The 72,089-nt window shown below is 41.2% G+C and overlaps 2 protein-coding genes across 2 annotated transcripts; both read left to right on the forward strand.

Moving 5' to 3' along the window:
• Positions 1-8,458: 8,458 nt before the first annotated feature.
• Positions 8,459-15,384, forward strand: LOC130473631 (zinc finger protein 160-like). The gene is made up of 3 exons (XM_056845197.1): positions 8,459-8,493; positions 13,242-14,074; positions 14,249-15,384. The coding sequence occupies exons 1-3, from the start codon at positions 8,459-8,461 to the stop codon at positions 15,382-15,384; spliced, it is 2,004 nt and encodes a 667-aa protein (XP_056701175.1).
• Positions 15,385-18,158: 2,774 nt separating this feature from the next.
• Positions 18,159-45,066, forward strand: LOC130473640 (zinc finger protein 271-like). Its single transcript, XM_056845209.1, has 6 exons — positions 18,159-18,310; positions 39,370-41,560; positions 41,880-42,144; positions 42,228-42,415; positions 44,078-44,135; positions 44,882-45,066. Exons 1-6 carry the CDS (start codon positions 18,159-18,161, stop codon positions 45,064-45,066), a joined length of 3,039 nt encoding a protein of 1,012 aa, XP_056701187.1.
• Positions 45,067-72,089: the final 27,023 nt, after the last annotated feature.

Genomic DNA, 72,089 nt, shown 5'->3' on the forward strand with positions numbered 1-72,089 from the left:
AATTTACAATTCATTGCTTTTGTGCTGTTTTTTGGTTTGCTGAACTTTTTAAACAGCACTGAGCCCTATTTTCTTTTGGTTCATCCTTGAAAGTCCAGCATGACCCTGCCACAGCATAAGAACATAGATCTTGGAGCAGCTGAAAATGAATAGTAGTTTCCAGACCAGAAGCAGCCTATAAAGGAGCCCTTTAAAATTCTTGTTTTTATTTGGCGTGCAGTGCTCTTCAGATTTCTTAGCATATTTAGATTTCTTATCTGCACAACTAGTCAAAAGGTAGAAAACCTCTCGGGGTTGGGGCTTTTCAAAGTTGAAGATAACGTCTTCCTTTCTCTTCTCCGGATCCCCCACAGATCCGCTGGTTTCCATGATCTTTCCATGATGTTTGGATTGGGGCCATCCAACGCCTCTGGGACTCTTAAGCGGCTCCACCCTGCTTCTTATTCCCTGTTTCCAACCACTCTGTAAATTGGCATCGTGCTCCCATGCAGGGTTCTCTGGTTGGAGACTGCTGCAGGTATCTTTCCTTTTGAGCCGGACGCTAATCTGGTGAACCAGATTTGTTTCCCCACTCCTACACACGAAGCCAGCTGGGTGACCTTGGGCAAGTTACAGCTTGGTTGTGAGAGTGGAAGAGACCCCGGGGATGTGGGGGGAGGCATTTGGGGTGCTGCAAAGACTCCTGCAAAATCCCGCCACCCATCCAACGACTCCATAGTGAAGCAATAATCTCTCCTTGCCACGATGAATCAGCGGGCTCCATTTTCCCCAAAGGGTTTCCCCTCTTGCTCTCTGGGAGCTCCTCTTCCCCCCTTGGAGGCAGAGCCCAGCTCCTCCTCAATACTCTGCATATGCGCCATTGTGCTGTTGGTTTCTGCGCATTCGGCTGCTGCCTGCAAACTAGCAAAACGGCTGCTCTTTTGTCTTTTTGTTCCAATCCTTCCCATCAGCCTGGCCTTGTTGTGGGGCAGGGGTGGTCCCCAAAAGGGCCTGCAGGTTTTCCTCTTGCTTTTCTGGCAGAGCAAACGTGGTTTTTTTTTTTTAGGGTTCCCCTTTCCATTCTCCTATGGCTTTTTCCTCCTGCCAGCAAATCTTCTTTTCTGGGTCCCTTCTGTGGGTGGGCTCACTTCAGCGGCCTTGGGCGATTGATCGTGTGTTTCCAGCAATCTGGCTCTCCTCTTGCAGTCTGGGGCACCTGGGAGAATCTGTTGTGGGGAGGGAAAGGGAAGGTGAGTGTAAGCTAGTTTGACTCTGCCTTAAGTGGTAGAAAAAGCTGGCAAATAAAACCAACTCTTCTTTATACTTTACCAACACCTGTATTAAGCAGCGGATGACCTTTTCAGAAGGCCTTTCTGTTTGATGTCTGGAAGGTGGAAGGTCAGAAGAAATGGGAACCTGAGGAGTCATTATTAAATCAGGCTCTGTGGACTGCTGCTCTCTTGAGCTTCCTCTTCATTTAATATTTTAATATAACTTATGCCCCACTTTTCTCCCCAGTGGGGACCCACAGTGGCCTGCCACATTGTACCCTTTTCCACTTTCTCCTCACAAGAAACCCTGTAAGGTATGTCAGCCTGTGAGTGTGTGACTGGCTCAAGGACACCCAGGTAGCTTTTGTGGCAGAGTGGGGATTCGAACCTGTGACTTCCAGACCTAATCTGGCATTCTAACCACTGCACTACTTGCTCCCTTCTGCTAATTTTGCACTCATTTCAGTGTTTGTCTATCGTAGCAAAATTAAACAAGAGTTCAGAAGACTAACACCCTTGATTCTAGTATGAGCTTTCGTGAATCCGAGCTCACTTCTTCAGATGCAGATGTCACGTGTGTGTGTGTGTGTCAAGCTGCCTTACACTGAATCAGACCCTTGTTCCATCAAAGTCAGTACTGTCTACTCTGACTTGCAGTGGCTTTCCAGGACCTCAGGCAGGGGTCTTTCACATCACCTACCAGCCTCGTCCCTTTAACTGGAGATGCAGAGGATTGAACCTGAGACCTTCTGCATGCCAAGCAGATGCTCTACCACTGAGCCACAGCTCACACTGAGCTCAACACAAAAATAAGTCTTGGCTTCTCAGGAGGTCACAGATCCGACTCTTGTCTTTACAGAAGAATCTGTCAGTGGAGGAAGGTGACGTGCTAGTCCAGGTGGAGGCTCATTGGAACGGGAGGGAGGATGAGGAGAGAACCAGACTCAGCTTTTCCTGAATCAAGAAAAGGGCCTGATGCCACCGAGGCTGGGAGAAGAAGGAAACAGTGCAAAGGAACCATGCAGAAGAGCCTAGGAGACAACGACGTCCTCCCTCCAGATGTGCAGTGTCAGCAGTTCAGGCAGTTTCAATATCAGGAGGCCGAGGGGCCCCGAGAGGTCTGCAGCCGACTCCACCGTCTGTGCAGTCAGTGGCTGGAGCCGGAAAGGCACAGCAAGAAGGAGATGCTGGACCTGGTGATCCTGGAGCAGTTCCTGGCCGTCCTGCCCCCAGAGATGGAGAGATGGGTCAGGGAATGTGGGCCAGAGACCAGTTCTCAGGCAATGGCCCTGGCAGAAGGCTTCCTCCTGAGCCAGGCAGAGGACAAGAATAAGGACCAGCAGGTGAGAAGTTATCCTCTCTGTCAGGGGTGTTGAACGCATTGGTTAGGTGTGCCGGATATAACATCGATGTCACTTGGTTGGGCCGGGCCATGTGCGCATAAATAAATTAATACCATATGTAATACCAGATACTGGAGATACAAACTTTACAAAAGACACAGGCAAAGTCAATTAATGGTATTGTTTTTTACTTAAAACACAAACAGGTTTATAACAATAACATTCTTACAGTATTTTATTTTATTTAACAGTCTTATTGTTATTTTTTAAAGTATGTTTGTATTTTAAGTAAAAAATTAAGTAAAAACAATATAATTAATTGACTTTGAAAGTGTCTTCTATGAATTGGTTCTTGTAGGTTATCCGGGCTGTGTAACCGTGGTCTTGGTATTTTCTTTCCTGACGTTTCGCCAGCAGCTGTGGCAGGCATCTTCAGAGGAGTAACAGAGGAGTGTTACTCCTCTGAAGATGCCTGCCACAGCTGCTGGCGAAACGTCAGGAAAGAAAATACCAAGACCACGGTTACACAGCCCGGATAACCTACAAGAACCAATGAACTCTGACTGTGAAAGCCTTCGACAATATGTCTTCTATGAAGTTTGTATCTCTAGTCCCTGCCATTAATTCTGTTAAAAATTTTAAACCAAGGGGCTGGTGAACCTGCAGTGGGCTCAGCAGCCCACATCTGCACTAGGGGAAGGACTGGCTGTCTTGTCTGGGGAGCCTGCAGCTCTCTCCCAGTCCAGAAAGACAGGGAGAAAGAGAGAGTGAAGAGAAATAAAGAGGGAGAAAGAGTGAAACAGAAAGAGTGAAACAGATAGAGGCGAGGGAGGGAGGGAGGAAGAGGGGGAGAGGGAGGGAGAGGAATAAAGAAAGGCAGAGAGAGAGAAAGAAGGGAGGGAGAGAAAGAAGCAAGGGGGAGGGAAGGAAGGAAGGAAGAAAGGAAAGGGAGGGAGGAAATGAGAGGGAGAGAGAAAAGGGAGGGAGAGAGGAGAGAAAAAAGGAAGGGGGAGCGAGGGAGGGAAAGATGGCTGGAAAGAAGGAAAGGGAGGGAAGGAAAGGGAGGGACGGTGGGAGAGAGAGAGACAGAAAAAGTAAGAAAGAGGGAGAGAAAGAAAGGGAGAGAAAAAGAAGAGAGAGACAGAAAAGGAGGGAGAAATAAAAGAGTGATAAAGAGACAGAAATAGGGAGAGAGAGAGAAAGAAAAAAGAATGAAAGAAGGATAGAAAGACAAAGAGGGAGGGGGAAGGATCTTGGCTGTGCTTGAGGGGGGAGGCTTCCGGCTGGACACTCAGGGCCATATCCAGCATGTGCGTGCCAGGAAGGGAGGAAAGGGGCTTCAGGCTGGCACATGGGGCCGGATTCAGCCCCCCTGCATGGCAGGGAAGGGAGGAGGGAGGCTTCCGGCTGTTGCGCGGGGCCGGATTTGGCCACAGGAAGCCCAGAAAAAGTCGGGATTGGGGGGAAAGGGGGACTTGCTGCCTTGGCTCCGCAGGCCAGAGAAAAGCCCTCCAGGGGCTCGATCCGGCCCCAGGGCCGCATGTTTGATGCCCCTGATCTAGGTAGTGTGGGAGAGCATATTGTAATATCCAAGATCCCCTCGAAATCGACACAGGTTGCCCCAACTTTTTGGAAGCCCTTCCCCTTTTTTTGTTTTCCTCTTCCTTTTCTCGCCAGCCTCGCCTTTCATGGATCCCCACTTGTGTTTCAGGTGCAGGAGAGCATGGCGCAGGAGCGTTACCACGGAGCAATCTTTCCAGGTATGATCAAAAGGGATTCATGCCCAATGGATGGCCTCCTTGGGAGTAGGGGGGCTTCTCTGATGCCCCCTGCTCTTGCGCAGGAAAGATACTCCACTCCATCCTTTCAGTTTAGAAATTTTGCTTGAGGAAGGAGTAACCTAGAATCGATTTAAAATCACCGCAGGATAATTGGACAACTACAGTAAGGGATTTGAGGACAAAGATGCCTCCAAACTCAAATGATGGATGGTTAATGTCAAAAATTGGGGAAATGGTTCATTGGGCCAATAGAAAGAGATAGAAACTCAAAGGTTTTCACGAGTTCTTATCCCTTAGTAAATCCCAATACGTTTAAGTGAAGGGCTTTTTGCTACGCTGTTATCAACAGGGCGAGGTGCATCTAGAGTTGATAAACCAGAGAAGGATGGTGGTGGAAGGTGGCAGTCAGTGATTTTAAAGCTATGTTTAAAAAAAAACAAAAAACAATTTTTATTATTTTTCTATGACAGATAAACATATACATTTCTACATTTACTAATATTCTTACAAAAAAATAGTGTTATTGAAATATATCTAATATAAATTTAAAAAATAAAAATGAAAAAAGAGACTTCCCCTACATCTTCCTCCCTCCATTGATAAACCTGTGTACTCTTTAGTATTAACAATTCCAAGCCTAATATTTTTAATTTTATTCACTAAACTAAATCACATACAATTTTTTTAAAAAAGCATTGAATATATTCATTAAAGTAATTGGTACTAACAAAAAAGAATTAATAAATCATAATAATAAATGGATTAGAATAATAGGTAACATTAATCACCTCCTTAAAAAAAACATTTCTCTGTAAATCCTCCATGTCTCCCAAACACCTATTGTAAGTTATCTTTCTAACATATTAGCGTAATAAGTTGTACCATTTTCACCAAAACCAAGCCTTTTAACCAGTTCCTTTATTCTTCCAGAAGATCTAAACTCTTTTAACCAGTCCCTTTGTCCGGAATTTCCAGCATCTTCCGCTTTTCCTCCTTGACACTAATCGCCGAAGAGCAACCTTGGAGATTGTTGGTAAAATTCCCTCTTCAGACATAGGGTTCTCGTGGTCAATTTGCATTGTGGTTTCTTCCATCCCCAAGTCATAAAGAGAGATGCCAGTGACTTCAGCCTTTTCATCCTTCAAGTCCTCCAAGCAAGTGTTAAAGAGTTCTCCAGGCAGATTGTAAAGGCAAAAATCAAAGTCTCTCATATTGAGATCCATTGTAGCCAGATGATCTGTTACAATTTCTTCTTGAAGGTATAGAACCTCTGGTTGCTTATCTTGGCTCTCCACTTCCTTTATAGGATTTTTCTGTTCTTCAGCCGTCTTCTCAGTTAGAAAATCCACTGTTTCCACATCTGGCTTCATTGTAGTAGCTTGGTTTTTTATATCTTTAATTTCGTCTAATATGATGTCCAATTTTTGGTTGATAGATTGATATTGAGTGTTTATCATAGCAAGTAGTTGATCCATCTGTTTGATCGCACGTTCCATGGTTGCTGCTTTCAAAAATTCTATTAAAACTTAGTTGGTTGAGTCCAGACAAATATACAAAAAAAAGAAGTTTGTAAATGGTTTGGTAGGATTCTTGTAATGTGGGTAGTCCTTTAGTATTAGAATACCACCGACTTAAGGACACTGTAGCACGGAAACTGCAGGAAACAGGATATACACAAAAGGTTACAGGGTCGTGGACCTTCCATTACCTCTTCTTATCCAGGAACTTGGGAAATATTTTCCAGTTACACAAGGGAGCCACACTTCCGGTCTCACGACCCAACAGAACTCTCGCGATGGTGTTAAACACTCAGGTCGGAAAGACATCACCGCTGAGATGGGGGAGGGGATATCTCTTCCTCCCTCCCCTTTCTGCGTCAGAGTATCTGATTGGTAGTTGTAGCGTCTTTCAAAAAATCGTGTTTGTTATGTCTACCCACTGATCAGATTGATAGGGTTCCGGACGATTTATCTGATATTTTCTTGTTTTCAAAGAGTCAATTACACATCAGGTGGGGAGGCGCGGATTTAATAGATGTATTTAACGATCCTTCAAAACTTCCAAATCCAGGTAAAACGAAAGAGTTCTTGTAACTTACTCAGATTTTAGAAGAGTAGGTATACTTGCTTCAGTATAATTGCTTAGATGGTAGTAGATAGAGGAGATCTGAGCCTGATGCCAAGGAAACGTTTTCCGCGTTGTATTTCCCCTTGGTGCCGGCTGGACCACACCCAATATTCCCGAGAGTCTTCCGAAGTTACTCTCAGAAAAAATGGGGGTCAAACCGCTCTTGAAGGCTGCAGGGGTATTCCTCCTCCCAGTCCACTGCTTAGGATCCGGGTAGGGGGTGCAGGATTGCCCCCCAGATTTGAACAATTTTTGGGTACCTCAGGAGATCCCAAGAAACGTGGCTTAGATCAGCGTCTCTACCGGAACTCTGTGGTTTTAAAGCTATGTTGTATTGAACTGGGTATAATGATCTTGGATCATTCTGTAAATACCCATGTTTGGCAGTATGACATCCCTGGTCTCCTCATTCTTAGTGAATATGATATTCTGTTATTATTCTCAATAACAGTAAAATGCAGCTCAATGGGTCCTTACAGGGACCCCGTGGAAAGCACACATACGAGTGGTGTTCCATCCGCTGCATTGGTTCCAGATTGTATACCGGATCAAATTCAAGGTGCTGGTGCTTACCTTTAAAGCCCTAACCAGCCTGAAACCCCCCCCCCCATATTTGAGGAACCACCTCTCACGATACACCCTTTAGAGGGTGTTATGCTTGTCGGGAGATAATCTCCTAGTGGACCCTGGCCCAAAGAACTTTTGATTGTCCTAAGCCAGGGCCTTTTTGGCGGCTGCCTGTACCTGGTGGGACTCTCTTTCTAGGGAGATCCAAACCCTGAGAGACGTGGCTCAGTTTCACGGGGCTTGCAGGACAGAGATGTTCCGCCAGGCTTATGGTTGAGGACGCCGACTGTTCTATACCAGGGCGGGCCATTAGTTGGGACCGCTTCCTGAACGCACCCTGACTTTATTTCGCTGGCCTCCACATCACTCACCCTATCACATCATTCTTATCCAGGCTTTATTGTCCATTTTGTATGGTTTATTTCGACCCCCGATTTGTTGTAAAAAAAACGGTAGTTTAAAAAATTTTTACAGGGTGGAATATGATATAAGGGGCCACCATCAGCCAGGTCTGTTATTGTATTGTGTTTTTATTCATATTATTTAATTCTATATTGCAATTAGTGCATACGTTTATATACGGATGTTTTTATTTACATGTAAGCCACCGTGAGCCTTGTTTTGGTGGGGAAAGAGCGGGATAAAAATCTAATAGTAAACAGTAATAAATGAATTGTTAATAATACTAACACTATTTTCTTTTCTGCTCTGACTTTCTAACTGGGACTCAAGGCAGAATATACGTATGATAAAAAGAAACACAATCAGTAAGGAGTGGATTACAAGATAGGATAACAGTATTAGATTGGATAAGAATCTTTGAATTGAACAGCATAGATTCCTCGTGAGGCTAAATAAAGCATTTAGGCTAGGATTGTAGACTGGGGATGAAACGTCAAAGAAGGCATGCAGATAGAATAAAGAAAGCGCACCGGTGGTACGTGCCGCCGTGTCGTCTCAGTATCGTCAAGTGGCTAATGGCTGGTCCTTCACCAAAGGTGAAGTGCCTTTTCCCGTATGAGCTAATAGTCTTGCCACACGCAAGGAGATTCTGGGATTTGGTAGCTGCTTTTCTGTCCTTCTTTACCACTTCCTGTTTCTTGTGTTGCAGAGTTCTTCATTCTAAATTCTGTGAATTCTGACCCATCAGGCAAACAGACAGTAGTATATGATAGCAGGACGAAGACAAGGTCTGGCAAAAGGTTGGAGACAAAAAGGGTGTGCGAAATGATTATGCAGGGACAGTTGTGATCACGAGCCAAGAGAGTAGGAGAATTGAGTTCCCCCGCCAAGAAAGTATAACACAAAGTACTTGGAAAGTATAGAACGCCTGCTGTTGACCTTCTTATCTTTCCAGGTGATGCCATCAAACCTATGATGGAGAATCATGATGGAGGAAAAGCGGCTTCTGTGCAGCCAGATCGGGTAAGTGTGGAACTGTGGATCGGGCCCTTGGGTGTCTCCCCGCACCCTCCCTAGGCTAGGGAGAATCTCCCTCTTTCTCTTTCCCTCGGCTGCTATCTGTGCTGCTCACTGAATAGAAAATGAAAACGTCTGATGAAAGTTTGAACCCTGAAATCAAACATCTAAATATTGTCCTTTTGGAATGACCCTATGAAGGGGAAGAGCTGTTAGATTATCTGTGAAGGCAAAGGAGTTTCTTCTTTCTCTTTTCAGGGTCTGGTGACCTTTCAGGAGGTATCCGTTGATTTCTCTGAGGAGGAGTGGGGCCTGCTGGATCCAGACCAAAGAAGGCTTCACAAGGAAGTCATGGCGGAGAATTATCAGAATGTGGCCTCCCTGGGTAAGGCACTCATTTCCCTTGATTGATACATGCTGAAAGCAGAAACCATTCCTTCTAAGAAGGACCTCAGCTCTGACCTGAATGGCCCAGGCTAGCCCTGAAGTAGGTCAGTGACTTTCAATGATTATGTTCTTAGAATTGACCCCTTTCTTAGAAGTGGTATGTTACCTTATTCAGATAATCACCTAATAAGCAGGACACAACTTAAATGACTTATAGAAGTAAGCCCATTTATTGTATAACTTCAATATAATATGTGTATACACATGTATTGTATTCTTAAAAGTATACAAGAATACAAGCAAGTTCTATACACTAGTCTTTTTTATATAATTTTTTATTACATCTTTAAACAAAAAGAAAAAAACAATACAAATAACAACAAATACAAAAGAAAAAAGTATAACAACATAGAGAACTACATAATAAGAATGATATATCTATTAAAAGATTAAAAAAAGAGAGATACAAAATACAATCATTACATTCTTATTACAATCATCTTACCCATTTTGTTCCCACCTCCCTCCACCAATGTACCCTTAATCCCTCCCACCACTGAGTTGAACTTCCGGAGAAGTGTCTAAACATTGTCGAGGCTTTCACGGTCAGAGTTCCTTGGTTCTTGTAGGTTATCCGGGCTGTGTGACCGTGGTCTTGTATTTTCTTTCCTGATGTTTCGCCAGCAGCTGTGGCAGGCATCTTCAGAGGAGTAACACTGAAGGACAGTGTCTCTCAGTGTCAAGTGTGTAGGAAGAGTAATATATATTCAGAAAGGGGTTGGGTTTGAGCAGAATCATTGTCCTGCAAAAAGTATCAAAGGTAATGTGCTAGTCATTGTTGATTCCTTGGAACACTGACCATGTATTTCATTTTACGAACTTCAGTCTTTTCTTAATGTCATGTGTCATATCTTTCATGACATTCTTCAGAATCTGTGGCTTGTATAAAGCAATAGTTTTCATACTTGCTTTTATGACCATTTTATATTTGAACTGTCTTCCATCCTTCCATTCTTCATATGTTTTTCATACATTGTAAATCAGTTGGTACTTGTTCCATATTGATCTGCTTTATTGGAAAGAATTCTAGGAAGATTTATAATTTCTCACCCAATTGTATCTTAAGCTGACTCTGTCCTAGACACCAATTTTTAAACTAATTGAAGATAAAAGTGAGGTTCATATTGTAATGCATACTAATTACCCAGCATATCACTTAGAAACAACAGATAGGAGTTCAATCTTATACATTTCGTCTCTGCTTTTTTCGTTCCACCTTCCCACAACTTTGGGGGTGATAAACACCCTAGTATTAAGATCATTGCTCCAGGCATCTATTTGCATTTGACCTGCAATTTTACAAACAGAAGGAATCCTGTAGACAAATATTTCAAAATAGCAAATGAGATTCAGAAACAGTGAGTACTCAACGTCTCTGTCAACCTTCTGAGGCTCTGGGGATTATACCAAATAAGTTAATATACATTATTTCATTACTGTAGTCATATCTTATACTCTCATAAGAATAGGATACCTTTACTCCAGATATATTGAAACGGGAATAGAAACCTTGTCAGTATTTAACACACACATTTCAGTACAGGTTACACATAGTACATTCATAGAGCTGCTTGCTTGATTGCTCAGCCAAAGTATTGGCTGTTTCTTTTAGGTTACCCTGTTAATAACCTTTATTTCCCTTGTAAATACATAAGGAAGACATCCATTGGTTCATGTACTTCAGTACATATGTCCTGGCTCATTTGTACATTGTACAATGGCAAAGTATCATGCAATCTTAACTTTTTACCTTTAAACCTTTACAATATGAAGTTAGTTGGCCTTTTACCCCCAACTAAGATAAATACATATATCCATATTATTTGCATGTTCATAGAGCCATAAACCACCTGTGCTGTGCCTAAGGTACCTTGCAAGGATTAAATTCCAATGGTTTTTATGAATATTCAGAAAACTCAGGATCTCAGGATTCGCACTCACGTCTGAATACGCCCTGTCCTGCCGCGGTCGCCAACTGAAGCGGGTCGTGGTGTTCAAATGATAGGCTCTTAGAATGTTTCACTTACTGAGAAGTGAAGGTATCTTATTCAGCCAATCATTGAATATAGAAAGAGATTTGCTAGAGGTCCCCCTAGTCCAGCGTCTTGTTTCACACGGAGGTCAACTAGAGTCCCTGGAAGTCTCACAAAAAGAGGAGCAGCTCCAAAGCATCCCTCTTCAGAGAGCGACTGCCTCTAAACATGGAGGTTCCACTGGGCTACTGAAGCGGGTCGTGCTGTTCAAATGATAGGCTCTTAGAATGTTTCACTTACTGAGAAGTGAAGGTATCTTATTCAGCCAATCATTGAGTAAGCAGGACGCAACAACGTTACCTACTTTTAAAAAGCAAGTCTTTTTATTTAATAGTTCCAGTAAAAATATGAAAAGAATATTTGAATAAAAATATTATTTATTTCACATATAATATATGTAAATAATTACAGAAATAAAAACTATAATGGTTAGTTCAACAGGAACAAATATATCTTAAGAATCAATAGCAATATAATCAATCTTTATGATTCTATATGAGAGTTTCTCAAGTATATATTTCATTCTGGAAATAATACAGTTTACAGAAATCTTATAAAATAATGATTAGTGCATTGAATATGTATTCTAGTACTTAACCTAGTTATGTCATTGTAGAGTTTCTGTAAGGATCTATAAGTTCATTTAGAATAGTTAGATTTCCTTCAGGTATTCTCTAAGCATCATTCTGTTATTTCAATGCTTTTAGTAGGAATAGAAGAGATCTCTCTGGTTTCACAGTTTCATGTTAGAGCTGATTCTGTAGCTCTCTCAGCAGTCTATTTGTGACTGAAGTTTATGAAACCACAAAGTCTTTACATGTTTAAGATCTATGGGTCTGAAGATGAGCTTCAGAATAGAAAAGACTATATGTAAGCCATGCTCTAAGCATGCATTTGATATAAGCATTTTGTATAGCTATTCTAATGGTTTAACCATACTATGATTAATCAGTATTTGAAGCTATGTGTAGCTTTAACATTATGTGTAGAGTGTTAACTCCATTCTACAGTCTCTCTGACTGCAGAGTATATTCAGTGCTCTCACCTTGTGTAGAGAAACCCCTGAAATATGCTCTGGTAATAGGCTTCTTAGAGAAGCTGCATTTACATCTTGTCTATCAGAACTAGGAAGTCTGTATATATGACAGATCTTATGAGAAGACATAAGTCTTGTTAGAACAAATATGTCACCATATTCAAATATGGCAAGGTCCATTCTCTTATGATCCTTAGAACACAAGAGCCTCCATCACAGGATGGAGCATTATACAGACAAATCTCCCAGACAATCAGTCTTCAGAGAGACAGATTGTGTGGCATAATATTTCTCTGTGAGAATTCTCCAGAATCAAAAGACAAGAATAAATGTGTCCTGATCCACGCAAGGATCAGTTTCCCTAATCCACGCAAGAATTAGGCTGCCAAGGATTTTACATCTCTTGGTCAATGGAGGAAGTCCATAGGTTAGCATGTTCAGACCATCAGGATCTTCTCTTAGTCTCACGCCCGAGACATATGTAGGGAGTGAGGTCAGACAGCGTCCAGCCGTCTTCCTTCAACCCCCTGCCTTTCTAGTTTTATATCTTGGCGGATATTTTGGAGGGTTTAACAGCCAAGCAACATTCAGTTGCTCTCTGCCAACTCTCTAACCCGAAGTCCGAGAGAGAGCTCTATTTATACCTTTCAGTGTCCTAGGATGGATGGGTGCTAATCCAGTCAACCATAGGATTTACAAGCAGTGTTTAAGCTTGCCTGTTTCCAATTAGCGGAAAATAGTTAGTCAAACCTGTGTAAAATAGTCAGTCAGGCTCATACATCAATTAGCAAGCTAATATTCAGCTGAGACAGCAGTTTACCTAATTACAACATCAAGACTCTAAGTAGCTTAGTAAGTTTTGTTGACCTTGAACTAATTCTGTCACACTCATACCAGTTTATTCCATGGTATGACTATAACAGTAGAATCAGGCTTGCCTTTAAAGAGTTACTTCCATCTGGCTTGAGCTTATTCAATTCCAGTTTATGAAGTAATTACATCTTCTCAATACATTTAATCCTTATAAAACCTAATGGGGACATGCTTTCCTAACATAATCCAGGTTATATGGTCTCAGCCCACGACACTACCTTGTGTCTGCTGGAACTGCCCTTCAAGGAAGCATCAACAGCTGATTCATACAGGGCAGGATTTGACTTTCCTTTAAGTGATCCCAGTTCTGTCGTTATGGAGAGCAGTTAATGGCCTTCTTTACTTGATTCCGCTTTTGCTTGAAGGTCTTACCAGGCGTTTCTCTTTATTGCAGCGGCTGATGTTCCCCCGAAAAAGCCCAAGGGTGAACCACAACACGTCCTATTTGCTGAAAAGCAGCAGAAAAGAAACGCTGGAACAAAACGGAAGAGGGGGAAGGAATGCGCTGCTTCTCTGGGTGCTGAATCCCAGGTGTTTAATCCACAGTGGAGAATCCACACAGGGAAGAAGCCAGATAAGTGCTTGCAGGGTGGAAGCAGCTTTGTTTGGAAGAGAGACCTCCCTGGCCACCAGCGTATCCACACTGGGGAGAAACCTTATAAATGCTTGCAGTGTGGAAAGGGCTTTGCTTCGAGTTCAAAACTTACTGTCCATCAGCGTATCCACACTGGGGAGAAACCTTATAAATGCTTGCAGTGTGGAAAGAGCTTTTCTCAACGTTCAAACCTTACTATCCATCAGCGTATCCACACTGGGGAGAAACCTTATAAATGCTTGCAGTGTGGAAAGAGTTTTGCTTATAATTCCATATTAATAATCCATCAGCGTATCCACTCTGGGGAAAAACCTTATAAATGCTTGGAGTGTGGAAAGGCCTTTGCCTCGAATTCAGAGCTTATTGTCCATCAGCGTGTCCACACTGGGGAGAAACCTTATAAATGCTTGCAGTGTGGCAAGAGCTTTGGTCGCAGTTCACAGCTTACTATCCATCAGCGTATCCACACTGGGGAGGAACCTTATAAATGCTTGCATTGTGGAAAGAGCTTTGCTCAGAGTTCATGTCTTACTATCCATCAGCGTATCCACACTGGGGAGAAACCTTATAAATGCTTGCAGTGTGGAAAGGACTTTGCTCAGAGTTCTGATCTTATTGTCCATCAGCGTTTCCACACTGGGGAAAAACCTTATAAATGCTTGCAGTGTGGAAAGGGCTTTGCTTCGAGTTCAAGACTTGTTGTCCATCAACGTATCCACACTGGGGAGAAACCTTATAAATGCTTGCAGTGTGGAAAGGGCTTTGCTTCGAGTTCAGGTCTTTTTGTCCATCAACGTTTCCACACTGGGGAGAAACCTTATAAATGCTTGCAGTGTGGAAAGGGCTTTGCTCAAAGTTCTGATCTTATTGTCCATCAGCGTATCCACTCTGGGGAGAAACCTTATAAATGCTTGCAGTGTGGAAAGGGCTTTGCTTCAAGTTCGAAACTTGCTATCCATCAACGTTTCCACACTGGGGAAAAACCTTATAAATGCTTGGAGTGTGGAAAGGCCTTTGCCTCGAATTCAGAGCTTATTGTCCATCAGCGTGTCCACACTGGGGAGAAACCTTATAAATGCTTGCAGTGTGGCAAGAGCTTTGGTCGCAGTTCACAGCTTACTATCCATCAGCGTATCCACACTGGGGAGGAACCTTATAAATGCTTGCATTGTGGAAAGAGCTTTGCTCAGAGTTCATGTCTTACTATCCATCAGCGTATCCACACTGGGGAGAAACCTTATAAATGCTTGCAGTGTGGAAAGGGCTTTGCTTCAAGTTCAAGTCTTATTGTCCATCAACGTATCCACACTGGGGAGAAACCTTATAAATGCTTGCAGTGTGCAAAGGGCTTTGCTTCGAGTTCAAGTCTTATTGTCCATCAACGTATCCACACTGGGGAGAAACCTTATAAATGCTTGCAGTGTGCAAAGGGCTTTGCTTCGAGTTCACACCTTACTCTCCATCAGCGTATCCATACTGGGGAGAAACCTTATAAATGCTTGCAGTGCGGAAAGGGCTTTGCTTCGAGTTCACACCTTACTTTCCATCAGAATATCCACTCTGGGGAGAAACCTTATAAATGTTTGCAGTGTGGAAAGGGCTTTGCTTCGAATTCAAATCTTATTGTCCATCAGCGTATCCATACTGGGGAGAAACCTTATAAATGCTTGCAGTGTGGAAAGGGCTTTGCTTCGAGTTCGGACCTTACTGTCCATCACCGTATACACACTGGGAAGAAACCTTATAAAGGCTTGCAGTGTGGAAAGGGCTTTGCTTCGAGTTCAAACCTTACTGTCCATCAGCTTATCCACGCTGGGGAGAAACCTTATAAATGCTTGCAGTATGGAAAGAGCTTTGCTTTGAGTTCAAACCTTACTGTCCATCAGCGTATCCACACTGGGGAGAAACTTTAAAATTATTGCAGTGTGGATATTGATTTTCTTCGAGTTCACAACTTACTGTCCATCACCGTATCCACACAGGAGAAACTTTATAAATTCTTGCAGGGTGGAAGCAGCTTTGTTTGGAAGAGAGACCTCCCTGGCCACCAGTGTATCCACAGTGGGGAGAAACTTTATAAATTCTTGCAGGGTGGAAGCAGCTTTGTTTGGAAGAGAGACCTCCCTGGCCACCAGCGTATCCACAGTGGGGAGAAACCTTATAAATGCTTGCAGTGTGGAAAGGGCTTTGCTTCGAGTTCAGACCTTACTGTCCATCACCGTATCCACACTGGGGAGAAAACTTAGAAATGCTTGCAGTGTGGAAAGAGCTTTGCTCGGCGTTCAAACCTTAATATCCATCAACGTATCCACACAGGGGAGAAACCTTATAAATGCTTGCAGTGTGGAAAGAACTTTGCTCAAAATTCACAGCTCACATTCCACCAGGTTATCCACACTGGGGAGAAACCTTATAAATGCTTGCAGTGTGGAAAGAGTTTTGCTTATAATTCCATATTTATAATCCATCAGCGTATCCACTCTGGGGAGAAACCCTATAAATGCTTGCAGTGTGGAAAGAGCTTTGCTCAAATTTCTTATCTTCCTGTCCATCAGCGTATCCACACTGGGGAGAAACCTTATAAATGCTTGCAGTGTGGAAAGGGCAGTGCAAGTATCGCGCCCCGGACTGAAGCGGCCTGGGGGCCTGGAATTGGCCCCTCCCCGGACATCTTAACCCGGCTCCCTTTGGTGAAGAACTCTCCTCGGAAGAAGAGGAGGAAGGAGTGGCAGAGCAGGGTGATGCACCGGTGGAAGTCTTACAGGTGCGACCGGACCATAGATCTGAACCAGCAAAGATGACAGATGCAGAAGAAGGTGGTACATATTGGGAAGGAGCAGAGGAACAGAGAATGTTATCACCTCCAGACCCGCCCACCCCAGTTAGCCGTCGAAGATCAAAGGTTCGGCTCAGCTTGCAGGAGTGGCGTCGCAGCGTGAGATTGCAGGCAATTGCTTGCAGGAGTCAACACCAGCGAGTGATGCAGAACAGCTGGCCCGGGAAGGGAGTGAGGAGGGACAGCCATAAATCTTAGGCTGGCCAGTCAGTCAGTGTGGGAACAACTTTGCTAATTACTGCAAGCTCTGCTGCTCGTGCTGAGATCTCTGCGCTCAGTATTATCTCGCTTAGGGGCCAGCTACCAGCTCCTGCCCTTCTGGTATCCCTGCAGAACCTGGGAGGACTGAGCCTAGACCTTTATGCAAAGGAGCTTGTTCTGGTGAGTAGACCTGTTCCTTGTTTAGAGTGCTGCCTTGGTTACACACTCAGTCCACCCGCACTACCGGGAAGAGTAAACCACGACAGGCTCTGCTCCCCCCAGTACTCTCCATTGCTGGGAGTGGAGTCAGAGGCCAAGCACCTCTGCCTGGTCCCTGCCTGTACGCAACAAAAACTTGGCTTTTTGCCAAGCTGTGGCGCACTTGGAATTCTACTCTGCCAAGATAACTGTGAAAGGCATTTGTGCAGACTTGAAGGCGTTTGAGTTGGCAGTGGAACTCTGAATGAAAAAGAAAAACTCTGGCAGTGTCTCTCTAGGATTGATTTGTGCTGTTACTGAAAGTTCCAGTGGTGAAAGATTTTTTTGAACTGATGTTTTAAATAAAACAAAATCTCACCCCCCCTTTCATTTTTTGGATTACAAGTGCAACTTCTTCAAGCCATTTTGATGGGAGAGAAGGAAGAAAAGACTAAAAAAGACACAGAAAAGCATCCTAAAGTACTTATCAAAGAGCCTAAACAGCTTCAAACTCAGCTAACTATACAGTCAAGAAGAAGAGCTTCTGTCACCAGTCCAGCTGTCTCACCAGCCACTTCACCAACAACAGGGTCAACCTTGGCTGCAAAGATGACTAAAAGACCTGAAGCTACCTTGAACTCTTTACAAGAACTTTTAACCAAAACACTTCAGGAAGTGACATTAGTTAAGAAAGAGGTGACAGAAGTTAAACAAGAAGTGGCAGAAATAAAACATGAGATGGTATCAGTTAAACAAGATATGGACTCTGTCAAACAAGGACTCAATCAGAATACTGCTGCCATTTCTGCTCTGCAAGACTCTATTTCATCTCTGACAGTAAAGCAGGACAAGTTGGATGCAAAAGTTCAAAAACAATCTAAGGATAATAAAGAAACCAGGAAAAGGGTTGATGTTCTGGAACTGTCGATGGAAGCAAGCCAAGAAAGAGAGGAAAGGCGCGACCACCATACAGCAATGTTAGAATTAAAGATAAAGGAAAGTTGGATTCGTATACGGGTCTCAAGGAACGGCTGGAGGGCTCAGATTTGAAGGAATACCTGAAAACACTGTTGGCTGACTTTCTCCGGGAAGAGGAAACGATTGTGGAAGGAATGATTGTAACAGCTTACAGAGTTAACTCTGCTTACGGAACCAAAAATAAAGTTCCAAGGGATTGTTTGGTTCAGCTTTTTTCTAGAACTCATCGGGACCTGATTTTGAATAAACATTACAATAATCCTTTGACAATAGAAGGTACTCCGGTGAGACTTATGAAAGAGATCGCAGGAAGATTATTGAGGAAAAGAAAAGATTTTGCAGAGTTTGTGACAAGGCTGAGATACAACGGAATACAACACAGATGGGAATACCCTCAAGGAGTATCCTTTATCTTTAAAGCCAAAAGGTTCAAGATCACAGACATTGTCAAAGCTGAACAGTTTTTGAGAAGATATGAAGGAGATCTTCGTAAACCACCACATCAACCTTCCAAAGAACTGGTTGAAAAAGATCTTACTGAAGAAGAAAAGGCAGAAGAAGCAACAGGAGGAACAAAATCATCATCGGATGAAGAAGTTGGCTGAACTACACAGAAGGGAAAAGAAGTGGGATGGGGTGTGTGAGAGAAATAAGTTGATTTTTGGGAGAAAAATAAAATCAATTAACATGGGCTTTTATTAAATTTTAATATGCTACAAATTTTGTCATGGAATGTTAATGGTTTGAATTCTCCAAATAAGAGGAAGAAAATATTTCATAATTTACAAAAATCCAAAGCTAATATTTTCTGTTTACAGGAGACGCATATGATAACAAAGGAGGTTATAAGGTTGGAGCAAATTAAATTGGGTAAACTGTTTACATCTTGTAATGAAAAGGAAAAAACCAATGGAATAGTTATGTATATCCCTTCAATATTCGAACTCAAGATTTTATATAAAGACCTTGAAGGGAGGATTCTGATGGTAGAAATTTTGAATGTTTTTCAAAAAATAATATTGGTTGGTATCTATGCACCTAATAATAATCAGAAATTGTTTTATACTAATTTAGCATCGATGCTAGCTGAATATGCTAATGAAAAAATGATCTGGATGGGGGACTTTAATGGTGTAATGGACCCAAGATTGGATAGGTCAGCAAAGAAGAAAATGGGTAATTGTGAAGGTAAATTACCTGGTACTTTCAATCATATAACAGATCAATGGGAAATGTTTGATTTATGGAGATTGGTAAACAGTAATAAAAAGGATATACTTTTTATTCATCGAGACACTGTTCTCATTCAAGAATAGATATGTTTTGGTTGTCCAAAGATATTATAGGTTTGTCGGATGGTCTTGAAGTTTTACCCAAGGTGTTATCGGATCATAATGCATTGTTGCTTAAGATTAATTCAGGGAATAAGAGAAACAAACCTTGGTTTATTAATGATCTGTTAAAAAATAAAAAGATTGTAGATAAACTAGAAATAGAGATAGAAAATTATTTTTGGGAAAATGTTGATAAGGGGACTTCTGATGAGATTGTTTGGGATGCAGGGGTAATAAGGGGTTTACTAATACAACAAAATTCGAGGTGGTATAGAGAGAGAAAACGGAAAAACATGAAGATATTGGAGGAAATTAAACAGGGAGAGATACATTTAAGAAGTGAACAAAGTAAACCACTTAAACAAGAACAGATGGATAAAATAAAAAATTTACAATATCAATATGAACTTCTAATATCCTCAGAAATAGAAAAAAGAATTATGTATAATAGGCAAAAAAAAATTGAACATGCAGATAAACCAGGTAAATTGTTAGCCTGGCAGCTCAAACATAAAGAGAAGAAATTACCCATATTAAAAATAAAGAGGGATGGCAAAGTTACACCAGATAAACAAAAAATTACAGAAACCTTTATTGACTACTATTCAAATCTTTATAGACAAGGAGCGGTCTCTGAGAAAGAAATAGAGGTATATTTAAACCAATTTGAATGGGAAGGAATCTTACAAGAACATAAAGATTTATTAGATGCTAATATAACCATGGAAGAATTAAATGTAGCAATAGGTAAAAGTAAATTAAATAAGTCACCAGGCGAAGATGGATTTACAGCATTTTATTATAAAGTTTATAGAACAACTCTCGCCACATTTATTAAAAGTAATGAATAGTTGCTTGCAGAACGGATCTATTCCAAACACCTGGAAAAAAAGCAAATATAGTCCTAATTCCTAAACTAAATTCTGATTTATTGGAAGCTAAAAATTATAGACCAATATCATTATTGAATAATGACTATAAACTTTTTGTAGCAATTTTAGCAAATAGATTGAAGATTGTATTAAATAAGATTATACATGAAGACCAAGCAGGATTCCTTCCAGGAAGACGGATTAGCCAGAATATTAGAGTAGTGTTAGATCTTTTAGAATATGCTGAATTCAATATAACACCTTTCGCAATGATATTTTTGGATGCAGAGAAAGCGTTTGATAAAGTAAATTGGAAATTTATGAGAAAAATATTGGAATATATGGATTTTGGGGGAAAATTTCAATTGGCTATCGGAAGTATTTACACTTATCAAACTGCAAGGTTGCTTATTAATGGGGATTGAATGTCGCAATTTGAAATCCAAAAGGGAACTAGGCAAGGTTGTCCTCTTTCACCTTTATTGTTTAGAAATATTATTGAATGGAAAGAGGGGAAATGGGGTTTAAAAAGTAGGGAAGAATTAGATATAAAGGATTGGTTTGTGTATTATAGGTTAAGAGATATATTTAATAAAGATAATCAGCTTGGATTTAATAAAAATAAATCTGAGTTAGAGAACATTTTAATTAAAGGAAATAAAGGATTGATAGGTAGAATGTATAAATTATTAATTGGAACCAATTTAGAACAAGAAAGAATTAAACCAATTATGATCAAATGGATGAAGGAGTTAGGATTTAATATTGATTTGGATATATGGGAAAATTTATGGAAGAGAGAATTTAAATTTACAATTTGCAATGAAATTAGAGAAAACCTATATAAAATGTTTTATAGATGGCATATAACCCCAATTATTATATCTCACATGAATAGAGGAGATAAGGGAATTTGTTGGAAATGTGGAAAGGATAGAGGAACATATATGCATGTACGGTGGTCATGTAAAAAAAATTAAAAATTTTGGGGAAAAATATTGATGGAAACAAATAATTTGATTAACGGTAGAGTAAAAAGGAAACCAGCATTTTGTTTACTGGGAATTCCACCAGAAAATATGAGTGGCCAGGACAGGATTATTTGCCAATATAGTTTTGCTGCTGCAAGAACTGTGATAGCTAAAGTATGGAAACAAGTGAATAAACCTTCAATTATAGACTGGAGAGAGAAATTCTGGATGTATATGAGGATGGCCAAATTAACGGAATTCCTACATGGAAAGGACATGGAAGAATAAAAAAAAAACATGGTCTAAGGCCGTCTCATGTTGGGATAATTTGGCAAAAATGGACTATATTAATTAATGAGTTATACAAAACAGTATTTTAACCATTTTATATTATGGTGTTATATAAAGTGTTTAGACACTTCTTAGGAAGTCGGGTGAAGGGTCACTTTTTAGGTGGTTGGAGGGGAAAGGGTACCTTTTTTCAATTTGATAAAATAGTAATCATTAATTAAAATATATGCATACCCTTTTGTACTTTTTTGGATTTTTGTTTTAAAATTTTTCTTTTATTATGGTTTCTATTTCATTTTTATTGTATTTGTTTGTTTTCTATGTTTTGTTACAAAAATTTAATAAAAACTTAGAAAAAAAGAAAAGAAAGAGCTTTGCTTCGAGTTCAGAGCTTATTGTCCATCAGCGTATCCATACTGGGGAGAAACCTTATAAATGCCTGGAGTGTGGAAAGTTTGCTCAGAGTTCAGATCTTAACGTCCATCACGTTTCACATTGGGAAGAAACCTTATAAATGCTTGCAGTGTGGAAAGAGCTTTGCTAAGCATTCAAAACTTACTATCCATCAGTGTATTGACTCTGGAGAGAAACCTTATAAATGCTTGCAGTGTGGAAAGGGCTTTGCTTCAAGTTCAAACCTTACTATCCATCAGCGTATCCACTCTGGGGAGAAAGCTTAGAAATGCTTGCAGTGTGGAAAGGGCTTTGCTTCAAGTTCAAACCTTACTGTCTATCACCGTATTCACACTGGGCAGAAACCTTAGAAATGCTTGCAGTGTGGAAAGAGCTTTGCTCAGCGTTCAGTACTTACTATCCATCAGGGTATCCTCACTGGGGAGAAACCTTAGAAATGCTTGCAGTGTGGAAAGAGATTTGCTTCAAGTTCAAACCTTACTGTCTATCACCGTATTCACACTGGGCAGAAACCTTAGAAATGCTTGCAGTGTGGAAAGAGCTTTGCTCAGCGTTCAGTACTTACTATCCATCAGGGTATCCACACTGGGAAGAAACCTTATAAAAGCTTGCAGTGTGGAAAGAGCTTTGCTTTGAATTCAGAGCTTACAATTCATCAGCATATCCACTCTGGGGAGAAACCTTATAAATTCTTGTAGTGTGGAAAGAGCTTTGCTTTGCTAAGCGTTCAAAATTTACTATCCATCAGCTTATCCACACTGGGGAGAAACCATATAAATGCTTGCAGTGTGGAAAGAGCTTTGCTCAGCGTTCAAAACTTACTATCCATCAGCGTATCCACTCTGGAGAGAAACCTTATAAATGCTTGCAGTGTGGAAAGGGCTTTGCTTATAATTCCATACTTACAATCCATCAGCGTATCCACTCTGGGATCCACTTATAAATGCTTGCAGTGTGGAAAGAGCTTTGCTCAAAGTTCATATCTTCCTGTCCATCAACGTATCCACACTGGGAAAAGCTTATAAACGCTTGCAGTGTGGAAAGGGCTGTGCTTCAAATTCAGAGCTTATTGTCCATCAACGTATCCACACTGGGGAGAAACCTTATAAATGCTTACAGTGTGGAAAGGTCTTTGCTTCGAGTTCAACTCTCACTGTCCATCAGCGTATCCACATTGGGGAGAAACATTATAAATGCTTGCAGTGTTTAAAGGGCTTTGCTTCGAATTCAGAGCTTACTATTCATCACCGTGTCCACACTGGGGAGAAACCTTATAAATGCTTGCAGTGTGGAAAGGGCTTTGCTTCGAGTTCAGAACTTATTGTCCATCAACCTATCCACATTGGGGAGAAACCTTATAAATGCTTGCAGTATGGAAAGGGCTTTGCTTCGAGATCAAGTCTTACTGTCCATCAACCTATCCACACTGGGGAGAAACCTTATGAATGCTTGCAATCTGGAAAGGGTTTTGCTTTGAGGTCAGACCTTACTATCCATCAGCGTATCCACACTGGGGAGAAAGCTTAGAAATGCTTGCAGTGTGGAAAGGGCTTTGCTTCGAGTTCAAACCTTACTGTCCATCACCGTATTCACACTGGGCAGAAACCTTAGAAATGCTTGCAGTGTGGAAAGAGCTTTGCTCAGTGTTCAGTACTTACTATCCATCAGGGTATCCACACTGGGGAGAAACCTTAGAAATGCTTGCAGTGTGGAAAGAGATATGCTTCAAGTTCAAACCTTACTGTCTATCACCGTATTCACACTGGGCAGAAACCTTAGAAATGCTTGCAGTGTGGAAAGAGCTTTGTTCAGCGTTCAGTACTTACTATCCATCAGGGTATCTACACTGGGAAGAAACCTTATAAATGCTTGCAGTGTGGAAAGAGCTTTGCTTTGAATTCAGAGCTTACAATTCATCAGCATATCCACTCTGGGGAGAAACCTTATAAATGCTTGTAGTGTGGAAAGAGCTTTGCTAAGCGTTCAAAATTTACTATCCATCAGCTTATCCACACTGGGGAGAAACCATATAAATGCTTGCAGTGTGGAAAGAGCTTTGCTCAGCGTTCAAAACTTACTATCCATCAGCGTATCCACTCTGGAGAGAAACCTTATAAATGCTTGCAGTGTGGAAAGGGCTTTGCTTATAATTCCATACTTACAATCCATCAGCGTATCCACTCTGGGATCCACTTATAAATGCTTGCAGTGTGGAAAGAGCTTTGCTCAAAGTTCATATCTTCCTGTCCATCAACGTATCCACACTGGGGGGAAAGCTTATAAACGCTTGCAGTGTGGAAAGGGCTGTGCTTTAAGTTCAGAGCTTATTGTCCATCAACGTATCCACACTGGGGAGAAACCTTATAAATGCTTACAGTGTGGAAAGGGCTTTGCTTCGAATTCAGAGCTTACTATTCATCACCGTGTCCACACTGGGGAGAAACCTTATAAATGCTTGCAGTGTGGAAAGGGCTTTGCTTCGAGTTCAGAGCTTATTGTCCATCAACCTATCCACATTGGGGAGAAACCTTATAAATGCTTGCAGTATGGAAAGGGCTTTGCTTCGAGATCAAGTCTTACTGTCCATCAACCTATCCACACTGGGGAGAAACCTTATGAAAGCTTGCAATCTGGAAAGGGTTTTGCTTTGAGGTCAGACCTTACTGTCCATCAGCGTATCCACACTGGGGAGAAACCTTATAAATGCTTGCAGTGTGGAAAGGGCTTTGCTTCGAGTTCAAACCTTACTGTCCATCACCGTATTCACACTGGGCAGAAACCTTAGAAATGCTTGCAGTGTGGAAAGAGCATTGCTGAGCGTTCAAAACCTACTGTCCATCAGCGTATCCACACTGGGCAGAAACTTTATACATGCTTGCAGTGTGGAAAGAGCATTGCTGAGCATTCAAAACTTACTGTCCATCAGCGTATCCACACTGGGGAGAAACCTTATAAATGCTTGCAGTGTGGAAAGAGCTTTGCTCAGAGTTCAAAACTTACTATCCCTCAGCTTATGCACACTGGGGAGAAACCTTATCAATGCTTGCAGTGTGGAAAGAGCTTTGCTCAGCATTCAGTACTTACTATCCATCAGGGTATCCACACTGGGAAGAAACCTTATAAATGCTTGCAGTGTGGAAAGTGCTTTGCTTAGAGTTCATATCTTACTGTCCATCACCATATCCACTCTGGGGAGAAACCTTATATATGCTTGCAGTGTGGAAAGAGCTTTGCTCAGCGTTCAAAACTTACTATCCATCAGCTTATCTACACTGGGGAGAAACCATATAAATGCTTGCAGTGTGGAAAAAGCTTTGCTCAGCGTTCAGTACTTACTATCCATCGGGGTATCTTTGCTAAGCGTTCAAAACTTACTATCCATCAGCGTTTCTGCACTGGGGAGAAACCTTATAAATGCTTGCAGTGTGGAAAGTGCTTTGCTTAGAGTTCATATCTTACTGTCCATCACCATATCCACTCTGGGGAGAAACCTTATATATGCTTGCAGTGTGGAAAGAGCTTTGCTCAGCGTTCAAAACTTACTATCCATCAGCTTATGCACACTGGGGAGAAACCTTATACATGCTTGCAGTGTGGAAAGAGCTTTGCTCAGCGTTCAGTACTTACTATCCATCGGGGTATCTTTGCTAAGCGTTCAAAACTTACTATCCATCAGCGTTTCCGCACTGGGGAGAAACCTTATAAATGCTTTCAGTGTGGAAAGTGCTTTGCTTAGAAATGCTTTGCTCAGCGTTCAGTACTTACTATCCATCAGGGTATCCACACTGGGGAGAAACCGTAGAAATGCTTGCTGTGTGGTAAGAGCTTTGCTGAGCGTTCAAACCTTACTATCCATCAGCGTATCCACATTGGGGAGAAACTTTATAAATGCTTGCAGTATGGAAAGGGCTTTGCTTCGAGATCAAGTCTTACTGTCCATCAACCTATCCACACTGGGGAGAAACCTTATGAATGCTTGCAATCTGGAAAGGGTTTTGCTTTGAGGTCAGACCTTACTGTCCATCAGCGTATTCACACTGGGCAGAAACCTTAGAAATGCTTGCAGTGTGGAAAGAGCATTGCTGAGCGTTCAAAACCTACTGTCCATCAGCGTATCCACACTGGGCAGAAACTTTATACATGCTTGCAGTGTGGAAAGAGCATTGCTGAGCATTCAAAACTTACTGTCCATCACCGTATCCACACTGGGGAGAAACCTTATAAATGCTTGCAGTGTGGAAAGAGCTTTGCTCAGAGTTCACACCATACTGGCCATCAACTAATACACACTTGAGAAACTATATGATCTCCTGGATTGTGGAAAAAACCTTTTTTGGATTCACAGTCTGATTGTTCCTGAATGAATCCACAACAGAGGACGAGCCACATCATCGCTTGGAATGTAGAAGGAACCATATGAACTACAGGGAACCAAATGAATGCTGCCAGTTTTGCAAGATCTTCAGCCTCCAGCCTTGACCAGGGGTGCGTCTTTGCCTTGTTGGACAACGGGATGGGAACATTATAGATTCTCCCGCCTCCCTTCATTAAAAAAAATCAGAAAAATTGCTTTTTTGCTCAACACAGCACTAATTTAATTGTATATGACAACGTAGCTAAAATATCTGCTTCAAGTTACTGAAATCCATATAGAAATGGTTAAACAGTTCTTTTTGGTGAGAATAAGCATGTGAAATATTGTTGCGCTCTTTGGGGCCTCACTGCTCAATACAGTGTTTCAGTGTCCTAACAAATAGACATGCATTGAGGATTCACAGGGGCCTGGGAGCTGATTCAGAGCATGTGGGGAGAAGGGGTGAAGGAAGTGTAAAATCTCAATTTGTTTGGCTTACACTGTGTATCACAACAGTTAAGCACATAAGCTAAAATAGCTTATAGGGAAGGAATGTTGTTCAGATTTTATAGGCACGCATATTGTTAAACATATCACCGTATAATAGTACCATTTCACTGAAGTATGTTAAAAATGTATGAAAAACACTTCACTGAAGCACTTAAAGGGATGTATGTATAAGCTTTAAATGTCTAGGCCAGGAGGGATCTGACTCTCCTCAAAGTAGAAGAACTCAGCAAGAGTGCACAAGTTCATTAGGTAAGACAGAAGTTTAAAAACCATTCCAAAGATTAGATCAGACCTCTTCAGCAGGACGAAAACATGCCAAGAGGACAGTTAATTGGAAAGGGCATGCCAAAATGGAATTAGAAGGTATAAGGTAGATCTCTCTCAGGTGTGTTATCTCTAGCAGGGTGAGCGAAACTGGGAATCTGGCCAGTTATAGAGGTTGGCATAAAAATAAAGATAGTTGCACCAATTAAGTTAATTGGTAAGGTGACGTCATTAAGCCCGTGTGAGCTCGTGGGGCATGCACAAAGAGCAGACAGGTAGACAAAGAACTCAAAAATGTATAAATACTCTAATGTGTTGCATGACGTCTTTGAAGAGTTGTATTTGACTTTCATAAGTAAGACTCTTCCTGCTAGCATAATAAAACCTCTTGCTTCTAAAGAAATAACCTGAGTGGTCCCTGTTCTTGGTGGGTCTGTGCCATTGAACGGGGTCTGGCTTTTGCATCCAACAGGGGTTTAAGCCCCCCAATCAAATATGGCCACGCTTTGAATAATACAGGGCCGACCAGGTTCCTCCAGGAAGTGCACAACACAAGACCATTGCAGCAGCACCATCCTGCCTGTGTTTCACCGCACCTAATATATTCGGCATGCTCCTCTGATCCTGGAGAGAATACGTATGCATCATGACTTAGGCATTTTTACTAGTAGCCATGAATACCCCTCTTCTCCATGAACATGTCCACTCCCCTCTTAAATCCTTCTAAGTTGGCAGCCATCACCACATCCTGGGGTAGGGAGTTCCACATTTTAACTATGTGTTGTGAAGAAATACTTTCTTTTATCAGTTTTGAATCTCTCACCCCAAGTTCTAGTACTATGACAGAGGGACAAAAGTTTTTCCGTGTCTACTCTCTCCAAACCATGCATAATTTTATAGACCTCTATCATGTCTCCCCTTAGCCACCTTCTTTCCAAGCTAAACAACCCTGTTTTGAAACAATTGTGATGTATTGTTTTAAAACAATACATCACAATAATAAATTATCATTAAAACTCTCCTAAAACCCCAGTTTATGCATTCCAATGTCTAAGGCGCCAATCAGCTCATTAATAAATTCTTCAACCAGGAGAAGTCGTGTGGGCAAGATGGAACAAGAGTGCAACACATGAGGAACAGGAGCCAGTTTTGATGGAAACCGTTGATGTCCTCAGCAACAGGCCTGGCGGAACATCTTCGTCTTGCAGGCCCTGCAGAAATGAAGAAGAGTTGGATTTTATACCCCGATTTTCTTTGCCTTTGAGGCAATTCAAACTGGCTTGCAGTTTCCTTCCCTTCCTCTCCCCACAACAGATACCTTGTGAGGTAGGTGGGGCTGAGAGAGTTCGGAGAGAACTGTTGACTGCTAGCCCAAAGTCACCCAGCACGCTTCATGTGGAGGTGTGGCGAAACAAACCCGGTTCACCAGATTAGAGTCCACCGCTCTTAACCTCTACACCACGCCGAGCTAAGCTCTACAGGGCCCAGGTCTCATTTGACAGAGATCTATCAGGCCAGAGCTGATAAAGCTCTGGCCCTGGTCGAGGACAGCCGGACACTTCTTGGGCCGGGGACCACCAACAAGTTGTTATTGGATGAGGATAATGCTCTCTGAGGGGTGTATCTGGAGATGTGGTCCCTCAGGTACGATCATCCCAGACCATTTAGGGCCTTAAAGGTCAATACCAGAACCTTGAACCTAATCCTGTAGTGCAGCTGGCAGAGCATTGTTTGGATATGTGCTCTCCAAGGGGTCCCCACTGCGTTCAGGAGCAGTTGAAGTTTCCAGAGCAGGGCCAAGGGCAGCTCTGCAGAGAGCAAGTTGCAGTAGTCTAGCCTAGAGGTGACCATGGCATGGATCACTGTGGCTAGGTCCTGGTGGGACAGATAGGGTACCAGCTGCTTTAGCCTGGCACAGAGGGAAGAACGCCACCTTGGCTACGGGTGTGACCTGTGCCTCCATCCAGTATCGCACCTAGACTCTGGTGATATTTGCACCAAGTCTCACCAAGTGAGACAGGTGATATTTGCACCAAGTCAAGAGTCGATAGCAGGTGTTCATTTGCTGATAGAAAGACTCGGGGAACTGGAGGGAGGGACCTGCTGTTGCTGGGGACAGGGGAAGGGAAAATGGCTGCTTTGTGGGCTGGGCTGGCAAAATCCATACTTTCCTACTCAGATGACAGCCATGCTGGGTTTGCCGAGGTCTTTCCCACAACTTTGCAGCAAAGCAGTGCTGTAGGTTTCGATATATTAGTTTTAGATATTGACGCATTAAGGATATTAATTCATTTTTCTCAGTTCTCATCTGTTTAGGCTATGTAACTATGTAACTGGGAAAGAAAAGCAGCTGTTTAACCACAAAAAGACCACGGTTACACAGCCCGGATAACCTACAAGAACCAATGAACTCTGACCGTGAAAGCCTTCGACAATATGTCTTCTATGAAGTTTGTATCTTTAGTCCCTGCCATTAATTCTGTTAAAAATTTTAAACCAAGGGGCTGGTGAACCTGCAGTGGGCTCAGCAGCCCACATCTGCAATAGGGGAAGGACTGGCTGTCTTGTCTGGGGAGCCTGCAGCTCTCTCCCAGTCCAGAAAGACAGGGAGAAAGAGAGAGTGAAGAGAAATAAAGAGGGAGAAAGAGAGACACAGAAAGAGTGAAACAGATAGAGGCGAGGGAGGGAGGGAGGAAGAGGGGGAGAGGGAGGAAGAGGGGGAGAGGGAGGGAGAGGAATAAAGAAAGGCAGAGAGAGAGAAAGAAGGGAGGGAGAGAAAGAAGCAAGGGGGAGGGAGGGAAAGAAAGGGAGGGAAGGAAAGAAAGAAGGAAGAAAGGAAAGGGAGGGAGGAAATGAGAAAGAGAGAGAAAAGGGAGGGAGAGAAAAAAGGAAGGGGAGCGAGGGAGGGAAAGATGGCTGGAAAGAAGGGGAGGGAGGGAAGGAAAGGGAGGGACGGTGGGAGAGAGACAGAAAAAGTAAGAAAGGGAGAGAAAGAAAGGGAGAGGAAAAAAAGAGAGAGAGATTAGCACATTATCTTGATACTTACAGGACAATGATTAGCACATTACCTTTGATACTTTTTGCAGGACAATAATTCACCTCAAACCCAACCCCTTTCTGACTATATATTACTCTTCCTACACACTTGGCACTGAGAGACACTGTCCTTCAGTGTTACTCCTCTGAAGATGCCTGCCACAGTTGCTGGCGAAACGTCAGGAAAGAAAATACCAAGACCACGGTCACACAGCCCGGATAACCTACAAGAACCAGTGTCTAAACAGTTTATTAATAGATTATTTTAACAATAATTTATATTACCAAATTGTATCTACAACTTGTTCACTATATCAATAAAATTCATTTTTGCCATCTTATCCCAATATGCGAAAGCTTTTAACCACATAATTTTAAATTCTTCCACATCCTTCCCATGCAGGGAATCTGTTAATTTAGCCATCCGCATATATAACCATAGTTTTTCCCTCCAGTCCTTAATTTGAGATCTATTTACTGACTTCCGGGATTTAGCAATAATTATCCTAGCTGCAGCGAAACTATATTGACATATGACTCTATCATTCTTATTCATATTATCTCTAGGAATTCCTAATAAACAAAAAGCTGGGTCCATATTTACTTTGGTGTTAATCAAATTGTTTGTCTCCCTTACTACTTTTCTCCAAAAAAGTTTTTTTACAAACCCACCAGGCATGCATAAAAGTTCCTTTTTCCAATCCACATTTCCAACATAAATCAGAATTTCCCGTTTTAAATTTACTTATCATCACTGGTGTAATATACCACCTATAGAACATCTTATACAAATTCTCTTATTTCATTAGTAATTGTAAATTTAAATTATATTTTCCATAATCTTTCCCAAACCTCAAGATTAATATTATATCCCAAATCTCTCATCCATTTTATCAAAACTGGTTTGATCTTCTCTTGCTCTAAATGTGTTTCAATTATAAATATATACATCCTTGTTATTTGATCTTTGTTTCCCATGTTTAATAATACTTCCAATTTGGATTTGTTTCTATTAAACCCTAATAATTTGTCTTTATTAAATATATCCTTTAATTTATAGTACATAAACCAATCTCCAATCGTGAGTTCTTCTCTTGTTTTAAGAATCCAAGTCTCTTCATGATTCTCAATAATATCCCTATAGTTACCTATATCCAAATTAAGCTGCATTCCTCTTTTCATATATGTTTCTATAGGATTAATCCATCCTGGTGTTTTAACTTCCCAACATCTTTTATATCTTTTCCAAATTTGTAGCAAAGTATTCCTAATAATATGAGAATTGAAATCTCTACTTATTTTATCTTTATCATACCACAAATATGCATGCCAACCAAATCTTATATTAAAACCTTCCAATTCTAGTAATCTAGGATTCTCTAATAATATCCAGTTTCTTATCCAACCAAAGCAAGCCGCTTCATAATACATTCTTAAATCTGGCAGACCCAGAACTCCGGTTTCTTTTAATTCAATTAAATTATTATAAGCTATCCTATGCCTATATTTTCCCCATAAAAAAATTCAAAATTTCCTTCTTCCAGACTTTAAAAATCTTTACTCCTTTTATAATAGGCAAATTCTGAAATAAAAAAAGCATCTTCCTTAATAACATCATTTTAATTACTGAGATCCGTCCCCATAATGATAACGGAAGCTTCTCCCAATGCTTAAAATCCTTAACAATTTGTTGCCAAATTTTTACATAATTATTCTGAAATAAATTAAGACTGTTTGAAGTTAACCATATTCCTAAATACCTAACTTTAGAGTCAATAGTGAACCCTGTTTTACTAATTAAATCTGCTTGTTGTGATAGTCATATTCTTTACAAAATCTTCTTTTTACTCCTATTTATTTTAAATCCTGCAAGCTTTCCATAGACCTCCACGATATTATTCCATCTTTCCATTTGACAATTAGGGTTAGTCAGAACACACACTAAGTCATCTGCATATGCTTTTACCTTATAATGATTTCTCCCAATTTTTATACCTACAATATTATCATCTAGTCTAAACTTAATCAATAATACTTCTAAAACTAAAATAAACAGTAAAGGTGAAAGAGGGCACCCTTGTCTGGTGCCCTTTTGGATTTGTAATTGTGGTGATAATAATCCGTTAATCATAAGTCTAGCTGTTTGCTGAGTATATATACTCTCAATTGCTGTATTAAAACCAGTACCCAACCCCATATATTCCAATATTGTTTTCATAAATTTCCAGTTTACGTTATCAAAAGCTTTCTCTGCAAAGATCATAGCCATTGGGGTTGGAGTGTACTCTGAATATTCTAATAAATCTATCACCGTTCTAACATTTTGGCTAATCATTCTACCAGGTAGAAAACCTGTTTGATCTTCATGTATATAATCATTTAATACCTTTTTGAGCCTTGTGGCTAAGATATCAACAAATAGTTTATAATCATTGTTTAATAACGAGATAGGCCTATAGTTCTTAACTTCCAATAAATCTGTATCCACTTTTGGTATTAGTGCTATATTTGCTTGTTTCCAGGTTTGTGGGATAGAACCTTTTTGTATACATAAATTCATGACTTTCAATAAATGTGGAGATAGCTGTTCCTTAAAATCCAAAACTTAAAATATAATAGTTAAAGAAGTCTGATTTAGTTAAAAGAATCTGGTTCACAATATCTAGAAGAGCATTAAAGTGAGTAGATAGACATACGAAACCAGGTCTCTTCTGAGAACCTCTTGGTCTACACAAAGACTTGGAGAGTTCGGACTTTCCTACCTTTCTGCACTCATATTTACATGTCTCCAATATTAATTTAATAATAGGAGAGCAGAAAATCTTGCTATATTTCAACCTCTGAAGCAGTCAAGATTAAGCAACCAAAGTAGCTTCGGTGTCACTGCTGTTCCTTGCTACAATATTCTTACTATAGCATTGTTGACCTGGCAACATACTAAATAGGCCTATGCATGGCTCACAGAGTCAGTCAAGTGAGGTGGTGGAGCCCTGAGGTAACAAATTAAAGAAAACCCGGATTTCAGCAGGTGAAGTTTGGCTCTGTGTCACTTGCTGAATTCCTGCTTCTGAGGCTTCTCTGGAATTTGGTTGGGCAGCTGCGGTTTTCCTGTTCTAAGTTGGAGGGAAAGGGGGGCTCTGTCTACGCTCGAGTCTGGTTTAAAGATCTGAATCTTTCCTAGAGTTGGAATGTCGGGAAATCACTGGTCTCTTTCTTTCCCCCAAAGAAGGACTTCTGCTTCTCCAACCTGATTCCATATCCCCAGTGGAAGAAGCAGGAGATCCACTTGTCTTAAGACGCAAAAGAACCCGAGGGATCAGCAGGTATCTGCTGACTTGTGTGGTGGAAGTGGATAAACTTCTCTTGGGCTTAATTTCACCAGCTGGAGAAAGGAGGGATTCCTCGTGAGACGACAGCCTGAGCATTGCCAGGAAAGCTTTCTCAAGTGTGAAAGAGAAGTTAAAACAGGAACAAAATGCTGGCTGGTTTGTACCTAAGATTGGTGGGAAATGTTTACTGAGTGCTCAGCTTTAATGCACATTAATTTATTTATATGCTGCCTCTTCACAGAGCTGCTGAAGTTAGCTCAAAACAAGAGCATAAAATCTGAATACTGCCTAAATGATCAGTTTAAAAATCCAGGGACAAAAAAATAGTGCAAAAAAGCCACAAAGTTGCCTCAGAAACCTCCTGAGAAACACTCCTCAAGTTGAAAGAAGACCCTGAAACAGCTAAAAAGATAAACCCCCAAGTTAACGCTTAGTTGGAAAGACATGTTTTCCCCTCTGTAGGTCAGCTCCAGGCAAGTTTCAAGGGTGGGGGGACATTCCCCAGACGAGGGGCACCACTGGAAATACAAACCCAACCCCTTTCTGACTATATATTACTCTTCCTACACACTTGACACTGAGAGACACTGTCCTTCAGTGTAACTCTTCTGAAGATGCCTGCCACAGCTGCTGGCGAAACGTCAGGAAAGAAAATTCCAAGACCACGGTTACACAGCCCGGATAACCTACAAGAACCAATGGACTCTGACCGTGAAAGCCTTCGACAATATATAGCTATGCTGTTGGTACGAACTCATGCATTTTAACATAGCATATACAGCTATTATAATACATCTATTTAAAACAAATACAGTAAATAATATAAATTAAAATCTAAAACCTTGTCTTGAAGATTCCCAATGAGGACATTTCAGGTTGAGAAGGGGAAATACATCCTGGGTCTGTAACAGCAGGCAATTCATCCAGATCTTGTTAAGTAAGCCCAGAGCTAGAGAAAGAGGACCGAGGCATGTGTGCGATGGCATGTGTATCTAACAGATCTATAGTTTGCTGCACGGCTGTATCTACAGCATTTTTCATAGTAAGATCAAGTGGCAAAGATCAATCTTGGCATGGCTAGTAGAAGGAACTGAAGTTGTTGACTCTTCTTCATTTCTCCTCACTGAGTGGAGAGTTGTCCCAATAATTCTTCTTGAAGGTGCATAGTAATCATAATCATGCGCCCTAATATGGTCCACTAGCATATGAATAGTATCTAGAGGACATGACTCAAGTAGGTTAGACGGTGTAACCCCATTGATTCATACACATCTGGGGTTGTTTCCTGTACCAGGACCAAATCAGGAAAGGATTCATCACAATATCTACAGAAGTATGTCATATCCCATACCCTGAGAACAGGCTGTAAAGCTTGACACCTATAATGATAATAGATTGCCTGTCTATGGCGTCTCCCATAAAGAGATACCACAATATTTGAACATTGTGTTTCATTTACATGAGGATCATTGTTAATCCATATGGGAAGAGTACAGTACCCATACCAATGTACCACTAATTGGGGGAAATTTCCAGCATGTTATTAGAACATCCAACAGATTAGTTACCAACCTAACTGATTAGGAACCAACCTAGCAACTTTCCTTGCAGTTGTTTTTCCATATGAATGAATGTTTTCAATCATAGTCTCACCAACTCATACACGTATACATTATTACTCATATTCATAATTATTTCAATTTTACCTTCATTTTCTTTTGGTGTCATAAATATATTCTAGGAATTTTTTCTCCCTTTGGAGGCGTTCAGCTTAAAACACAATCTGTGCCAGATTGTGCTGGTCCCTCTGTAGGCTTGATAGCCACAACTTCATACAGATACCGTGAGTGGTTATAACAAAACATCGTTGTTGTTCTGCAGCTCCACCGAAAATATCCTCAGTGGACTTTTCTCGTCTCCAGTTCTAAAACATCATCTTCCGTAAACATCAACATGCTTCGGTCTAACATCACATGGTTCAACATTGTCAATACTTAGCTGTCATCATTTGTACAGCATAAGCTGTTGTGGCATGGTGTAAATGTCTTTTGCCACATTGCTAATATGGAGAAAAGGTTGTTCAGCTTGTAGCATCCGATGTAGAAATATTCTGGATCTTACCAGGCCATCAATGTCCATCAAGCTATTTCTCCTTATTTTGTACTTGCTTCTGTTGCATAGAATTGGAAATCATCTGTTTCCAGTGCATAGGAATTTCCAACCAAGTACCAAAAACATCATAATGGTCAGAGATACTTTCTCAAGCTCTCTGCTTTATTACATTTCTCTTTCTCTTGCCAATTTCTGCACAGGGCACTTCCATAGTCACGTATGCATCCATAGTTTCTTATAGTTCATAGTGTAATGGGTATATCACAACTCACATCAATGATGTCATGTTCACAGTTCCATAGTCAATGATAGGATAGGCATATCTTTCTTGTTTCATCTCATAGCTGTGGAATAAAACTAAAATATTAAGGCTGTATAGTACAATAATATTTTTGTACTTACTTCTTTTGTTGCTGATATCTTCAACATAGTCCAACATTGTTGATTCCTTGGAACACTGACCATGTATTTCATTTTATGAACTTCAGTCTTTTCTTAATGTCATGTGTCATATCTTTCATGACATTCTTCAGAATCTGTGGCTTGTATAAAGCAATAGTTTTCATACTTGCTGTTATGAACATTTTATATTTGAACTGTCTTCCATCCTTTCATTCTTCATATGTTTTTCATACATTGTAAATCAGTTGGTACTTGTTCCATATTGATCTGCTTTATTGGAAAGAATTCTAGGAAGATTTATAATTTCCTACCCAGTTGTATCTTAAGCTGACTCTGTCCTAGACACCAATTTTTAAACTAACTGAAGATAAAAGTGAGGTTCATATTGTAATGCATACTAATTACCCAGCATATCACTTAGAAACAACAGATAGGAATTCAATCTTATACATTTCGTCTTCTTTTTTCGTTCCACCTTCCCACAACTTTGGGGGTGATAAACGCCCTAGTATTAAGATCATTGCTCCAGGCATCTATTTGCATTTGACCTGCAATTTTACAAACAGAAGGAATCCTGTAGACAAATATTTCAAAATAGCAAATGAGATTCAGAAACAGTGAGTACTCAACGTCTCTGTCAACCATCTGAGGCTCTGGAGATTATACCAAATAAGTTAATATACATTATTTCATTACTGTAGTCATATCTTATACTCTCATAAGAATAGGATACCTTTACTCCAGATATATTGAAACTGGAATAGAAACCTTGTCAGTATTTAACACACACATTTCAGTACAGGTTACACATAGTACATTCATAGAGTTGCTTGCTTGCTTGCTCAGCCAAAGTTTTGGCTGTTTCTTTTAGGTTACCCTGTTGTGTGTGTAAAGTGCCGTCAAGTCGCAGCCGATTTATAGCGACCACTTTTGGGGTTTTCATGGCAAGAGACTAACAGAGGTGGTTTGCCAGTGCCTTCCTCTGCACAGCAACCCTGGACTTCCTTGGTGGTCTCCCATCCAAATACTAACCAGGGCTGACCCTGCTTAGCTTCTGAGATCTGACGAGATCAGGCTAGCCTGGGCCATCCAGGTCAGGGCGGTTACCCTGTTAATAACCTTTATTTCCCTTGTAAATACATAAGGAAGACATCCATTGGTTCATGTATTTCAGTACATATGCCCTGGCTCATTTGTACATTGTACAAGGGCAAAGTATCATGCAATCTTAACTTCTTACCTTTAAACCTTCACAATATGAAGTTAGTTGGCCTTTTACCCCCAACTAAGATAAATACATATATCCATATTATTTGCATGTTCATAGAGCCATAAACCACCTGTGCTGTGCCTAAGGTACCTTGCAAGGATTAAATCCCAATGGTTTTTATGAATATTCAGAAAACACAGGCTCTCAGGATTCGCACTCACGTCTGAATACGCCCTGAGTCCTGCCGCAGTCGCCAACTGAAGCGGGTCGTGCTGTTCAAATGATAGGCTCTTAGAATGTTTCACTTACTGAGAAGTGAAGGTATCTTATTCAGCCAATCATTGAATATAGAAAGAGATTTGCTAGAGGTCCCCCTAGTCCAGCGTCTTGTTTCACACGGAGGTCAACTAGAGTCCCTGGAAGTCTCACAAATAGAGGAGCAGCTCCAAAGCATCCCTCTTCAGAGAGCGACTGCCTCTAAACATGGAGGTTCCACTGGGCTACTGAAGCGGGTCGTGCTGTTCAAATGATAGGCTCTTAGAACATTTTACTTACTGAGAAGTAAAGGTATCTTATTCAGCCAATCATTGAGTAAGCAGGACTGAGCAACTTTACCTACTTTTAAAAAGCAAGTCTTTTTATTGAATAGTTCCAGTAAAAATATGAAAAGAATACTTGAATAAAAATATTATTTATTTCACATAAAATATATGTAAATAATTACAGAAATAAAAACTATAATGGTTAGTTCAACAGGAACAAATATATATGCAAGCATCAATAGCAATATCATCAATCTTTATGATTCTATATGAGAGTTTCTCAAGTATATATTTCATTCTGGTAATAATACAGTTTACAGAAATCTTATAAAATAATGATTAGTGCATTGAATAAGTATTCTAGTACTTAACCTAGTTATGTCATTGTAGAGTTTCTGTAAGGATCTACAAGTTCATTTAGAATAGTTAGATTTCCTTCAGGTATTCTCTAAGCATCATTCTGTTATTTCAATGCTTTTAGTAGGAATAGAAGAAATCTCTCTGGTTTCACAGTTTCATGTTAGAGCTGATTCTGTAGCTCTCTCAGCAGTCTATTTGTGACTGAAGTTTATGAAACCACAAAGTCTTTACATGTTTAAGATCTATGGGTCTGAAGATGAGCTTCAGAATAGAAAAGACTATATGTAAGCCATGCTCTAAGCATGCATTTGATATAAGCATTGTTGTAGAGCTAAGAGCCATTCTAATGGTTTAACCATACTATGATTAATCAGTATTTGAAGCTATGTGTAGCTTTAACATTATGTGTAGAGTGTTAACTCCATTCTACAGTCTCTGACTGTAGAGTATATTCAGTGCTCTCACCTTGTGTAGAGAAACCCCTGAAATATGCTCTGGTAATAGGCTTCTTAGAGAAGCTGCATTTACATCTTGTCTATCAGAACTAGGAAGTATATATGACAGATCTTATGAGAAGACATAAGTCTTGTTAGAACAAATATGTCACCATATTCAAATATGGCAAGGTCCATTCTCTTATGATCCTTAGAACACAAGAGCCTCCATCACAGGATGGAGCATTATACAGACAAATCTCCCAGACAATCAGTCTTCAGAGAGACAGATTGTGTGGCATAATTTTTCTCTGTGAGAATTCTCCAGAATCAAAAGACAAGAATAAATGTTCCTGATCCACGCAAGGATCAGTTTCCCTAATCCACGCAAGAATTAGGCTGCCAAGGGTTTTACATCTCTTTGTCGATGGAGGAAGTCCATAGGTCAGCATGTTCAGACCATCAGGATCTTCTCTTAGTCTCACGCCCGAGACATATGTAGGGAGTGAGGTCAGACAGCGTCCAGCCATCTTCCTTCAACCCCCTGCCTTTCTAGTTTTACATCTTGGCGGATGTTTTGGAGGGTTTAATAGCCAAGCAACATTCAGTTGCTCTCTGCCAACTCTCTAACCCGAAGTCCGAGAGAGAGCTCTATTTATACCTTTCAGGGCCTAGGATGGATGGGTGCTAATCCAGTCAACCATAGGACTTACAAGCAGTGTTTAAGCTTGCCTGTTTCCAATTAGCAGAAAATAGTCAAACCTGTGTAAAATAGTCAGTCAGGCTCATACATCAATTAGCAAGCTAATATTCAGCTGAGACAGCAGTTTATTTAATTACAACATCAAGACTCTAAGTAGCATAGTAAGTTTTGTTGACCTTGAACTAGTTCTGTCACAGGCATACCAGTTTATTCCATGGTATGACTATAACAGTAGAATCAGGCTTGCCTTTAAAGAGTTACTTCCATCTGGCTTGAGCTTATTCAATTCCAGTTTATGAAGTAATTACATCTTCTCAATACATTTAATCGTTATAAAACCTAATGGGGACATGCTTTCCTAACATAATCCAGGTTATATGGTCTCAGCCCATGACACTACCTTGTGTCTGCTGGAACTGTCCTTCAAGGAAGCATCAACAGCTGATTCATACAGGGCAGGATTTGACTTTCCTTTAAGTGATCCTGGTTCTGTCGTTATGGAGAGCAGTTAATGGCCTTCTTTACTTGATTCCGCTTTTGCTTGAAGGTCTTACCAGTCGTTTCTCTTTATTGCAGCGGCTGATGCTCCCCCGAAAAAGCCCAAGGGTGAACCACAACACGTCCTATTTGCTGAAAAGCAGCAGAAAAGAAACGCTGGAACAAAACGGAAGAGGGGGAAGGAATGCGCTGCTTCTCAGGCTGCTGAATCCCAGGTGTTTAATCCACAGTGGAGAATCCACACAGGGAAGAAGCCTGATAAGTGCTTGCAGGGTGGAAGCAGCTTTGTTTGGAAGAGAGACCTCCCTGGCCACCAGCGTATCCACACTGGGGAGAAACCTTATAAATGCTTGCAGTGTGGAAAGGGCTTTGCTTCGAGTTCAGACCTTACTGTCCATCAGCGTATCCACACTGGGGAGAAACCTTATAAATGCTTGCAGTGTGGAAAGAGCTTTACTCAACGTTCAAACCTTACTATCCATCAGCGTATCCACACTGGGGAGAAACCTTATAAATGCTTGCAGTGTGGAATGAGTTTTGCTTATAATTCCATATTTATAATCCATCAGCGTATCCACTCTGGGGAGAAACCTTATAAATGCTTGGAGTGTGGAAAGGCCTTTGCCTCGAATTCAGAGCTTATTGTCCATCAGCGAATCCACACTGGGGAGAAACCTTATAAATGCTTGCATTGTGGCAAGAGCTTTGGTCGCAGTTCACAGCTTACTATCCATCAGCGTATCCACACTGGGGAGGAACCTTATAAATGCTTGCATTGTGGAAAGAGCTTTGCTCAGAATTCATATCTTACTGTCCATCTGCGTATCCACACTGGGGAGAAACCTTATAAATGCTTGCAGTGTGGAAAGGACTTTGCTCAGAGTTCTGAACTTATTGTCCATCAGCGTTTCCACACTGGGGAAAAACCTTATAAATGCTTGCAGTGTGGAAAGGGCTTTGCTTGGAGTTCAGGACTTATTGTCCATCAACGTATCCACACTGGGGAGAAACCTTATAAATGCTTGCAGTGTGGAAAGGGCTTTGCTTCAAGTTCAGGTCTTATTGTCCATCAACGTTTCCACACTGGGGAGAAACCTTATAAATGCTTGCAGTGTGGAAAGGGCTTTGCTCAGAGTTGTGATCTTATTGTCCATCAGCGTATCCACTCTGGGGAGAAACCTTATAAATTCTTGCAGTGTGAAAAGGACTTTGCTTCAAGTTCAAAACTTGCTAACCATCAACGTTTCCACACTGGGGAAAAACCTTATAAATGCTTGCAGTGTGGAAAGAGTTTTACTCAGCGTTCAACTCTTACTGTCCATCACTGTATCCACACCGGGGAGAAACCTTATAAATGCTTGCAGTGTGGAAAGGGCTTTGCTTGGAGTTCAAGTCTTACTGTCCATCAACGTTTCCACACTGGGGAGCAACCTTATAAATGTTTGCAGTGTGCAAAGAGTTTTGCTCAGCGTTCAACTCTTACTGTCCATCACTGTATCCACACTGGGGAGCAACCTTATAAATGCTTGCAGTGTGGAAAGGGCTTTACTCGGAGTTCACACCTTACTCTCCATCAGCGTATCCACACTGGGGAGAAACCTTATAAATGCTTGCAGTGTGCAAAGGGCTTTGCTTCGAGTTCAAGTCTTATTGTCCATCAACGTATCCACACTGGGGAGAAACCTTATAAATGCTTGCAGTGTGGAAAGGGCTTTGCTTCGAGTTCAAAACTTACTCTCCATAAGCGTATCCACACTGGGGAGAAACCTTATAAATGCTTTCAGTGCGGAAAGGGCTTTGCTTCGAGTTCACACCTTACTCTCCATCAGCGTATCCACTCTGGGGAGAAACCTTATAAATGTTTGCAGTGTGGAAAGGGCTTTGCTTCGAATTCAAATCTTACTGTCCATCAGCGTATCCACACTGGGGAGAAACCTTATAAATGTTTGCAGTGTGGAAAGGGCTTTGCTTCGAGTTCAGACCTTACTGTCCATCACCGTATCCACACTGGGGAGGAACCTTATAAATGCTTGCAGTGTGGAAAGGGCTTTGCTTTGAGTTCAGACCTTACTGTCCATCACCGTATCCACACTGGGAAGAAACCTTATAAATACTTGCAGTGTGGAAAGGGCTTTGCTTCGAGTTCAAGTCTTACTGTCCATCAACACTTCCACACTGGGGAAAAACCTTATAAATGCTTGCAGTGTGGAAATTGCTTTGCTTCGAGTTCACAACTTACTGTCCATCACCGTATCCACACGGGAGAAACCTTTTAAATGCTTGCAGTGTGGAAAGGGCTTTGCTTCGAGTTCAGACCTTACTGTCCATCACTGTATCCACACTGGGGAGAAACTTTAAAATTCTTGCAGTGTGGAAAGGGCTTTGCTTAGCGTTCAAAACTTACTGTCCATCACCGTATCCACACTGTGGAGAAACTTTATAAATGCTTGCAGTGTGGATATTGCTTTGCTTCGAGTTCACAACTTACTGTACATCACCGTATCCACACGGGAGACACTTTATAAATGCTTGCAGTGTGGAAGCAGCTTTGTTTGGAAGAGAGACCTCCCTGGCCACCAGCAAATCCACACTGGGGAGAAACCTTATAAATGCTTGCAGTGTGGAAAGGACTTTGCTTCAAGTTCAAATCTTACTGTCCATCAGCGTATCCACACTGGGGAGAAACCTTATAAATGCTTGCAGTGTGGAAAGAGCTTTGCTCAATGTTCAAACCTTACTAACCATCAGCGTATCCACATTGGGGAGAAACCTTATAAATGCTTGCAGTGTGGAAAGAACTTTGCTCAAAATTCAGAGCTCACATTCCACCAGATTATCCACACTGGGAGAAACCTTATAAATGCTTGCAGTGTGGAAAGAGTTTTGCTTATAATTCCATATTTATAATCCATCAGCGTATCCACTCTGGGGAGAAACCTTATAAATGCTTGCAGTGCGGAAAGAGCTTTGCTCAAAGTTCTTATCTTCCTGTCCATCAGCGTATCCACACTGGGGAGAAACCACATAAATGCTTGGAGTGTGGAAAGGCCTTTGCCTCGAATTCAGAGCTCATTGTCCATCAGCGTATCCACACTGTGGAGGAACCTTATAAATGCTTGCATTGTGGAAAGAGCTTTGCTCAGAGTTCATATCTTACTATCCATCAGCGTATCCTCACCGGGGAGAAACCTTATAAATGCTTGCAGTGTGGAAAGGGCTTTGCTCAGTGTTCTGAACTTATTGTCCATCAGCATTTACGCACTGGGGAAAAACCTTATAAATGTTTGCAGTGTGGAAAGGGCTTTGCTTCGAGTTCAAAACTTACTATCCATCAGCGTTTCCACACTGGGGAAAAACCTTATAAATGCTTGCAGTGAGGAGTTTTGCTCAGCCTTCAACTCTTACTGTCCATCACTGTATCCACACTGGGGAGAAACCTTATAAATGCTTGCAGTGTGGAAAGAGCTTTGCTCAGACTTCATGTCTTATTGCCCATCACCGTATCCACACTGGGGAGAAACCTTAAAAATGCTTGCAGTGTGTAACGGGCTTTGCTTCGAGTTCAAGTCTTATTGTCCATCAGCGTATCCACACTGGGGAGAAACCTTATAAATGCTTTCAGTGTGGAAAGGGCTTTGCTTCGAGTTCACACCTTACTCTACATCAGCGTATCCACCCTGGGCAGAAACCTTATAAATGTTTGCAGTGTGGAAAGGGCTATGCTTCGAGTTCAAACCTTACTGTCCATCACCGTATCCACACTGGGGAGACATCTTATAAATGCTTGCAGTGTGGAAAGGGCTTTGCTTCGAGTTCAGACCTTTCTGCCCATAACCGTATCAACAGTGGGGAGAAACCTTATAAATGCTTGCAGTGTGGAAAGGGCTTTGCTTCGAGTTCACACCTTACTGTCCATCACCGTATCTACACTGGGGAGAAACCTTCTAAATGCTTGCAGTATGGAAAGGGGTTTGCTTGGAGTTCAACTCTTACTGTCCATCAACATTTCCACACTGGGGAAAAACCTTATAAATGCTTGCAGTGTGGATAGGGCTTTGCTTCGAGTTCAGACCTTACTGTCTATCAGCGTATCCACACTGGGGAGAAACCTTATAAATGCTTGCAATGTTAAAAAGGGCTTTGCTTCGAGTTCAGACCTTACTGTCCATCACCGTATCAACACTGGGGAGAATCTTTAGAAATGCTTGCAGTGTGGAAAGAGCTTTGCTTAGCGTTCAAAACTTACTGTCCGTCAACGTATCCACACTGTAGAGAAACTTTATAAATGCTTGCAGTGTGGAAAGAGCTTTGCTCAGTGTACAAACCTTACTATCCACCAGGGTATCCACACTGGGGAGAAACCTTATAAATGCTTGCAGTGTGGAAAGAGTTTTGCTTATAATTCCATACTTACAATCCATCAGCGTACCCACTCTGGGGAGAAACCTTATAAATGCTTGCAGTGTGGAAAGGGTTTTGCTTCGAGTTCAAGTCTTACTGTTCATCAGCGTATCCACATTGGGGAGAAACCTTATAAATATTTCCAGTGTGGAAAGGGCTTTGCTTCAAATTCAGAGCTTACTGTCCATTGTGGAAAGGGATTTGCTTCGAGTTCAGAACTTATTGTCCATCAAGCTATCCACACTGGGGAGAAACCTTATAAATACCTGCAGTGTGGAAAGGGCTTTGCTTCGAGTTCAAGTCTTACTGTCCATCAACGTATCCACACTCGGGAGAAACCTTATAAATGCTTGCAGTGTGGAAAGGGCTTTGCTTCGTTTTCAGAGGTTATTGTCCATCAACCTATCCACACTGGTGAGAAACCTTATAAATATTTGCAGTGTGGAAAGGGCTTTTCTTCGAGTTCAAGTCTTACTGTCCATCAACGTTTCCACACTGGGGAAAAACCTTATAAATGCTTGCAGTGTGGAAATTGCGATGTTAGAATTAAAGATAAAGGAAAGTTGGATTCGTATACAGCAGTGGTTCCCAACCTTTTTTTGTCCAGGGACCACTAGGACTTTTTTGTTCGGTGCAGGGACCCCAAGGTTCAAAATAAAAATTCCGAGAATTTGAAAATAAACTTTAATCATAACTGTTAAACATTAAACTTAGAATAATATTTGAATATATTTTTATAATAGAGAACTTTTAATTGAAAATATTAATTTATTATGGGTTTATAACTTTGTTTCGCGGACCTTAATTTAGTTCTCGCGGACCCCTGGGGTTCCATGGACCCCCGGTTGGGAACCAGTGGAAACGATTGTGGAAGGAATGATTGTAACAGCTTACAGAGTTAACTCTGCTTACGGAACCAAAAATAAAGTTCCAAGGGATTGTTTGGTTCAGCTTTTTTCTAGAACTCATCGGGACCTGATTTTGAATAAACATTACAATAATCCTTTGACAATAGAAGGTACTCCGGTGAGACTTATGAAAGAGATCCCAGGAAGATTATTGAGGAAAAGAAAAGATTTTGCAGAGTTTGTGACAAGGCTGAGATACAACCGAATACAACACAGATGGGAATACCCTCAAGGTATCCTTTATCTTTAAAGCCAAAAGGTTCAAGATCACAGACATTGTCAAAGCTGAACAGTTTTTGAGAAGATACGGAGATCTTCGTAAACCACCACATCAACCTTCCAAAGAACTGGTTGAAAAAGATCTTACTGAAGAAGAAAAGGCAGAAGAAGCAACTGGAGGAACAAAATCATCATCAGATGAAGAAGAAGTTGGCTGAACTACACCGAAGGGAAAAGAAGTGGGACGGGGTGTGTGGGAGAAATAAGTTAATTTTTGGGAGAAAAATAAAATCAGTTAACATGGGCTTTTATTAAATTTTAATATGCTACAAATTTTGTCATGGAATGTTAATGGTTTGAATTCTCCAAATAAGAGGAGGAAAATATTTCATCATTTACAAAAATCCAAAGCTAATATTTTCTGTTTACAGGAGACACATATGATAACAAAGGAGGTTATAAGGTTGGAGCAAATTAAATTGGGTAAACTGTTTACATCTTGTAATGAAAAGAAAAAAACCAATGGAATAGCTATGTATATCCCTTCAATATTCGAACCCAAGATTTTATATAAAGACCTTGAAGGGAGGATTCTGATGGTAGAAATTTTGAATGTTTTTCAAAAAATAATATTGGTTGGTATCTATGCACCTAATACTAATCAGAAATTGTTTTATACTAATTTAGCATCGATACTAGCTGAATATGCTAATGAAAAAATGATATGGATGGGGGACTTTAATGGTGTAATGGACCCAAGATTGGATAGGTCAGCAACGAAGAAAATAGGTAATTGTGAAGGTAAATTACCTGGTACTTTCAATCATATAACAGATCAATGGGAAATGTTTGATTTATGGAGATTGGTAAACAGTAATAAAAAAGGATATACTTTTTACTCATCGAGACACTGTTCTCATTCAAGAATAGATATGTTTTGGTTGTCCAAAGATGATATAGGTTTGTCGGATGGTCTTGAAGTTTTACCCAAGGTATTATCGGATCATAATGCATTGTTGCTTAAGATTAATTCGGGGAATAAGAAACAAACCTTGGTTTATTAATGATTATCTGTTAAAAAATAAAAAGATTGTAGATAAACTAGAAATAGAGATAGAAAATTATTTTCGAGAAAATGTTGGTAAGGGGACTTCTGATGAGATTGTATGGGATGCAGGGGTAATAAGGGGTTTACTAATACAACAAAATTCGAGGTGGTATAGAGAGAGAAAACGGAAAAAGATGAAGATATTGGAGGAAATTAAACAGGGAGAGATACAGTTAAGAAGTGAACAAAGTAAACCACTTAAACAAGAAACGATGGATAAAATAAAAAATTTACAATATCAATATGAACTTCTAATATTCTCAGAAATAGAAAAAAGAATTATGTATAATAGGCAAAAAAAAATTTGAACATGCAAATAAACCAGGTAAATTGTTAGCCTGGCAGCTCAAACATAAAGAGAAGAAATTACCCATATTAAAAATAAAGAGGGATGGCAAAGTTACATCAGATAAACAAAAAATTACAGAAACTTTTATTGACTACTATTCAAATCTTTATAGATAAGGAGCGGTCTCTGAGAAAGAAATAGAGGTATATTTAAACCAATTTGAATGGGAAGGAATCTTACAAGAACATAAAGATTTATTAGATGCTAATATAACCATGGAAGAATTAAATGTAGCAATAGGTAAAAGTAAATTAAATAAGTCACCAGGCGAAGATGGATTTACAGCGTTTTATTATAAAGTTTATAGAACAACTCTCGCCACATTTATTAAAAGTAATGAATAGTTGCTTGCAGAACGGATCTATTCCAAACACCTGGAAAAAAAGCAAATATAGTCTTAATTCCTAAACTAAATTCTGATTTATTGGAAGCTAAAAATTATAGACCAATATCCTTATTGAATAATGACTATAAACTTTTTGTAGCGATTTTAGCAAATAGATTGAAGATTGTATTAAATAAGATTATACATGAAGACCAAGCAGGATTCCTTCCAGGAAGACTGATTAGCCAGAATGTTAGAGTAGTGTTAGATCTTTTAGAATATGCTGAATTCAATATAACACCTTTCGCAATGATATTTTTGGATGCAGAGAAAGTTTTGATAATGTAAATTGGAAATTTATGAGAAAAATATTGGAATATATGGATTTTGGGGGGAAATTTCAATTGGCTATCGGAAGTATTTACACTTATCAAACTGCAAGGTTGCTTATTAATGGGGATTGAACGTCGCAATTTGAAATCCAAAAGGAAACTAGGCAAAGTTGTCCTCTTTCACCTTTATTGTTTATAATTACATTAGAAGTTTTGTTGAGAAAGATTAGAAATAATGTAGACATTGTAGGTTATAAAATAGGGAGAAATCATTATAAGATTAAAGCATATGCGGATGATTTAGTATGTTTTTTAACTAATCCTATTACTCAGATTGTGGAATGGAACAAAACGGTTGAGGTTTATGGAAAGCTTGCAGGTTTTAAAATTAATAAAAATAAAACAAATATTGGTTAAGAAGGTCTCACTTTTACAGCAGCAAGAACTATCAAAATGTACTGGTTTTGTTATTGAACAGAAAGTAAAATAGTTGGGTATCTGGTTAACTTCAAATAACCTCAATTTATTTAAAAATAAGTATATTAAAATCTGGCAGCAAATTAATATAGATTTGAAAAATTGGGAAAAAATACCTCTATCATTATGGGGCAGAATTTCGGTAATTCAAATGATGGTTTTACCTAAGATGCTTTTTTATTTCAAAATTTACCAATTATTAAAGGAATTAAAATATTTAAAATTTGGAAAAAAGATATTTTAAATTTTCTGTGGGGTAAAGGAAAACATAGAATTGCATATAATAATTTGATCCAATTAAGAGAAACAGGAGGTTTAGGGTTGCCAGATCTAAAAATGTATTACGAGGCATCCTGCTTCGTTTGGTTAAAGACCTGGACTATGTTAGACAATATTAAAATATTAGAATTAGAGGATTATAATCTACGTTTTGGCTGGCATGCATATTTGTGGTATGAGAAGGAAAAGGTAAATAGGGTTTTTAATATTCATATTATTAGAGCCGGGTTATTTCAAATTTGGAAAAAGTATAGAAGGGTTTTAGAAAACAAGACTCCAGGATGGGTTAACCCAACAGAAGCTCATATGAGAAGGGGAATACAGCTGAATTTGGATATAGATATGTATAGAAATATTATTGAATGGAAAGAGGGGAAATGGGGTTTAAAAAGTAGGGAAGAATTAGATATAAAGGATTGGTTTGTGTTAGAGACAATTTTAATTAAAGGAAATAAAGGATTGATAGGTAGAATGTATAAATTATTAATTGGAACCAATTTAGAACAAGAAAGAATTAAACCAGTTATGATCAAATGGATGAAGGAGTTAGGATTTAATATTGATTTGGATATATGGGAAAATTTATGGGAGAGAATTTAAATTTACAATTTGCAATGAAATTAGAGAAAACCTATAAAAATGTTTTATAGATGGCATATAACCCCAATTATTATATCTCACATGAATAGAGGAGATAAAGGAATTTGTTGGAAATGTGGAAAGGATAGAGGAACATATATGCATGTACGGTGGTCATGTAAATTTTTAAAAAAAAAATTGGAAAAAAATATTGATGGAAACAAATAATTTGATTAACGGTAGAGTAAAAAGGAAACCAGCATTTTGTTTACTGGGAATTCCACCAGAAAATATGAGTGACCAGGACAGGATTATTTGCCAATATAGTTTTGCTGCTGCAAGAACTGTGATAGCTAAAGTATGGAAACAAGTGAATAAACCTTCAATTATAGACTGGAGAGAGAAATTCTGGATGTATATGAGGATGGCCAAATTAACGGAATTCCTACCTGGAAAGGACCTGGAAGAATTAAAAAAAAAATGGTCTAAGGCCGCCTCATGTTGGGATAATTTGACAAAAATGGACTTTACTATATTAATTAATGAGTTATAGAAACCAGTATTTTAACAATTTTATATTATGGTGTTATATAAAGTGTTTAGACACTTCTTAGGAAGTCGGGTGAAGGGTCACTTTTTAGGTCGGTGGAGGGGAAAGGGTACCTTTTTTCAATTTGATAAAATAGTAATCATTAATTAAAGTATATGCATACCCTTTTGTACTTTTTTGTATTTTTGCCTTTAAATTTTTTCTTTTCTTTTATTATGATTTCTATTTCATTTTTATTGTATTTGTTTGTTTTTTATGTTTTGTTACAAAAATTTAATAAAAACTTAGAAAAAAAGAAAAGAAAGAGCTTTTCTTCGAGTTCAGAGCTTATTGTCCATCAGCGTATCCCTACTGGGGAGAAACCTTATAAATGCCTGGAGTGTGGAAAGGGCTTTGCTCAGAGTTCAGATCTTAATGTCCATGAGCGTTTCACACTGGGGAGAAACCTTATAAATGCTTGCAGTGTAGAAAGAGCTTTGCTAAGCATTCAAAACTTACTATCCATCAGCGTATCGACTCTGGAGAGAAACCTTATAAATGCTTGCAGTGTGGAAAGGCCTGTGCTTCTAATTCAGAGCTTACCATCCATCAGTGTATCCACACTGAGGAGAGACCTTATAAATGCTTACAGTGTGGAAAGGTCTTTGCTTCGAGTTCAAGTCTCACTGTCCATCAGCGTATCCACATTGGGGAGAAACATTATAAATGCTTGCAGTGTTTAAAGGGCTTTGCTTTGGATTCAGAGCTTACTATTCATCACCGTGTCCACACTGGGGAGAAACTTTATAAATGCTTGCAGTGTGGAAAGGCTTTTGTTTCGAGTTCAAACCTTACTGTCCATCACCGTATTCACACTGGGCAGAAACCTTAGAAACGCTTGCAGTGTGGAAAGAGCATTGCTGAGCATTCAAAACTTACTGTCCATCACCGTATCGACACTGGGGAGAAACCTTATAAATGCTTGTAGTGTGGAAAGAGTTTTGCTCAGCGTTCAAAACTTACTATCCATCAGCGTTTCCGCACTGGGGAGAAACCGTATAAATGCTTGCAGTGTGGAAAGGCTTTGCTTCAAGTTCAAACCTTACTATCCATCAGCGTATCCACTCTGGGGAGAAACCTTATAAATGCTTGCAGTGTGGAAAGGGCTTTGCTTCGAGTTCAAACCTTTCTGTCCATCACCGTATTCACACTGGGCAGACAGTTTAGAAATGCTTGCAGTGTGGAAAGAGCATTGCTGAGCGTTCAAAACTTACTGTCCATCACCGTATCCACACTGGGCAGAAACTTTATACATGCTTGCAGTGTAGAAAGAGCATTGCTGAGCATTCAAAACTTACTGTCCATCACCGTATCCACACTGGGGAGAAACCTTATATATGCTTGCAGTGTGCAAAGAGCTTTGCTCAGCGTTCAGAACTTACTATCCATCAGCGTTTCCACACTGGGGAGAAACCTTATAAATGCTTGCAGTGTGGAAAGAGCTTTGCTCAGCGTTCAGTACTTACTATCCATCAGGGTATCCACACTGGGAAGAAACCTTATAAATGCTTGCAGTGTGGAAAGTGCTTTGCTTAGAATTCATATCTTTCCATCGCCATATCCACTCTGGGGAGAAACCTTATAAATGCTTGTAGTGTGGAAAGAGCTTTGCTAAGCGTTCAAAACTTACTATCCATCAGCGTTTCTGCATTGGGGAGAAACCGTATAAATGCTTTCAGTGTGGAAAGAGTTTTGCTCAGCATTCAAAACTTACTATCCATCAGCTTATCCACACTGCGGAGAAACCTTATAAATGCTTGCAGTGTGGAAAGAGTTGCTCAGCGTTCAAAACATACTATCCATCAGCGTTTCCGCACTGGGGAGAAACCTTATAAATGCTTGCAGTGTGGAAAGAGCTTTGCTTCGAGTTCAGAGCTTATTGTCCATCAACGTATCCACACTGGGGAGAAACCTTATAAATGCTTGCAGTGTGGAAGGGGCTTTGCTTCGAGTTCAGACCTTACTATTTTTTTTATATATAAATTTTATTAGGTTTTATACTAAAAGTTTTCCATTACATTGAACAACATCTATAACAATATCAAATTTCAATTCTAATATAGAGTTGTTGTAAATCCATATCATATAATAAAAAAAAGAAAAAAGAAAAATGGAAAAGTTTTTAGACTTCCCCTTCACCTCTGTCTGCCTCTTAATAAAAAGTTCATCCCGTCGTAGGTAATCTAATCTTAATAAACTATCAATACTATATATAAAAAAAATAAAAAAAAATCATAGTCTGTTAGTAAATATACTTATACTTAATCATTATAAAAAAGATCAAAAATAATCCTCTGGATCAGATTAGAAAGTATTCTTCCATTCTTCCCATTTTTAACTCATATTCACAGTAATGCATCCACGCCCCCCATTCCCCCAAAAACCGAACGTCATTTTCTTCATTTAGAATGGCTGTGAGTTTTGCTATTTCTGCCACTTCAAACATTTTGACAATCCAGTCTTTTTTCTCAGGAGTTTCTAGCCCTTTCCATTTCGCTGCATAAAGCAGTCTCGCACCTGTTGTGGCATAAATCAAAAAAGTTCTTTGTATTGCTAAGTCGTCTGGAATCATACTCAGTAGCATCATTTCTGGTGTTTTGGGTATATTCTTTTGTAGTATTAATCTCAGTTCATTATAAATCATGTCCCAAAAGTCTTTGGCTTTGTCACAGGTCCACCACATGTGGTAAAAGGAACCAATTTCTTTGTTACATTTCCAACATGTAGGGGACATCGTTTTATAAATCTTTGCAATTTTCTTGGGTGTTAGGTACCATCTATACATCATTTTATAAATGTTTTCTCGCACTGACTGTGCTTTTATTCCTTTTAGATCTTTGGACCATAATCTTTCCCATTTATTTAAAACAATATCATGTCCCACATTTTGAGCCCAATCGATCATAGTTGGTTTAATCGTATCCTGCTCACAATATATTGTTAAAAGGAGATTATACATTTTAGAAATCAGTTTTGTATTATTATCTAGTAAAATCCTTTGAAAAGAAGATTTTTCTTTGGAAAAACCTTTTTTAGCATCTTGTACAAAAACTGATTTGATTTGGTAGTATTGGAGCCATTGTAAATCATCCTTAAGAAGTTGAAAGTCTTTTAGTGAGCATTTCCTTCCTTCCCAATTAATTAGATCTTGATAAGTAATAAATTTGTCTGGTCTAAGTGGGCGCAAAGTTAGCATTTCTTGAGGCGATATCCACATCGGTGTTTCTGGTTCCAAAATGTGTTTATATCTCATCCAGATATGAAGTAAAGAGGACCTGATTATATGGTTACGAAATGTTGCTTGTAGTTTAATTTTATCATACCACAAATAACCATGCCATCCACTTAAATTATTATAACCTTCCAAGTCTAACAAACGTGTATTTGACAAGTTCATCCAGTCTTTTAGCCATACTAAAGCTGCTGCTTCAGCATAGAGTTGAAAGTTAGGCAGTGCTAAACCTCCTCTAGTTTTTAGATCCACCAAGTATTTATAAGCAGTCCTTGGTTTTTTCCCTTGCCAGATGAAGTTTGAAATGTCTTTCCTCCAAATTTCAAAATATTTAGTTTGTGATATTATTGGTAAATTTTGGAATAAGAAGAGCATCCTCGGTAAGACATTCATTTGGATCGTTGAAATACGTCCCATTAGTGACAATTTTTTATTTGACCATATAATCATATCAGTTTTAATCTTACCCCATAGCTTGAGGTAATTGTTGGTTATCAGATCTTTATTCTTTGCAGTAATCCAAATTCCCAGGTATTTAACTTTGTTAGCTTTCTCCCAACCAGTATATGATATAAATTCCTGTTGCTGTGTTTCCGATAAATTTTTAAATATTATCTTTGTTTTTTCTTGATTCACTTTAAAGCCTGATACTTTTCCAAAGTCGTCCAAAGTCTCCTGAAGTATATTCATTGACTGTGTTGGATTTTCCAAAATTAGCAGTAGGTCATCCGCGAATGCTCTCAACTTAAATTCATGTTTTTTAATTCTTAACCCGCGGATGTCCTCCATACTTCTTAGTTTCACACATAGCGGTTCCAACACCAACAAAAATAAAAGTGGAGACAAGGGACATCCCTGTCTAGTCCCTTTCGTGATTTGGCAATTATCTGACATTGATTCATTAACCAAAATTTTAGCTTGTTGGGAGGTATAAATAGCCGATATACCTTTCTGAAAACGATCTCCAAAATTCAATTTAACCAAAATCCGTTTCAAAAAGTTCCAAGAGACCATATCAAAGGCCTTTTCTGCATCCAAAAATACAAAAGCTGCAGTTTGTTGAATATTCTGATCATAATATTCCAGTGAGTCTAGTAAAATTCTTACATTGTCTTTTATTTGCCTTCCTGGTATAAAACCTGCTTGGTCCTCGTGTATAAGATCCTTAATAAATTGTTTTATCCTACATGCCAAAACCGAAGCAAAAATTTTGTAATCCACATTTAACAAGGATATAGGTCTGTAATTAGATGTTTTTTCTGGATCTCTTCCTTCTTTGGGTATCAATGATATAAATGCATGTGACCAAGTCTCCGGGGATGTTCCCTCGTCCAAAATTGCGTTGTAAAGTGAGCCAAAAAATCCAACTATATTGTCGCTAAATGATCTATAAAATAATGCAGTAATTCCATCTGGTCCAGGTGTTTTATCCATTTTTTGTCTCAGTATTGCTTCTTGTATTTCTTCCCTTGTTATTGGAGCTTCAATACATTCTCTCTGGGTCATTGACAAAGCTTTCATCTGTATTGAGTCTAGAAATTTATCTATTTTCTGTTTTGGAGTATTTTCTTTCTGATATAACTTAGAGTAGAATGAAACAAATTCTTTCTGGATTTCTGAAGTTGAGTGAACTGGTCCTTTAACAGTTTGGATTTTTGTTATAATCTTCTTTTGGAATGAGTCCTTCAGTTGTGTTGCTAAAAATTTTCCTGGTTTATTTGCATATTCAAAATACTTTTGTTTAGCAAGTTTCAGATTTTTATTCATTTCCTCCATTATTACCAAATTTAATTGGTGTTTAGATGCAGAAATCTTTATTTGAATTTCTCTTTTCTCTTCTTCTTGTGTTACCGATACCAATTTTTGCTCCAAATTTTGTAAGTTCCAAAGTATATTGTTTGTAAATTGCAGCTGGGTCTTCTTCCAGGCCGAATGTTTCTGTATCATAAAACCTCTCAAAACAGCTTTGAATGCATCCCAAACTGTATTCAAAGAAGTTTCCCCATTAAGGTTAATTTCAAAAAAGTCTTTCATTAAGGCCTGTAATTCCTTTTGTATCTTGTTGTCTTTTAAAAGTTTATCATTCATTCGCCATCTAAATGCTTGTTTATTGTTCCAATCAAAAGTAACAGGATTGTGATCAGAAAAAGTTCTAGGTAAGATATGAATTTTACGTAGTTGCGTGAAGATTGATTTACTGGCCCATATCATATCGATTCTGGAGTGTGAATCATGTCTTGCTGAATAAAAGGTATATTCTTTAGCTGTTGTATTCATTGTTCTCCAAATGTCTTGTAATTCTAATTCTGAAGCCATGGTAAAAAAAGTTTTAGGCAAGCATCCATCGTTGATGTCTTTTGCTTTTGATTTTTTGTCCAGTGATGGGAGAATAATTCCATTGAAGTCGCCCATCAATAAAATTTGGTCTTTTGCGTGCTGGAGTATCAAATCGTGTAATTTTTCATAGAAGGATTTTTTCCCTTCATTGGGTGCATAAATTCCAACCACTATTGTCCTTTGTCCCAATATTTTGGTTCTGATAATTACAATTCTTCCTTCATTGTCTTTATATACTAATTCTGGACAAAGATTAGGGTGGGCATAGATTACCACTCCCTTTGTTTTAGTTTTGGCTGAAGCAATAAATGCTTGTCCAAGCACCTGTTTCTCGAAGTATTTTTTATGCTTTGAAGCTATGTGGGTCTCTTGTAAACAAATTAGGGAGTATTTATATTTCTGTAGATATTTGAAGATTCTAGCCCTTTTAGTTTTCTCATTCAGTCCATTTACATTCCAAGAAATTGCTTTTGCCATAATGTAGTATTTTTTAGCAAAATAAAAAGTCTATAATTTGGTACCTCCTTCTGCACCCTGTAGCTCTTCTTCTTCCTCTTCTTCTTCCTCCTTCTCTCCAGGTAATTCTTTAAGGTCCATCTTATATTTTCTCAGAAATTTCCCCACATCTGCTTGAGATAGAATTGTCGTTTTCACTTCTTTGTAGGTGAAAGCCAAACCTTGTGGCATAATCCAACGGTATTTGATACCATTAGCTTTCAATGTAGACACAAAGTCTTTGTAGTTATTCCTCTGTGAAAGTAAATGCCTTGGAATATCCTTCAGTAGTATAAGAGAGGAGTCTCCTGCTGACACTGGATTTTCATAATGAATCTTCATAATCTTATCTTTAACTCTGGTGTCATAAAACACTATCATCAAATCTCTTGGCTTAGATCTTCTCATTCTAGCAGGTAATGGTATCCTATATATTCTATTAATGGCATGTTTTAATTCTTGTTCATCTATCTGAAATAAGTAGGCCAAGTTTGGTATTGCAGTTTCTTTATTGTCTCCCATCATATCTGGAAAGTTGCGTATACGAAGATTGGTCTCTCTGACTCTCATTTCCATCATTGCCATTTGATTTTTTGCCGCCATCTGATCAGTTTGTATTGTTTCAATCTGTTTTTCTTGGCTTGTTAATTTTTTCTTTGTGTCCTTGTGCTCATCCATCACTTTCTTAATTGATACATCCATCGCTTGCATATCTGTCTTCATAACAGTCATTTGAGTTTTTACTTCTTTCAAGTCTCCAGTGACCACATCCAACTTCTGATTAATAGCTTGACCAAGATTTGTCATCATAGAAGTCAGCTGTGCCATCTGTGTGGACATCTGTTCAAACTGTTTATTTGTTGCCTCAGTTTGTTTTGTTAGCATATCCTGTAGCTTTTTTTCCATGGTCGAGGTTTGTAAAGAGTCCCTTAGTTTAGTATAGGCAGGGCTATGTAGTGAGCCAGAACGGGGTCGAGACATTTACATTCAAAAAAAGCTGGCAAAATACATGTCCACAGACAGGGCCTTTAAGGTGCTGATTAAAAGATGATAATTCAAACAACAGCCTAATAATTTTTTCGGGTTGAAAAGAGTCGAAATTGGCTTTAAAATTGCATTTTAAAGTTTTAAAATACCAGTGAGTTTTTTCGGTCGCTCTAGGTCGGGTTGATCAGGAAGTATACCGGAAGTTGCAAGTGCTGCGGACCTTCTACCGCCTCTTCTCGATGGTTATTCCTTCAGGAATGTTTTCAATGTAACTCGAGTGCGACGCATAATCAGTCCCACAGCTACTTCCTGTTGTTTTAGTTCCGATGATAGAGAGGGTGTTGTAGAAAGTCTTCCGTTCCAGGCGCTCCCTTACTACAAACGTGGCAGGAAATTCTTTTCGCCGGAAAATCAGGAAGAAAGATCACCCTCCCCTTCCCTCGGACCTTCTCATTGGTGATAGTTCTTGTCAATCTAAAAGGTATCCTTCCGACTCTTTGTTATGGTTTAGGCTGATCAATTTGATAAAGGTCCTGTCACTAATCCCGATGACTAACTCAGATCAAACTTTTTCAGTTCGAATTAAGGAGGAATGGGGGTCTCAGAAATGTTCTTATCAGCCCCCCGTCTGTTCAAATATTCCAGTAAGTAGACGCAGAGTTCTTTGTACTCACTTGGGTGTCAAGAGGTGAGGTTCTTTTCTTTATGTAGTCCTTATGCTGGTAATAAGGTGGTGGAGGGTAGAGCTTGAGGCCAGAGTTGCGTTTTGGCGATGTCCTTCCCTAGTGCCCTCGCAGGACCGGCATCCAGGACTCCGAGGGGCTTAAAAAGCCCCCTCAGAGTACCTAGGAGGTCAAACCGCGTTTGCGGGCTGCAGGGAGTTCCTGCTTTCCAACCCACTTACAAGGGTCGGATTGGGGTATCTATGTACCCCAGAAATAACGCAAACTTGGATTTCTCCCAGGACAGCCTGGGGAAATGGAGTGCTCTCTCCAACGGCACCACCGGAAGTCAAGTTCAGACCTTACTATTCATCACTGTATCCACACTGGGGAGAAACCTTATAAATGCTTGCAGTGTGGAAAGAGCTTTGCTCAGAGTTCATATCTTACTGTCCATCAGCGTATCCACACTGGGGAGAAACCTTATAAATGCTTGCAGTGTGGAAAGGGCTTTGCTTCGAGTTCAGACCTTACTGTCCATCAGCTTATCCACACTGGGGAGAAACCTTATTGTCGCAACAATTTTTTTGTATTGAACATTAGTTCATATTAACTATATTAGTTTATATTAAATGAGTTTGGGTTAAGAATAACCACATTCATACTTTAATATTATAACCTATAGTCATACACAACCTGACTAAGGCTTTCAGAAAGTAGCCCTCTAGCTGACTCCAACTTTTCCATTAGGATCCTGATCTTAGAAAGTAACAGGAGATTTGCATTACTAACAGTTAGTCACCCAGAACACATTAGGTACCTAGAAATTATGTGCAGGGGTAACAAGGTCATTAAAACAGACAACAAATTATCTGCCCACTTAAGGGAGGAAATTATTTATGAACATTGGGTGACGGACGGAACAAGATTTATCAGAAGCCTGAACATGGCAAACTTATTATGGAACAAGATATTTCTAAACAATTTAGTCATGATTTGCAAAAACTCATTTCCTAAAGAATGTGGCAGGGAGGGGTCAAGACCCTCTCCTCACGGTCCAGCCTATAAAAAGGGTGATCCCAATGTCCAGTCCTTGTCCTTCTAGGGGAGAGAACATGGCCTTATTGCCATCCTCTCTTTCCTGGAATGATCCAGAGATCTCTGACCCCCCCCCCCTGTTTGTCTATGTGTCAACCTATTTGTGGGTTTGTCTACTTCTACCTTGTATATTGAAGCTAAGTACTGATTTGTTCCTTGCTTTATAGTTCAATAAAATCTGTCTGATTTGTAAGTTTAATAAAAACTGTCTGATTTACTGTTATATGTCTTGGTATGTTGTCTAAGGGTGCCTTGCGCACCCGGTCTGTTTTTCCCTTTGGCCATGCTTTGGTAAGAGGCAGGCAGAGAGAAGTCCATGCACAACGAACTTAGAATTCTTGCATCACTTATAAATGTTTGCAGTGTGGAAAGGGCTTTGCTTCGAGTTGAGAGCTTATTGTCCATCAGCGTATCCACACTGGGGAGAAACCTTATAAATGCAGTGCGGAAAGGGCTTTGCTTCGAATTCAGAGCTTACTATTCATCAGCATATCCACTCTGGGGAGAAACCTTATAAATGCTTGCAGTGTGGAAAGAGCTTTGCTCAGAGTTCATATCTTACTGTTCATCACCATATCCACACTGGGGAGAAACCTTATAAATGCTCGCAGTGTGGAAAGAGGTTTGCTCAGACTTCATATCTTATTGTCCATCACCGTACCCACACTGGGGAGAAACCGTAGAAATGCTTGTTGTGTGGTAAGAGCTTTGCTGAGCGTTCAAAACTTACTATCCATCAGCGTATCCACACTGGGGAGAAACTTTATAAATGCTTGCAGTGTGGAAAGAACTTTGCTCAGAGTTCACACCATACTGGCCATCAACTAATACACACTTGAGAAACTATACGATCTCTTGGATTGTGGAAAAAACCTTTTTTGGATTCACGGTCTGATTGTTCCTGAATGAATCCACAACAGAGGACGAGCCACATCATCGCTTGGAATGTAGAAGGAACCATATGAACTAGAAGGAACCAAATGAATGCTGCCAGTTTTGCAAGATCTTCAGCCTCCAGCCCAACTTTGCCAGGAGTCATAATCTTGACCAGGGGTGGGTTACGTCAGGCCTGGGGGCCGTTTAAGGGCCGCGAAATCATTTGTTCTGGCCCTTCGTGGGTCTTGGCAGATCTCTAGTTCAGAAGGATCTAAGACTGGCGACCATCCTCTGCCACCATGTGGGTGATTGTTCCACCGGTTTGATGCCTGCCTGGCTGCTTGCCCGCACCCCGGGGGGGGGTGTCATCTGGGGCAGCTGCCTACATGGGGCTCCGTCAGATAATGGAGCTAAAGTAATGGATGGGGAAATGTCCTCTGACTGTTGGAGGCTCAGGAGCGAGGACAGGAGAAAGCTGGGGCAACCCATTCTAAACTGTAATTGCCTCAGGATAGGGGCTTTAAAGTTCTGTACACTGTAATGGCGATTATATAATACAAGTAGGCACCCTTGAAATTCGGGCAGAGGGAATCCCATCTCCCCCCACTGCAGCTCCAGCTCTCCTCCCCTCCCCCAGCCACACTGTCTTGCCAGCTCACTGGAGTTGCTCCCCCAGAGCCAGAGGGGAAGGCCCGTGAAATGTTGTGGTGGTGGGGGGTCCCATCTCGCCCTCCTTCCTGCTTACCTTCCAGCCCTGCTGCAGCCAGATGGGCCTGCCAGTAGCTCCCCAGCTCCCCCACCACTGCAGACACCATTGCTTGCCTTCACCCCGGGGGGGGGGGGTTCATCTGGGGCAGCTGCCCACATGGGGCTTAGTCAGCTAATTTTTAAATTGATAATTTTGTATGGCTCGCGAATGATGTTATAAATATCCAAATGGCCCTTGGTGGAAAAAAGGTTCCCCATTCCTGATCTAGATTTTGGTGCTTAGTTCAGCTTTACCTTGTTAGGCTGGAAGTAAGTGTAATTGTTAGTGTCATTTTCTTTAAAATGAACTTTTTGAAATAGATACCGCTGGAGGAGAGAGGGGAACCTGCTCAGTAGGACAGGAAGCTTTTTGTCTCTGAGCCGGTAATTGTAGTCAAAGGCCTTCCTCCATTGCCAGTCAGCGAGAGAACAGATTCTACAGCGATGCCATTTCTGTTGTCGTCTTTGCATTGTTGGACAATGGAATGGGAACATTATAGATTCTCCCGCCTCCCTTCATTAAAAAAAATCAGAAAAATTGCTTTTTTGCTCAACACAACATTAATTTAATTGTATATGACAATGTGGCTAAAATATCTGCTTCAAGTTACTGAAATCCATATAGAAATGGTTAAACCGTTCTTTTTGGTGAGAATAAGCATGTGAAATATTATTGCGCTCTTTGGGGCCTAACTGCTCAATAGTGTTTCAGTGTCCTAACAAATAGACATGAATTGAGGATTCACAGGGGCCTGGGGGCTGATTCAGAGCATGTGGGGAGAAGGGGTGAAGGAAGTGTAAAATCTCAATTTGTTTGGCTTATACTGTGTATCACAACAGTTAAGCACATAAGCTAAAATAGCTTATAGGGAAGGTATGTTGTTCAGATTTTATAGGCACACATATTGTTAAAGATATCACCGTATAATAGTACCATTTCACTGAAGTATGTTAAAAATGTATGAAAAACACTTCACTGAAGCACTTAAAGGGATGTATGTATAAGCTTTAAATGTCTAGGCCAGGAGGGATCTGACTCTCCTCAAAGTAGAAGAACTCAGCAAGAGTGCACAAGTTCATTAGGTAAGACAGAAGTTTAAAAACCATTCCAAAGATTAGATCAGACCTCTTCAGCAGGACGAAAACATGCCAAGAGGACAATTAATTGGAAAGGGCATGCCAAAATGGAATTAGAAGGAATAAGGCATACATCTCTCAGTTGTGTTGTCTCTAGCAGGGTGAGTGAAACTGGGAATCTGGCCAGTTATAGAGGTTGGCATAAAAATAAAGATAGTTGCACCAATTAAGTTAATTGGTAAGGTGACGTCATGAAGCCCGCGTGAGCTCGTGGGGCATGTACAAAGAGCAGACAGGTAGACAAAGAACTCAAAAATGTATAAATACTCCAATGTGTTGCATGACGTCTTTGAAGAGTTGTATTTGACTTTCATAAGTCAGACTCTTCCTGCTAGCATAATAAAACCTCTTGCTTCTAAAGAAATAACCTGAGTGGTCCCTGTTCTTGGTGGGTCTGTGCCATTGAACGGGGTCTGGCTTTTGCATCCAACAGGGGTTTAAGCCCCCCAATCAAATATGGCCATGCCCTGAATAATACAGGGCCGACCAGGTTCCTCCAGGAAGCGCACAACACAAGACCATTGCAGCAGCACCATCCTGCCTGTGTTTCACCGCACCTAATATATTCGGCATGCTCCTCTGATCCTGGAGAGAATACATATGCATCATGACTAATAGCCATTTTCACTAGTAGCCATGAACACCCCTCTTCTCCATGAACATGTCCACTTCCCTCTTAAATCCTCCTAAGTTGGCAGCCATCACCACATCCTGGGGTAGGGAGTTCCACATTTTAACTATGTGTTGTGAAGAAATACTTTCTTTTATCAGTTTTGAATCTCTCACCCCACGTTCTAGTATTATGACAGAGGGAGAAAAGCTTTTCCGTGTCCACTCTCTCCAAACCATGCATAATTTTATAGACCTCTATCATGTCTCCCCTTAGCCACCTTCTTTCCAAGCTAAACAACCCTGTTTTGAAACAATTGTGATGTATTGTTTTAAAACAATACATCACAATAATAAATTATCATTAATTTATCCTAAAAACCCAGTTTATGCATTCCAATGTCTAAGGCGCCAATCAGCTCATTAATAAATTCTTCAACCAGGAGAAGTCGTGTGGGCAAGATGGAACAAGAGTGCAACACATGAGGAACAGGAGCCAGTTTTGATGGAAACCGTTGATGTCCTCAGCAACAGGCCTGGCGGAACATCTTCGTCATGCAGGCCCTGCAGAAATGAAGAAGAGTTGGATTTTATACCCCGATTTTCTTTGCCTTTGAGGCAATTCAAACTGGCTTGCAGTTTCCTTCCCTTCCTCTCCCCACAACAGATACCTTGTGAGGTAGGTGGGGCTGAGAGAGTTCGGAGAGAACTGTTGACTGCTAGCCCAAAGTCACCCAGCACGCTTCATGTGGAGGTGTGGCGAAACAAACCCGGTTCACCAGATTAGAGTCCACCGCTCTTAACCTCTACACCACGCCGAGCTAAGCTCTACAGGGCCCAGGTCTCATTTGACAGAGATCTATCAGGCCAGAGCTGATAAAGCTCTGGCCCTGGTCGAGGACAGCCGGACACTTCTTGGGCCGGGGACCACCAACAAGTTGTTATTGGATGAGGATAATGCTCTCTGAGGGGTGTATCTGGAGATGTGGTCCCTCAGGTACGATCATCCCAGACCATTTAGGGCCTTAAAGGTCAATACCAGAACCTTGAACCTAATCCTGTAGTGCAGCTGGCAGAGCATTGTTTGGATATGTGCTCTCCAAGGGGTCCCCACTGCGTTCAGGAGCAGTTGAAGTTTCCAGAGCAGGGCCAAGGGCAGCTCTGCAGAGAGCAAGTTGCAGTAGTCTAGCCTAGAGGTGACCATGGCATGGATCACTGTGGCTAGGTCCTGGTGGGACAGATAGGGTACCAGCTGCTTTAGCCTGGCACAGAGGGAAGAACGCCACCTTGGCTACGGGTGTGACCTGTGCCTCCATCCAGTATCGCACCTAGACTCTGGTGATATTTGCACCAAGTCTCACCAAGTGAGACAGGTGATATTTGCACCAAGTCAAGAGTCGATAGCAGCTGTTCATTTGCTGATAGAAAGACTCGGGGAACTGGAGGGAGGGAACTGCTGTTGCCGGGAGCAGGGGAAGGAAAAATGGCTGCTTTGTGGGCTGGACTGGCAAAATCCATACTTTCCTACTCAGATGACAGCCATGCTGGGTTTGCCAAGGTCTTTCCCACAACTTTGCAGCAAAGCAGTGCTGTAGATTTCGATATATTAGTTTTAGATATTGACGTATTAAGTTCTCATCTGTTTAGGCTATGTAACTATGTAATTGTCTGGGAAAGAAAAGCAGCTTTTTAACCACAAAAAGTCGCGCCACCTGCTGTGTGACTTCCTGGCCACAAGAGAAAAAAAATAGAAAAAGGGAAAAATCTTCCATAGTGCTTGATGGGCTACTCCACCTATTTTGGTGGCACAGCAATGCCGCAGCGCGAAGGAGCATTCCTGGGACGAAAGGGGTTAGGAAGTTGCCGAAAGGCAGCTCCGCTCCCATTATGCCACCGCAGGGAGTTATGCCAGAGAAATGGCAGCAGGGAAATGAGTGCTGTGCTGCCGTCGCTCCCCATGCTGGCGTAAGTGCTGTGGCACGGGATCATGCTGCCTCTTGAGGCGCTTGCCCCCCCTTTCAGGATTGTAAGCTTAAACCTTATGGGGGAAAGTAGTACATCACTATTTTATTAACTAATTTAATAAATTTATTTTACTGCTTGGTAGTCCTTCACATATATTCTTTGCTGTGTGTAATAATGCGATCATTTGTAATTAACACAAATCATTAATTGTGGGATTGACAAATGCAAGCCTCAAGGCCCACTCTGCCACACTGTCTTTCTTTTTCTTGCATTGCCAAACACCGCCCTGTGTTTTCCCATTGAATCAGTCACAAAAAAGTTACAATCCCAAACTGTGTTTCCCACTGAAAAATCCACCGATGTTAAAAAATCAATAAAGGTAAGAAGATTCAAACAAGAGGGGACTATATGTACACCCCCACAATGAGAAATGCCCAGGGCTTCCCCAAGGAAGGAGGAATTAAAGCACAAAATCCTCATAGTTTGGCATTTCTAGGTCACCCGAGCCACAAATTGTTACCTTCTGACACCAGGTGAAGACAGAAGTCCTGCCTATGCTTTACTTACCAAATGGAGGTTTCCATCTGGCTGTTTTGTGTATTCTTGGATATATACTGATGCTTCCATTACTTTCCTCATTCTCTTGTATATGTAAATTCACAGGATGACACTTCTCTGCTTTCTTAGTTTCATATCCAGTCATCTTCCCTTTCTTCCCAGAAGACTACAGAAACCCTAAACTGGCTTTTAGGGAGTTAACCGAGAGGTCCTTCTTATGCTGAACTTGGCATTTTCTCTTAGTGCAATTTTCCCCCCAAAACAGGTTAGTGGATTACTGCCTAAAGCAGAGTTTGGTTATGTGATGTGATCAGAGAAAACAGTGTAAATACCACTTAATGGTGTGTTTTGCTCTGACCCCTTGCCCAGACAAACTGGATGTTATATACCTTCCCCTGTTGTGCTTTAAAATAGTCGTGGTCACTATGGGCGAAAACGCACAGTCGCTTTATTCTCCTTTAATCCCTGTTTTAGCCAGGATCGAAAGCACATTAGGCGTTCGATCCTGGCTGAATCCTGGCTGAGACAGGGATTAAAGGAGGATAAAGCGACCGTGCGTTTTCGCCCTATGTTTATAGTTGGAAAAAACCGAACTAATGGAATGACCACAAAAGCACCCGTCCCTTCTTTTTCACAGACGTCAAAACCCCTATTCCTCCTTCTTCTTGGTCAATGCCCTTGCGGAGAGAAGCCACACAATGGAAATGATTTAGTCTCTTCAAGCCTTCAATAATATTTCTATTACCTCCCGCCTACTAAGACCAACCATCAATATTTTACAAAGCTTTCTTGCCATTTTGTTAGACAAATCAGTAATAGGTTTATCATCCGAGTTCTATAACTATCCCTCCAACTAGGGGAGGGAGCCACAAATCAACAGCAGAAGAAGGAGGAGGAGTTGGTTTTTATATGCCGACTTTCTCTACCACTTAAGGCAGAATCCAACGGGCTTACAATCGCCTTCCCTTCCCCTCCCCGCATCAGAGCATCTACTTGGCTTGCAGAAGACCTTGGATTCACTCTCTGGCATGTCCAGTGGAAAGGATCAGGGAGTAGGTGACATAAAAGACCTCTGCCTGAGACAGAGAGCTACTGCCAGTCAGAGGAACTGATCCTGATTATACCAAGATTATACCAGTATGACGCAGCTAAACTATGAGGTGAATCAACCAATCTGGGATGGAGCTGAAGTAATGGATGGGGACCTTATGAGGTCCTCTGACCTTATGTTAGGGGAGTGTTGGAGGCTCAGGAGCAAGGACAGGGGAAAGCTGGGGCAACCCATTTTAAACTGTAATTTCCTCAGGAGAGGGGCTGGAAAGTTCTGTCCACTGTCATGGCGATTATATAATACAAGTAGGCGCCCGTGACATTCGGGCAGAGGGAATCCCATCTCCCCCCACTGCAGCTCCAGCTCTCCTCCCCTCCCCCAGCCACACTCTCTTGCCAGCTCACTGGAGCTGCTCCCCCAGAGCCAGAGGGGGAGGCCCGTGAAATGTGGTGGTGGTGTGGGGGGGACCCATCTCTCCCTCCTCCCTGCTTACCTTCCAGCCCAGCTGCAGCCAGATGGGCCTGCCAGTAGCTCCCGAGCTCCCCCACCGCTGCAGACAGGCTTGCCAGCAATGCCCGGGTTCTGCCGGCACAGAGGCAGCCGCCAATGGTAGGTGCGTTCACTTTTTAAATATCGGGCAGAATTTAACCTCCCCCCTTTTTTAAATTTCAGATTTTTATGCAGACCCAAGGGGTCCTTCCGAGTCTGCAGAAAAACCTGTTGAGGGGGCGGGATGTGTGCCCCCTATCTCCAGACTGAAGTATCTACAGGCAGGGGGCACAGTTGGGAATTAGATATATAGATATAATAATATGAAGAGTAAAAAGGTAAAGGTCCACTGTGCCAGCACCAGGTCATTCCTGACCCATGAGGTGACATCACATCCCGACGTTTCCTAGGCAGACTTTGTTTGCGGGGTGGTTTGCCAGTGCCTTCCCCAGTCATCTTCCCTTTACCCCCAGCAAGCTGGGAACTCATTTGACCCACCTCGGAAGGATGGAAGGCTGAGTCAACCTTGAGTCGGCTACCTGAAGCCAACTTCCGTTGGGATCGAACTCAGGTCGTGAGCAGAGCTTGGACTGCAGTACTGCAGCTTACCACTCTGTGCCATGGAGCTCTTAATACTGTATGAGCAGTATTAAATTACAGCAGGTTGCAGTGGTAAAAGCCTTTTCTGAATGCAGAGCAGCTCAGTGGTGTGAGCAACATTCTTCAAACCTTCAATTTTAAAACATTGAAATTGTGAGTGAGAGTCTTGTGGCACCTCAAAGATTTGATGAGGTTTTTTTTTCTAACTAAAGCTTTTGTAGAAGAGAACCTGCTTCCCCTGATATTCTAAAAACACCAGTGTTTAAAAATCAGCTTTATTTTGCTACAGACAACATAGCTTTATTTTTGCTACCGACAACTCAGAAATGAGTGGTTAAAATGGAAATGAGTACATGATAAACTTGAGAGTAAAGTGAGTGTGCTTACATTCCTAATTCATTGCCCAAACAAGCTCTTCTGAGAAGACCAGAGTCTTTGCCTAAGCAACTCCCATCTTCTTGCATTAGACATTAACATAAGAACCTAAGGAAAGCCATGCTATTTCAAACCAAGGCCCATCAAGTCCAGCAGTCTGTTCACACAGGGGCCAAGCAGGTGCCTCTAGGAAGCCTACAAACAAGATGATTGCAACAGTATCCTGCCTTGATGGACCTTGATGGGCCTTGGTTTGATCCAGCAGGGCCTTTCTTATGTCCTTATGTGTCATTTAAGTTCAGGGTATTTTGAATTGCTACATCTTGATGAGTAGGTTGTATCTAGATGATGCAATCTGTCTAGGTTTACCACTAATTATACCAATACATGCCAACTATTGGGGTGGGAAGGTGAAGGAAAATTGGGAAGGGTAGGTGAAATAGGGCAGGAGAGGATGCTTGTAGTGGATTAGGAGAATAGTTAATTGTACTGTAATTGTAAAAATGTAAATAAAGAAACTGATATGGTAAACCAGAGGTTCGTGGGGGAAATAGAGACCCGAACCATTATTTCAAGAAAACAGTTTATTCTGGCAGTTGCAACCCAGAGGCCCTAATGGGCACAAATCTCTGAGTCCTGATTATCCTGGGGAAGAGATATTTATCCAAATTCAGGTTATGCCGATAGATCAACAAGATATCTGATTGTATTACAGACAGAAAGGCGACTCAGTACAGTTGCTGTTTCATCCAGTTTCTCCTATCATTGGTTCTTGTAGGTTATCCGGGCTGTGTGACCGTGGTCTTGGTCTTTTCTTTCCTGACGTTTCGCCAGCAACTGTGGCAGGCATCTTCAGAAGGAGTAACACTGAAGGACAGTGTCTCTGTCCTCTGTGTCTCCTATCGTTGTTTATCGTTCACTCGGACACTCCATGACTCTTAACCCACTTCCTTAAAGCACACAGAGAGCAAGCCTGTATCTAGGTAGACATTCCTTCCCTAGCAGTCTGGATGCCAATTATTACCGGGAGATCTTTCGGGCCACTGTTACAAAACAGTTTGCTTTGTTCATTAAAAGTTAAAGTTGCATTTCAGCTGTCTGAAGAGCATTTGTTGAAGCCCCCCTAATTACTGGGCAGCCCCTCCCTCAACCCCCCATGGCCCTGCTGCCAGAGACAGTGGGAAAGGAAGCCCCTCCCTATGACGTCATAGCAATTGCTCTGCCCCCCCCCAATTGGAAAGCCGAAGGGTTAAAGGGAAGGAGTCCTAGAGCGGCATCAACAACAAACAAGACCACCTGACCTGGGACCTGAGCCCCTTCTGGCTCCATTGGGCCTCGGGAGGGGGAGGAGGAGGAAAGCGGCGGGGGACTTTTCCAGAGAATTGGTGAGCAATGAGAGAAGATTTCCTTTGCAACATCCTTTCCTGGTTGTGAGAGTGGAAGAGACCCAGGAAGGGGGGGGAGCGTGTGGGGTTGTTGCAAAGACTCCTGCAAAATCCCCCCACCCACCCAACGACTCCATAGAGAAGCAATAATCGCTCCTTGCTATGACGTCATAGGGAGGGACCAGTGACATTATAGGGAGGGGCTTCCTTTCCCACTGTCTCTGGCAGCAGGGCCATGGGGGGTTTAGGGAGGGGCTCCCCAGAAATTTGGGGGCTTCAACAAATGCTCTTCAGACAGCTGAAATGCAACTTTAACTTTTAATGAACAAAGCAAACTGTTTTGTAACAGTGGCCCGAAACATCTCTCGGTAATAATTGGCATCCAGACTGCTAGGGAAGGAATGTCTACCTAGATACAGGCTTGCTCTCTGTGTGCTTTAAGGAAGTGGGTTAAGAGTCATGGAGTGTCCGAGTGAACGATAAACAACGATAGGAGACACAGAGGACAGAGACACTGTCCTTCAGTGTTACTCCTCTGAAGATGCCTGCCACAGTTGCTGGCGAAACGTCAGGAAAGAAAAGACCAAGACCACGGTCACACAGCCCGGATAACCTACAAGAACCAATGATAGGAGAAACTGGATGAAACAGCAACTGTACTGAGTCGCCTTTCTGTCTGTAATACAATCAGATATCTTGTTGATCTATCGGCATAACCTGAATTTGGATAAATATCTCTTCCCCAGGATAATCAGGACTCAGAGATTTGTGCCCATTAGGGCCTCTGGGTCGCAACTGCCAGAATAAACTGTTTTCTTGAAATAATGGTTCGGGTCTCTATTTCCCCCACGAACCTCTGGTTTACCATATCAGTTTCTTTATTTACATTTTTACAATTACAGTACAATTAACTATTCTCCTAATCCACTACAAGCATCCTCTCCTGCCCTATTTCACCTACCCTTCCCAATTTTCCTTCACCTCCCCACCCCAATAGTTGGCATGTATTGGTATAATTAGTGGTAAACCTAGACAGATTGCATCATCTAGATACAACCTACTCGTCAAGATGTAGCAATTCAAAATACCCTGAACTTAAATGACACATAAGGACATAAGAAAGGCCATGCTGGATCAAACCAAGGCCCATCAAGGTCCATCAAGGCAGGATACTGTTGCAGTCATCTTGTATGTAGGCTTCCTAGAGGCACCTGCTTGGCCCCTGTGTGAACAGACTGCTGGACTTGATGGGCCTTGGTTTGAAATATAATGGCTTTCCTTAGGTTCTTATGGTAATGTCTAATCCAAGAAGATGGGAGTCGCTTAGGCAAAGACTCTGGTCTTCTCAGAAGAGCTTGTTCGGGCAATGAATTAGGAATGTAAGCACACTCACTTTACTCTCAAGTTTATCATGTACTCATTTCCATTTTAACCACTCATTTCTGAGTTGTCGGTAGCAAAAATAAAGCTATGTTGTCTGTAGCAAAATAAAGCTGATTTTTAAACACTGGTGTTTTTAGAATATCAGGGGAGGCAGGTTCTCTTCTACAAAAGCTTTAGTTAGAAAAAAAACCTCATCAAATCTTTGAGGTGCCACAAGACTCTCACTCACGATTTCAATGTTTTAAAATTGAAGGTTTGAAGAATGTTGCTCACACCCCTGAGCTGCTCTGCATTCAGAAAAGGCTTCTACCACTGCAACCTGCTGTAATTTAATACTGCTCATACAGTATTAAGAGCTCCATGGCACAGAGTGGTAAGCTGCAGTACTGCAGTCCAAGCTCTGCTCACGACCTGAGTTCGATCCCAACGGAAGTTGGCTTCAGGTAGCCGACTCAAGGTTGACTCAGCCTTCTATCCTTCCGAGGTCGGTAAAATGAGTACCCAACTTGCTGGGGGTAAAGGGAAGATGACTGGGGAAGGCACTGGCAAACCACCCCGCAAACAAAGTCTGCCTAGGAAACGTCGGGATGTGATGTCACCTCATGGGTCAGGAATGACCTGGTGCTGGCACAGTGGACCTTTACTTTTTTACTCTTCATATTATTATATCTATATATCTAATTCCCAACTGTGCCCCCTGCCTGTAGATACTTCAGTCTGGAGATAGGGGGCACACATCCCCCCCCCCTCAACAGGTTTTTCTGCAGACTCGAAGGGACCCCTTGGGCCTGCATAAAAATCTGAAATTTTAAAAAGGGGGGAGGTTAAATTCTGCCCGATATTTAAAAATGTGAACGCACCTACCATTGGCCGCTGCCTCTGTGGCGGAAGAACCCGGGCATTGCTGGCAAGCCTGTCTGCAGCGGTGGGGGAGCTCGGGAGCTACTGGCAGGCCCATCTGGCTGCAGCTGGGCTGGAAGGTAAGCAGGGAGGAGGGTCAGATGGGACCCCCCACCACCACCACATTTCACGGGCCTCCCCCTCTGGCTCTGGGGGAGCAGCTCCAGTGAGCTGGCAAGAGAGTGTGGCTGGGGGAGGGGAGGAGAGCTGGAGCTGCAGTGGGGGGAGATGGGATTCCCTCTGCCCGAATGTCACGGGCGCCTACTTGTATTATATAATCGCCATGACAGTGGACAGAACTTTCCAGCCCCTCTCCTGAGGAAATTACAGTTTAAAATGGGTTGCCCCAGCTTTCTCCTCTCCTTGCTCCTGAGCCTCCAACAGTCCCCTAACATAAGGTCAGAGGACCTCATAAGGTCCCCATCCATTACTTCAGCTCCATCCCAGATTGGTTGATTCACCTCATAGTTTAGCTGCGTCATACTGGTATAATCTTGGTATAATCAGGATCAGTTCCTCTGACTGGCAGTAGCTCTCTGTCTCAGGCAGAGGTCTTTTATGTCACCTACGCCCTGATCCTTTCCACTGGACATGCCAGAGAGTGAATCCAAGGCCTTCTGCAAGCCAAGTAGATGCTCTGTTGCGGGGAGGGGAAGGGAAGGCGATTGTAAGCCCGTTGGATTCTGCCTTAAGTGGTAGAGAAAGTCGGCATATAAAAACCAACTCCTCCTCCTTCTTCTGCTGTTGATTTGTGGCTTCCTCCCCTAGTTGGAGGGATAGTTGTAGAACTTGGATGATAAACCTATTACTGATTTGTCTAACAAAATGGCAAGAAAGCCAAGGTGGCGTTCTTCCCTCTGTGCCAGGTTAAAGGAGCTGGTGCCCAATCTGTCCCACCAGGACCTAGCCACAGTGATCCATGCCATGGTCACCTCTAGGCTAGACTACTGTAACTTGCTCTCTGCAGAGCTGCCCTTGGCCCTGCTCTGGAAACCTGCTCCTGAAAGCAGCGGGGACCCCTTGGAGAGCACATATCCAAACAGTGCTCCGCCAGCTGCACTACAGGATTAGGTTCAAGGTTCTGGTATTGACCTTTAAGGCCCTCAACGGTTTGGGACGATCGTACCTGAGGGACCGCACCGCCAGATACACCCCTCAGAGAGCATTATCCTCATCCAAAAACAACTTGTTGGTGGTCCCCGGCCCAAGAAGTTTCCTGCTGTCCTTGACCATGGCCAGAGCCTTTTCCTCTCTGGCCTGATCGATCTCTGTCAAATGAGACCTGGCCCTGTAGGACTTAGCTCAGCGTGGTGTAGTGGTTAAGAGCGGTGGACTCTAATCTGGTGAACCGGGTTTGTTTCGCTACACCACCACATGAAGCGTGCTGGGTGACTTTGGGCTAGCAGTCAACAGTTCTCTCCGAACTCTCTCAGCCTCACCTACCTCACAAGGTATCTGTTGTGGGGAGAGGAAGGGAAGAAAACTGCAAGCCAGTTTGAATTGCCTCAAAGGCAGAGAAAATCAGGGTATAAAATCCAAGTCTTGTCCTTCAGTTCTGCAGGGCCTGCAAGACGGAGATGTTCCGCCAGGCCTGTTGCAGAGGACATCAACGGTTTCCATCAAAACTGGCTCCTGTTCCTTATGTGTGGCACTCTTGTTCTATCTTGCCCACCCGTCTTCTTCTCCTGGTTGAAGAATTTATTAATGAGCTGATTGGCGCCTTAGACTTTGGAATGCATAAACTGGGGTTTTAGGAGAGTTTTAATGATAATTTATTATTGTGATGTATTGTTTTAAAGCAAATGTTTTAAAATCGGGTTGTTTAGCTTGGAAAGAAGGCGGATAAGGGGAGACATGATAGAGGTCTATAAAATTATGCATGGTTTGGAGAGAGTGGACAGGGAGAAGCTTTTCTCCTCTGTCATAATACTAGAACATGGGTGAGAGATTCAAAACTGATAACAGGAAGTATTTATTCACAACACATAGTTAAAATGTGGCACTCCCTACCCCAGGATGTGGTGATGGCTGCCAACTTGGAAGGCTTTAAGAGGGGAGTGGACATGTTCATGGAGGAGAGGGGTGTTCATGGCTACTAGTAAAAATGGCTACTAGTCATGATGCATGCCTATTCTCTCCAGGATCAGAGGAGCATGCCGAATATATTAGGTGCTGTGGAACACAGGCAGGATGGTGCTGCTTCAGTGGTCTTGTGTTGTGTGCTTCCTGGAGGAACCTGGTCAGCACTGTATTATTCAGAGTGTGGCCATATCTGATTAAACCCCTTCTCCCCACATCAGCCCCCATGCCCCTGTGA

Source organism: Euleptes europaea, chromosome 1 (assembly GCF_029931775.1).
Source record: "Euleptes europaea isolate rEulEur1 chromosome 1, rEulEur1.hap1, whole genome shotgun sequence".
Taxonomy (NCBI): domain Eukaryota; kingdom Metazoa; phylum Chordata; class Lepidosauria; order Squamata; family Sphaerodactylidae; genus Euleptes; species Euleptes europaea.

Excerpts from the sequence above, each read along its gene's own strand:
- LOC130473640 (XM_056845209.1), top strand. The coding sequence starts at position 18,159 with ATGAAGGAGATCTTCGTAAACCACCACATCAACCTTCCAAAGAACTGG. Across the intron at positions 18,311-39,369 it reads CTACACAGAAGGGAAAAGAA|GTCTTACCAGTCGTTTCTCT; the intron begins GTGGGATGGGGT and ends TTTTGCTTGAAG. Across the intron at positions 42,416-44,077 it reads TCCATCAGCGTATCCACACT|TGTGGAAAGGGCTTTGCTTC; the intron begins GTGGAGGAACCT and ends AAATGCTTGCAG.
- LOC130473631 (XM_056845197.1), top strand. The coding sequence starts at position 8,459 with ATGGAGGAAAAGCGGCTTCTGTGCAGCCAGATCGG. Across the intron at positions 8,494-13,241 it reads CTTCTGTGCAGCCAGATCGG|GTCTTACCAGGCGTTTCTCT; the intron begins GTAAGTGTGGAA and ends TTTTGCTTGAAG. Across the intron at positions 14,075-14,248 it reads TGGAAAGGACTTTGCTCAGA|GTCTTTTTGTCCATCAACGT; the intron begins GTTCTGATCTTA and ends CTTCGAGTTCAG.